Source organism: Symphalangus syndactylus, chromosome 13 (assembly GCF_028878055.3).
Source record: "Symphalangus syndactylus isolate Jambi chromosome 13, NHGRI_mSymSyn1-v2.1_pri, whole genome shotgun sequence".
NCBI lineage: Eukaryota > Metazoa > Chordata > Mammalia > Primates > Hylobatidae > Symphalangus > Symphalangus syndactylus.
Window position 1 is genome coordinate 95989897 of NC_072435.2, and position 72089 is coordinate 96061985.

A 72089-nucleotide genomic window follows, 5' to 3' on the forward strand; every position below is an offset into this window, starting at 1 on the left:
CCACTGCACTCCAGCCTGGGTGACAGGGCAAGATCCTGTCTCAAAAAGAAGGGCCTGGGCTGCAATACAGTCCTCGAGGACAAAGCCAGTGATTTTTAAAAATTTTTTATTTATTTATTTTTTGCTATGAAACAAGCCACATTTACGGATATAACCAACTTGGGATTGTTACATTGATGTCTAGTCTCGGCTTTATTTCAACCCTGGAAGCTAGTAAGCATCCCTTACATTGAAGTTCATTGTTTTTTTTGTTGGCTTTTTTTTCAGGCTCCGGTGTTTGCTGGAGTCAACATCCTTCTTTTGTGACTTGGGACTACAGGATTCCTCCTCATCCCTCCACACCTGAGAAGAGGGGCCTCTCTCTGAAAGATTTCTGCTGAGGACCCCATTCCTGCTGGGTTCCAGGCTGTGTCTCTGGAAACCATGGCTCCCTCAGGTCAGCCAGCTCCCGAGTGGATGTGGGATTGGGAGCGGCTCTTAACAGACCAGGATAAAACTCAGGGAAGCGCCTTCAGCTGCACCGCAACTTTCCAGGACGCTCAGAAGCAATTTTTACAGGCGAGGTTCATTCACCTCTCAGGCCTCTGGGAACAACAGGACGGGCTGTGGCTTTCGAACTGGCTGTCGCTGAAGGGCCAGATCGGAGGACCTGCACTGACTGAACCACTTCGCCTTTCAGTGAACAGAGGGACTTGGCCACCGAAGCTCCGAGACGCCCGGAGGCGCAGCGCTGGACGCTCTGACAGGCGAGCGCTCGCGGGTCGCGTGCTTCCCGGCAGCCTGGGGGCGGGGCCTCAGACCACGCCCCCGCCTTATGATTGGTCCCTTCGAAACAGGCGGCGGCGAGCGGCTTACTGACCCTGAGGCCCAGGCGGCGGCTGCGGCGGTTGGTCAGGGGCGTGTCGGCCCCGCACAGATTGAGCCGAGTTGTCGCCCCGCTGGGAGAAGTGACCCTCCTGCGCCTGGTGAGTACTTCCCTGTTTGCCTTCTCTTTTCCTGGCGAACTTTTACTCGCTATCTCGGGGCCTCCGCGCCTCAGCCTGAGGGCTCCAGGAGCCCCCAGCGCTCAGAGGCCCCGAAGTGGAGGTTTGTTGGGTCCCCGAACTGCGGGAGCCAGGACGCTCTGCGATTGTCTGGCTGCCGCAGTCGCGTGCTCTGATTGGCCCCTGGGGCCGTCAAGGTGACGTTGCGCCTGCCTTCACCTGTCCACCCAAGTGCGGAGAGAGCCGCGACAGGTGTGCGGGGCGGTTGGGGCTGCTGGTGTGGGCGAGCTCAGCTGGGGAGGAGGGATCCAGCCGCTTCCCGCCCTGCTTTAAATCCAGAGCGGTATCAGAGCCCGAAGCTACTGTAGGGTCTCCAGGGGCACCCTCATCCCTAAGCGCCTAGCACTTAGAGGGTCCCTTTTTTTCTGCTCATCATCCTCAGAAATAATTGATGAAGTCTGTGGCCTTGCAAAGAGAGAGACAGACAGTTATTCTTGCCCTCTAGCAAGGTTTATAGGCTCTTTCCTGTTTTTTCTCCCAGTCCATGCAGGGTCTAGAACGCCCACATGTGCGGAACTGGGGAATAGAGCTGGAGACCCTGCGCGATGCTTTCCGCCCACAGCCCTCAGTTTGGAGGACTGCCCGGGGAGAGACTGGGAAAAGAAAGGGAAGGCTTGTAGAGTGCCTTGGAAGTCAGAGGAAAGTTTTGGAGGGCGTGCTCCTCTATGCAGTCACCCCTGGTTCCTTTCCTAATCTTTTCACACCGAGGGATTGAATGTTGTAAATTTAGAGTGCTTTGTGGCATGGCATGGTGGAATAGCTGATTCCCAGGCATTACTAAGAGATGATTTTAGGTCAGAGCCTGGGTTTTGCTTAGCTTGTGTGGAGAGCAAAAAACAAACAAACAAAAACAACAACAACAACAAAACCGCTTTGTGAATTGCTATCTGATCACCTGTCTTGGAACTTAAATGATTAGAAATTGAAATTCTCACCACCTCAGATTCCCTTTGGGAACAGATTGGAATTGTTTCAAATGACAAGTGGAAACTCTAGTGATCTGGTGTAGATCCTGATACCTGTTGTCTGACTCATCTGTTTCAAAATCTCATTAGAAACCAACTGTCATTGAACAGTAGGTGTTTGCTATCTGACATTATTGAATTAGAAGTAGTAATTTTTTTTTTTTTTTTTTTTTTTTTTTTTAGCGTGACAGAGTTGCTAAGCATGGGGGCTCTGAAATCAGACTTCATTGGATATCTGACTTTAGACACATTATTTAATCCTTGTAAACCTAAATTTCCTAGTCTGTGAAAGAAGGTTAATAATAGTTCCTACTTTATTGAGAGGATTGTTGTAAAGATTAAATGAAATTCCACGTAACTAATTTAGCACAGTGCCTGATACATAGCTATTATTATTTCTCTGCTGTTTAACTTGCACAAAAAGTTTTGAGCTGTCCCCAAAGGGTGGGGAGAGGTAGAAGGTGAAGGCAATACCAGAGATAGGGATAATTATTGTCCATTGACTAAATTATACATGTAAAGCATTTAAAACAGTATCTGACACATCATAAACACGTGGATTACTATTTGTCAAACACATCATTATATACCAGGTATTGTTTTCTTTACTTATATTATTGTTAAACCTCTTAGTAATCCTGAAATGTAGTTCATGTTATCTCTCTTTATTTTATTTTATTTTTTTTTTGAGACAGAGTCTCGCTCTATCGCCCAGGCTGGAGTGTGGTGGCACGATCCTGGCTCACTGCCTCTGCCTCCCAGGTTCAAGCGATTCTCCTGCCTCAGCCTCCCGAGTAGTTGGACTCCAGGCGTGTGCCACTACGCCCAGCTAATTTTTGCATTTTGGTAGACACGGGGTTTCACCATGTTGGCCAGGGTGCTCTCGATCTCTTGACGTCGTGTTCCGCCTGACTCGGCCTCCCAAAGCTCTGGGATTACAGGCATGAGTCACCACGCCTGGCCGTTATGTCTATTTTATAGGGGACAAAACTGAAGCTCAAAGAAGGGAAATCACTTACTAGGGTTCACCTGGAATTCAGTGCAGGCTTTTTTCTGTGTTACACATCTTTATATTCCTAACATTAAGTAACTTTCCTGCACTGGATTGTCACTGTGACCCAGATTAATTTCTGCTGTGGGTATGGGTTTATTTTGAATACATTATGAATTTTAAAATAATGAGAAATAACTTGTGATGATAAATCAAAATGTGTGATAAAAGAATAGTGTCAACAAAATGCATGCTATTAGTAAAAAACCAATGATATTTTGGAGTTTTCATGTTTGGAGAATGGCCACTTCAGAAATGATGTTCCTAATTTATATTTTGATAAATAGAAATGATGTTTGGAGAATTGGTTATTTCAAAAGTAGTATCTCCTCATTTATATTTTCTCATTTAATTTTCGTTTGTTCACTATGTTTTTACTAAGCTACTCTTCCTTTTTTTTCCCTATCAATTTAAGTTTGGAGATAATAGGAAAGGTTCAGTTATTTGGATAGATTACTAAAGAGCTTGCTGTTGACGAGGAAAGTAAGAGATTAAACTTAATTTGTATTCTTATGTTTTACTTTCTCACAGCAACGTGTGTGTATTTTACTTCTTATTGTTGCTTTTCATACTTTGATATTAGATATACCACTACATATCTAATGAGTCATACAATGGACATAGAATGATATTAGATATACCTTTACATATCTAATGAGTCATGCAATGGACATAGAATCTGAGAGAATAGGAAACTTGAGTCTGTTGGCCAATTTGTCTCACACTGAGTTTCTTAATTTTTAATTAGAGTTTAGTTGTCATAGAGAAATGCTTCAGAAGTAATGTTTATGAGATACAGACCATAATTATAACTGTATTTCTTTAGTGTTTCTCTTAAAAACTATAAAGTGTTTTCATTTGATTACATTGTTACAGAGTAGGTAGGGTGTTTTGGTTAACAGAAAGCCACCATGTATTTCATAAGCTTGTTACAAATTTGCAAAGAACTAGAATGTAATAAAATGTAGCAGCTTACTAAATGTAATGTCATCTTTGCCTCTGTAAGCATCCTAGAATTTATAGTATTATGACCATCAGTCATGTGCTGGATATTGCTGAAGTGGTGACTCATAGAGACTTCTGCTTACTGTCATACAACGTAAACATTTCTCTAAGAAAGTATAATATTAGCTATGGTGAAGGGCTCACTTTATATAGATAGTTAGCTGTTGAAAAAAATGTTTTATGTTCAGCATGTCTTCTTTGTTACACACACACAGAATTTAGAAAAGCACTGTGATCCCAGTAACATTACATATACTGTTCTACAGGTTGCTTTTGTTCACATAACAAAATAGACATCTTTTCATATCAGTGCATATAGCTCTATGTTATTCTTTGAAGTGGTTAAATGAGTCTACTGTATGAATGTCCCAGTAGTTACTTGAGCAGTTCCCTGTTAATGGATAGTTAGATATTGTTCTTATATTTTTTATGTTAGTATTTATGTATGTTCCATACATTCTTTTAATCTATCATGTGTAAAGGCAAACTGATCTTAAGTTCATTAAAAAAATTGTATACCACAAAATTTTTGACAAACTAAAAATTATATCTAATATAAAATTAAGTTATTCAGGTTGGATCTCTACCAAACATTTCAAAAGGAAAATTTCAAATAAAAAAAGATTCTCAACAAAGTCTCTATATTTTTCAAATAACATGTAATGTTTTATTAAACTGTAAAAATTTTATTTTTCTCTTAAAACTCTTTTATCTGCAACAGAAGCATCTGTTGCATTTAGGAGTAATTCTAGTACTAATTTTAACTCTGATTTCTATAGTGACATAGAAGAAATGAAGACTGTTAACCACCTTAAGGATCTTATTTTTAAAAGTATAGAGTGCAGCAAAATAGAAGCATGTAATATTGCTATATCCCTAAATTGGGAGATGATTCAGGGAAGACTCTGGAGGAATAGAATCTGGACAGGTAGGGGTGAGTCTGGAAAAGAGGTGCAAGAAGAGCATAGCTGGATCAGCAAGTGCGAAAACCTAGAGGTGAAAGCATGGCACTCAGAAGGATCTTTAACAAGTTCACTAAGGCTGAAGTGTAAGAGTCAAGAGACAGGGCTGGTGGGGATCCTACAAACCTTTGTTAGCTTGGTTAAGGAGTTTGGGCTTTATCCTGAAAACACTGGACAACCATTAAGGGTTTTAGCAGGGTAGTAGTAAAATGTCCTTGGATCAGAGTTGTGAAAAATCATTCTGGCTGTGGTTCATGAAGAACAGGGTTGCAAGGCTGGATAAAAGGTGACTGTTTCAGTAAACCTGGAGAAAGATGACGGTGGCTTGAACTAGAGGAGTGGCTGTAGGTATTGAGAAAATTTAGAGGTAGAAGCAGCAAGATATGGTCACTGTTCTGGCTGAGGAAAGATGGGGCAGGTAGAGGTGTGAGAGAGGAGGGAATTAAGAATGTCCTGGTAACTTAGTGAATTTTAATGGTGTTCCCCTGAGATGGTAAACACAGGCAGCCTCGGTAAACATATAAATGAATGAATGGATGGATTAATGATAGATGTACAAAGGCAGGACCATTTGATGAGGAGGAGGATGATAGTAAATACATAGCACTTGCAGTAGGTTTAACCTATCAGTTTTTTTCTTCTTTTGCCTGCTTTATATAGCTGGTGCTCCTTTCTTCATTATTTCAACAGATTAGGTTTGCTGCATCTTCTAATTGTATATCATATTTTGGATACATATTACTTTCTCTAAGTCAAACGTCTTGGCAAATCTTCCTTTCTTCACGTAAGATGTGTATTGGCGGCAGCCGCGGTAGGTCCAGACACAGGTGGCCATGGAACTCGCTGGTAATAGAGGACACATCTCGTAACTGGGTTGCTCTAAGAACTGATGCCTAAACCATCTCAGCGTGGTATATAAAGGAGAAGGTGGGCATGGCCAGCCTCCCTCAGCTACACTCTCTCGGGTTAGCCCTGGAAGTCTTTACACACATAAAACCCGTACCCATAATGTATGTATGGCATCTGACTTTTTCTACCCAAATATGGGAGGTGTGGAAAGCCACATTTACCAGCTGCCTCAGTGCCTGATTGGAAGAGGGCATAAGGTTATAATTGTCATCCGTGCTTATGGAAATCGAAAAGGCATCCATTACCTCACTAATGACCTCAAAGTCTATTACTTGCCTCTGAAAGTCATGTATAACCAGTCTATGGCCAGGACCCTCTTTCACAGTCTGCCATTGCTCAAGTACATATTTGTTCAGGAGACAGTCACAATAATCCATTCACATAGTTCATTTTCTGCCATGGCCCATGATGTTCTCTTCCATGCCAAGACAATGGGGCTTCAAACAGTCTTAACAGACCATTCCCTTTCTGGATTTGCTAAGGCCCGCTCAGTGCTTACAAACAAACTTCTTTTTTATTTTTATTTTTTTATTTTTTTTATTATTATACTTTAGGGTTTTAGGGTACATGTGCACAATGTGCAGGTTTGTTACATATGTGTCCATGTGCCATGTTGATTTTCTGCACCCATTAACTCGTCATTTAGCATTAGGTGTATCTCCTAATGCTGTCCCTCCCCCCTCCCCCCACCCCACAACAGTCCCCGGAGTGTGATGTTCCCCTTGCTGTGTCCATGAGTTCTCAAACAAACTTCTAACTGTGTCTGTTTGTGACACAAGGCATATCATTTGCATTTCTTATACTAGTAAGGAAAATACCATACTACGAGCAGCACTGATTCCTGAAATAGTGTCTGTCATTCCTAATGCTGTAGATCCCACTGACTTCACTCCAGACCCATTTAGAAGGCATGATAGTATAACTATTGTTGTCAGCAGACTTGTTTACAGAAAAGGAACCAATTTGCTTAGTGGTATTATACCCAAACTCTTGTCAGAAATATTCAGATTTAAATTTCATAATTGGAGGAGAGGGACCAAAGAGAATCATTTTGCAAGAAGTTCTGGAAAGATACCGGTTGCACGACAGGGTGCATCTTTTGGGAGCTTTACAACACAAGAATATTAGGAGCGTCTTAGTTCAAGGACGTATTTTTCTTAATACCTCCCTTACTGAAGCATTCTGCATGGCAATCGTGGAAGCAGCCAGCTGTGGTTTACAGCTTCTAAGTACCAGGGTTGGTGGAATTCCTGAGGTGTTTCCAGAAAATCTTACTATTTTATGAGAAACTTCAGTAAAATCTTTGTGTGAGGGATTGGAAAAAGCTATTTTCCAACTGAAGTCAGGGGCATTGCTGGCTCCAGAAAATATCCATAACATAGTAAAGACTTTCTACACCTGGAGGAATGTTGTGGCGAGAACTGAAAAAGTGTATGACCGAATATCGGTGGAATCTGTGTTGCCAACGGACAAACAACTGGACAGACTTATTTCTCACTGTGGACCAGTAACAGTCTACATCTTTGCTTTGTTGTCTGTTTTCAACTTCCTCTTCCTCATTTTCTTGAGATGGATGACTCCAGGTTCTATCATTGATACTGGAATAGATGCCACTGGGCCAAGGGGTGCCTGGACTCATATATGTTCTCACAGTAAAAGAGGGGGTGAGAATATTAAGATATCTAAAACCAGGAATAAGAGAGAGCCTACACTGTAAGATTTTAAACATTTGTAATAGTTGTGTTAAGACTATGGAAAATAACCTTGCTTTTTGGGGGCTTTTGTTTTTTATTAGTTTTTTTATAAGTTAATTTAGTAAGTTATGCTACTTCTGTATCATTCAATGTTTTCTTTTGAGGAAAGATAAAAACTTAGGCAATTCCTGAGTGTAGAAACCTTGCACTTATTTAAAATTTAGAAGAGAATATTTAAACCATTCAGGTATGAAGTTTTTCAGACTACTGAAATCCCTGTAGCAGAGATGTTTTAACATTATATTTTGAGAGCTTTGGGCGCTGAAGGGCCAAATGTTTTCTGGGCATTTTTTTGGCCAGTTTTTAATGTTAGACATTAAAATATTTTAATGTTTATGTTTTAATGTTTAATGTTTGAATGTTTAATGTTTTAATGTCTAATGTTTTAATGTTAGACCATTAGACACTCACTAGATGTTTACAAGTTTTCTTTAGGGAAGTATAACAACTATATGAACTATTTTAAGTCATGTTTATATACATTTATTAGAAATCTAAGTCATGCCTTTAAACATTTATTAGGTTCACTCAGTAGGTGTTAACATATAATTAACAGGTTCCTTGAGTAAGACAGTCCATCAGTTACCAGCACATTTTGAGCACCTGCTATATGTGGAATGTTGAACTAGATGCTTCCTGCCGTTAAGGACCAGAAACACATTCACTCTTTATCATTCAAATGGCTTATTTCATCATAGTCATGGTTGATATAAGATAAACAGCCAACATGCCAAAAATGCTCATGCCAGTTAATGCCGGGAAAAAAATCACCGACATACTACTAGTACTTCTTCGAAAAAAATCACCGACATACTACTAGTACTTCTTCAATCCTGTTCTATGCATTCTCCTAGGTAGAGCCTTCATCTTCAGTTGTGTTGATGAAGATATTTTTTTGCTTTTTAAATACTAGGGACTGATATCACTCTTGATAGTGCAGAGAAACCCTCCATAATTAAGTTTTCCATAAAAGCCTTCGTGTTTTCTGAGCAGAATGTATGAGGTGTGCCATCCCAAAGCCAGCTGCTATCCTGTCCGTTTAATGTAAGTCACTCTCCTTTGCTGTGGCCTCGCTGATGTTTGATAAGTATTATCAGTGTACAAAAGGCTTTATTTCAGAATGTTTTATTTATAGCAAACCAAGTCTGAAAGTTTTAAGAACACAGTCTTTGTGGGTGGATGTTATTAACTGTAATTGTTGTTGCCCAGAGCCATGGATTTTTTAACCCCAAATTATCCACATGGTGTGTATTATTCTTTGAACTTTTAAGGTTTTTGTGAGAAAAGGACTGTGAAATCAAAACAAGGAGGCACTTGTGGTGGGTGCACTAGATAGATTCTGTCAGTATCGTGATTCTGTATAGGATTTTTAAAAAATGACAAAATTCCCAAAACTTACTACTTTTTAAAAAGTAACATGTCTATTAACTGGTTGTACTGATATAAAAAGAAATATATTTGTGTTTTGTTTGCACTAAAATGCAAGAGTCCAATTTTTAATATCTAGAAGTTAGGGAGTTCTTTTGCTGGAGAAAAATGGACTGATCTAAACCATTCATTCTTACTGAGATTTTTATGCATAGGAACTCACATATAAACATGAAATAACCACTGCCAATATTCACGGTAAAGTGAGAAACTATAACATTTGGACTTTATTTATTTTACTCAACAGGTTTTAAAGGCACACCACCACTTTTTCCTTAATTTTTAAAAATTGTCATTTAATTCTTAAATTGTTATGTATTTGAGATGGAAATGAGACTTAAAGTTAGTTGCCTTTGCATGTAAAATATATAACTTGCAAATTAAAATATTTTTCTTTTTTTTTAAAAAGAAACAAGTGGAAGTAAATTTGTTTTACATAAATCTTAATTTTCAACTTTCCTAGATACTGTCACATGTGCCCATGTGAAGAGACCACCAAACAGGCTTTGTGTGAGCAATAAAGCTTTTCAATCACCTGGGTGCAGGTGGACTGAGTCTGAAAAAGGAGTCAGCAAAGGGAGATAAGGGTGGGGCAGTTTTATAGGATTTGGGTAGGTAGTGGAAAATTACAGTCAAAGGCGGTTTTTCCCTTGCGGGGCGGGGGCCGGGGTTACAAGGTGCTTGGTGGGGAACTTCTGAGACTCATTGTCCAGGAGAAGGAATGTCACAAGGTCAATTGACAAATTAGGGTGGGGCAGGCACAAATCACAATGGTGGAATGTCATCAGTTAAGGCAGGAACTGGCTATTTTCACTTCTTTTGTGGTTCTTCAGTTGCTTCAGGCCATCTGGATGTATACGTGCAGGTCACAGGGGATACATGATGGCTTAGCTTGGGCTCAGAGGCCTGGCAGATACCTTAATTGTAACTGTCAGTGTTGCACTGGTCAGTATTTGGAAACACATTGTTCTACCCTGCTACTTACATTGATTTGAAAGTTAATTTACAGTGATGAGGAATTTATGAAAAATTTATTTCTTTTGATGTTTTAAAACATTGACCATGACAAACTGATTTGTTAAAACATGCTACATGTCCAAAAATAAAGACCAGAATGACGAAAAAACCCAGATGTCTATTAGCTTCTAGTTACGGCTATAACAAATTACCACAAGTTTAGTGGTTTAAGATGATACAAATTCATTATCTTACAGTTTAGCAGTCAGAACTCAGGGTCTTTCAGTGCTAAAAGGTGCTGACAGGATTGTGCTGTGTTTGCAGCCTCCAAGGGAGAGTTCTTTTCCTTTCCCAGTTTCCACTGACACCTGCATATTCCTTGGCTCCCTCCTCCATCTTTACAGCCTGCAGCGTAGCACCTCAGATCTCTCTTTGATGCTCTTCCATCATGACTTCTCCTCCTGTCTCTTTGCAGCTGTCCTCACATCACCTTCAGTGACTCTGACCTTTCTGCATCCCTCTTGTTTTTCTTTACCCCCAAGAGAGGGTTCTTGGATCTCATGCAAGAAAGAATTTGGGACAAGTCCATAGAGTAAAGCAAAAGAAAATTTATTAAGAAAGTAAAGGAATAAAGAATGGCTACTCCATAGGCAGGGCAGCTCTGCATCCCTCTTACAGAAACTCCTGGGACTGCATTGGGTCCACTAGGAAAATCTCCCACCTCAGGATCCTTAATTAATCTGAAAGGTCCCATTTGCTTTGTAAGGTCACATATTCACAGGTTCTGAGGATTAGGATTTAGACAACTTTGAGAGCCATCATGGAGTTTATTTAAGATGTAAAAATGTTTATGTCCGCTGGGGCAGTCATATGAATTCCTGAGTAGCTCATTTATCAGAATTCTTGCCCCTTGGCAGAGCTGTTGTCCTGTTAACTTGGAACCTCTACCTACACAGCAACCTTAGTCATTTCTTTTCTTTTCTTTTCTTTTCTTTTCTTTTCTTTTCTTTTCTTTCTCTTTCCTTCCTTTTTGAAACAGAGTCTCGCTCTGTCACCCAGGCTGGGGTGCAGTGGTGTGACCTTGGCTCACTGCAACCTCTGCCTCCTGGGTTCAAGCGATTCTCCTGTCTCAGCCTCCCTAGTAGCTGGGACTACAGGCGTGTGCCACCATGCTGACTAATTCTTTTGTATTTTTAGTACGGACGGGGCTTCACCGTGTTAGCCAGGATGGCCTTGATCTCCTGATCTCACGATCCACCTGCCTTGGCCTCTCAAAGTGCTGGGATTACAGGCATGAGCCACTGCGCCTGGCCGTCATTTTTTTTCCTAGTAATTCCTCTGGTATATCAGGCAGCTCACTTGACCTGCAAGTACCTTGACCGTAATCACTGTACATATTTTACCTGGAACATGTTGGGTGAGAGGCAAAATTATGTATCAATTCAGGTCATGTAAATAATAATAAGAAATAATAAATGATATCAAAAAAGGTCCCCCGGCAGATGCCATTCATTATGTGGCTGCTTCTAAACTTTATTGTCACATTTCGTCTATAGCAGAAACATTGTGGAGAAGGGAGACAATCAGTTTTTCCTAGGGGTTTTCACATTTCTCCTACAAAAACTGTTTTCCTAAACTCCAGGCTTGAATACTTCTATCAACACTATTTCCAGTAGCAATCCAGGAAAACTTATGCTTGGCTAAGCAGTGTACAGGAATAGCTCAAAATAGTAAAAGGCACCATACAGGCAAGTAATAGGAGAAATGTGAATTCAAGGGCTGAAGATATAATCAGAATTAATTCAGGCCAATAAGGAAGGGCTACTAGAAAGAGATGAATCAAAAATGTTACAAGCCTAGATTAGTTAAGATCATGAAGCAACTCTCCAACTGTTTCTTCTCTGTCTCCTTTGCTGACTCCTTCGAAGTGTAAATGTTGGATTTTCACAGGTCTTGTTCTTAGACCCTTGTCACTTCCTTCTCCATTTCCCTCAGATGATTTCATTCTTTCCAATGGCTTTAACTCCCAAGTATTTGCTGACAATTTTTATCTCCTCCTGAATTTTTTTCTTAGTTCTAGATTCATATTTCCAACTGCCTACCTGACATTCCTACTTGAATGTCTTTTTTTTTTTTGAGACAGAGTCTCATTCTGTCACTCAGGCTGGAGTGCAGTGGTACAATCTAGGTTCACTGCAACCTCCACCTCCCAGGTTCAAGCAATTCTTCTGCCTCAGCCTCCCGAGTAGCTGGGACTACAGGTGCCACTGCCACGCCCAGCTAAATTTTGTATTTTTATAGAGACAGGGTTTCATCATGTTGCCCAGGATGGTCTTGATTTCTTGACCTCGTGATCCACCTGCCTTGGCCTCCCAAAGTGCTGGGATTACAAGCGTAAGCCACCATGCCCGGCCTCTACTTGAATGGTTTTTTTTTTTGAGACAGAGTCTTGCTCTGACGCCTAGGCTGGAGTGCAGTGGCGCAATCTTGGCTCACTGCAAGCTCTGCCTCCCGGGTTCACTCCATTCTCCTGCCTGAGCCTCCCAAGTAGCTGGGACTACAGGTGCCTGCCACCACACCCGGCTAATTTTGTTTGGTATTTTTAGTAGAGATGGGGTTTCACTGTGTTAGCCAGGATGGTCTCAATCTCCTGACCTCGTGATCTGCCCACCTCGGCCTCCCAAAGTGCTGGGATTACAGGCGTGAGCCACCGCGCCCGGCCGTACTTGAATGTTTTTAAAGGTTTCCTGAAACAAACATAACCAAAACACAGCACTCCTTTTTTTTCCCCCCAAGATGGAGTCTTGGGTCTTGCTCTGTCACCCAGGTTGGAGTGCAGTGTAGCAATCTTGGCTCACTGCAATCTCTGCCTCCTGGGTTCAAGCAATTCTCCTGCCTCAGCCTCCCAAGTAGCTGGGATTACGGGTGCCCACCACCACACCTGGCTAATTTTTGTATTTTTAGTAGAGATGGGGTTTCACCATGTTGGCCAGGCTGGTCTTGAACTGCTGACCTCATGATCCACCCGCCTCGGCCTCCCAAAGTGCTGAGATTACAGGTGTGAGCCACCACACCCAGCCAACACAGCACTCTTGACCCATGTATGCTGTGTGTCCTGCTTCAGTTTGTTCATCACCCTCATCTCAGTAAATGCTGCCTCTGTCTCTGCTCAAATTCCCTAAGCCTGAAACAGTAGTTGTTCTTGATACTCTGCTCTTATGTTCCTCTCCTTTACCCCATCATCTCTGACAATTGTCAAATCCGTTTGTTCTTAACTCCAAATATATGTCAGATCCATCTCCTTCTTTCCAGTGGAGAGTGTTAGATTCTAGCTCAGTCACCATTGTTTGTCACTGAACTACTGCAGTGGACTCTTCCCTCTTCCACACTACTCTCCCATCTCATTTCTTATACAGTGTTTCTTTGGCTCTCACCGTTTCTACCCCTACTTGTTTCTCCTTTTCTCACTGTTTCCCCTAGTTCTTTTTCCTACATCTTCATCCACTTTTCCCCCCATTTCTCTGTTAAACATATCACTGTTTCACTCCACTATTTCTCTCTCTTCCTCAGATTTCCTTTAAAACTGTGAATTAGATCATGTCACTATTCACTTAGTTAAAATTCATTAGGGGCTTCCATTGCATTTAGGGTAATATCTAGTGGGGGACTTCAATAAACCACTGACAGCACTAGACAGGTCATCAAGACAGAAAATCAACCAAGAAACAATGGACTTAAACTATACCTTGGGACAAATGGACTTAACACATATATACAGAACATTTCATCCAACAACAGCAGACAGAATACACATTCTGTTCGACAGCACATGGAACTTTCTCCAAGATAGACCATATAATAGGGCATAAAACAAACCTCAATAAATTTAAGAAAATTGAAATTATATCAAGCACTCTCTCAGACCACAGTGGAATAAAACTAGAAATCAACTCCAAAAGGAACCTTCAAAACTATGCAAACACATGGAAACTCAATATCCTGCTCCTGAATGAGCACTGGGTCAAAAACGAAATCAAGATGGAAATTTAAATGTTATTTGAACTGAACGACAGTAGTGACACAACCTATCAAAACCTCTAGGATACAGCAAAGGTGTTGTTAAGAGGAAAGTTCATTGCCCTAAACGTGTATATCAAAATGACTGAAAGAGCACAAACTAATACTCTAAGGTCACACCTCAAGGAACTAGAGAAACAAGAACAAACCAAACCCAAACCCAGCAGAAGAAAGGAAATAACCAAGATCATAGCAGAACTAAATGAAATTGAAACAAAAAAATACAAAAGATAAATGAAACAAAAAGCTGGTTCTTTGAAAAGATAAATAAAATTGATAGACCATTGGCAAGATTAATGAAGAAAAGAAGAGAAAAAATCCAAATAACCTCACAAAGAAACAAAACAGGAGATATTACAACTGACAACACTGAAATATAAAAGATTATTCAAGGCTACTATGAACACCTCTATGCACATAAACTAGAAAACCTAGAAGAGATGGATACATTACTGGAAAAATACAACCCTCCTAGCTTAAAACAGGAAGAACAGACCAGTAACAAACAGTGAGATTGAAATGGTAATTAAGAAATTACCAACAAAAAAGAAGCCAAGGACCAGATAGATTCACAGCAGAACTTTACCAGACATTCAAAGAAGAATTGGTACCAATCCTTTTGACACAATTCCACAAGATAGAGAAAGAAGGAACCCTCCCCAACTCATTCTATGAAGCCAGCATCACCCTAATACCAAAATCCAGGAAAGGACATAACCAAAAAAGAAAACTACAGACAAATATCCTTGATGAACGCAGATGCTAAAATCTTTGTAATTGACAAAATACTAGCTAACCGAATCCAACAACATATCAAAAAGATAAACCACCATGATTAAGTGGGTTTCATACCAGGGATGCAGGCATGGTTTAACATATGCAAGTCAGTAAATGTGATAGAGCACATAAACAGAATTAAAAGCAAAAATCATGTGATCATTTCAGTAGATGGAGAAAAAGCATTAGGCAAAATCCAGCATCGCTTTATGATTAAAACTCTCAGCAAAATTGGCATACAAGGGTCATACCTTAATATAATAAAAGCCATCTATGGACAAACCCACATCCAACGTAATGCTGAATGGGGAAAAGTTGAAAGCATTCCCTCTGAGAACTGGAACAAGACAAGGATGCCCACTCTGACCACTCCTCTTTGACCTAGTACTGGAATTCCTACCCAGAGCAGTGAGACAAGAGAAAGAAATAAAGGGCATCCAGGCCGGAAGCGGTGGCTCAAGCCTGTAATCCCAGCACTTAGGGAGGCAGAGGTGGGTGGATCACAGGGTCAGGAGATTGAGACCATCCTGGCTAACATGGTGAAACCCCATCTCTACTAAAAATACAAAAAATTAGCCAGGGGTGGTGGCAGGCAACTGTAGTCCCAGCTACTTGGGAGGCTGAGTCAGGAGAATGGCGTGAACCCAGGAGGCAGAGCTTGCAGTGAGCCGGGATAGTGCCACTGAACTCCAGCCTGGGTGACAGAGTGAGACTCCATCTCAAAAATAAATAAATAAATAAATAAAGGGCATCCAAATCGGTAAAGAGGAAGTCAAACTGTTACTGATTGCTGATGATATGATTGTTTACCTTGAAAACCCTAAGGACTCCTCCAGAAAGCTCTTAGAACAGATAAAATATTGGGGGAAGCCGCCCCCAATATTTCAATGTTAGGTTCTTTCTATTTTCCATAAGTGTCGGCTGGCTGAGAAATAAAGAGAGACAGTACAAAGAGAAGAATTTTACAGTTGGGCTGCCAGGGGTGACATCACATATGGGTAGGACTGTGATGCCCGCCTGAGTCTCAGACCAGCAAGTTTTTATTAAGGGTTTCAAAAGGGGAGGGAGTGTAAGAACAAGGAGTAGGTACAAAGATCACATGCTTCAAAGGGCAAAAAGCAGAACTACTACTAAGGGTCTAACAAAGATCACATGCTTCTGAGGGAACAGGACAAAGGGGAAAAGCAGAACTACTAATAAGGGTCTATCTATGATCAGTGGTGCACGTATTGTCTTGATAAACATCTTAACAGAAAACAGGGTTTGAGAGCAGAGAACCGGTCTAACCACAAATTTACCAGGGCGGAATTTTTTCCCACCCTAGGAAGCCTGAGGGTTCTGCAGGAGACCAGGACATATATCTCAACCACGTAAGACAGACATTCCCAGAGCGGCCATTTATAGACCTCCCCCCAGGAATGCATTTCTTTCCCAGGGTATTAATATTAATATTCCTTGCTAGGAAAATAATTCAGCGATATCTTTCCTACTTGCACATCCATTTATAGGCTCTCTGCAAGAAGAAAAATATGGCTCTTTTTGCCTGACCCCACGGGCAGTCAGACCTTATGGTTGTCTTCCCTTGTTCCATAAAAATTGCTGTTATTCTGTTCTTTTCAAGGTGCACTAATTTCATATTGTTCAAAAACACATTTTACAATCAATTTGTACAGTTAACACAATTATCACAGTAGTCCTGAGGTGATGTAAATCCTCAGCTTATGAAGATAACAGGATTATCTTCATAAAGTAAAGACAGGCATAAGGAATTATTAAAGTATTATTTGGGAACTGATAAATGTCCATATTAATATGAAATCTTCACAATTTATGTTCCTCTGCTGTGGCTCCAGCCAGTCCCTCTGTTTGGGGTCCCTGACTTCCAACAACAATAAAAGAATTCAGCAAGGTTTCTGGATACAAGCTTAGTGTACACAAATCAGTAGCTTTTCTATACACCAACACCAACAGCAACCAAACAGAGAATCAAATCAAGAACTCAACCCCTTTTATAACAGCTGCAAAAAAAAAAAAAAAAAAAGAATATACCTAACCAAGGAGTCAGAGACCTCTACAAGGAAAACTAGAAAACACTGCTGAAACAAATCATAGACAATACGAACAAATGGAAATACATCCCATGCTCATGGATGGGCGGAATCAATATTGTGAAAATAACCATACTGCCAAAAGCAATCTACAAACTCAACACAATCCCCATCAAAATACCACCATCATTCTTCACAGAATTAGAAAAAACAATTCTAAAATTCATATGGAACCAAAAAAGAGCCCACATAGCCAAAGCAAGACTAAGCAAAAAGGAACAAATCTGGAGGCATCACACTACCTGATTTCAAACTAAACTATAAGGCCATAGTCACCAAAACAGCATGGTACAGCTACAAAAATAGGCACATAGGAAATGGAACAGAATAGAGAACCCAGAAATAAACCCAAATACTTAGAGCCATATGATCTTTGACAAAGCAAACAAAAACAAAGTGGGGGAAAGGACACCCTTTTCAACAAATGGTGCTGGGATAATTGGCTAGCCACATGTAGGATCCTCATCTCTCACCTTAGACAAAAATCAACTCAAGATGGATTAAGGATTTAAACCTAAGACCTGAAACTATAAAAATTCTAGAAGATAACATTGGGAAAACTCTTCTAGACATGGGCTTAGGCAAGGATTTAATGACCAAGAACCCAAAAGCAAATGCAATAAAACAAAGATAAATAGCTGGAACCTAATTAAACTAAGGAGCTTTTAGTTTGTATGTCAAAAGGAACAGTCAGCAGAGTAAACAGACAACCCACAGAGTGAGAGAAAATTTTCGTAAGCTATACATCTGACAAAGGACTAATATCCAGAATCTACAACAAACTCAAACAAGTCAGTAAGAAAAACCCAAACAATATCATCAAAAACTGAGCTAAGGACATGAATAGACAATTCTCAAAAGAAGATATACAAATGGCCAATAAAGATAAGAAAAAATGCTCAACATCACTAATGATCAGGTAAATGCAAATGAAAACCACAATGCGATACCACCTCACTCCTGCAAGAATGGCCATAATCAAAAAATCAAAAAACAATAGATGTTGGCATGGATGCGGTGAAAAAGGAACACTTCTACACTGCTGGTGGAAATGTAAACTAGTACAGATGCTATGGAAAACAGTGTGGAGATTCCTTAAAGAACTAAAAGTAGAACTACCTTTTGATCCAGCAATCCCACTACTGGGTATCTACCCAGAGGAAAAGAAGTCATTCAAAAAAGATACTTGCACATGCATGTTTATAGCATCATGATTCACAATTGCAAAATCATGGAAACAACCCAAATACCCATGAATAAATGAGTACAGAAACTGTGCGTGTGCTCCCCCCATATATATATAATATATATATGATGGAATATTATGCAGCTGTAAAAAGGAATGAACAGCATTTGCAGTGACCTGGATGAGATTGAAGACTATTATTCTAAGTGAAGTAACTCAGGAATGGAAAACCAGACATTGTGTGTTCTCACTGATATGTGGGAGCTATGCTATGAGGACACAAATGCATAAGAATGATGCAATGGACTTTGGGGACTTGGGAGGAAGAGTGGGAGGGGGGTGAGGGATAGAAGACTATAAATATGGTGCAGTGTATACTGCTCGGGTGATGGATGCACCAAAATCTCACAAATCACCACTAAAGAACTTACTCATGTAACCAAATAACACCTGTACCCCAATAGCTTATAGAAAAATAAAAAAATAAAAAATAAAATTATGTATTCATTTAGGTATTTGCTATTTTCAGTCTTCTCAACCGGTATATTAGCTCCATAAGGGCAGAAACATGTCTTTTATGTTCATCACTGTGTCTCTTGCCTATGGCGTCTAGTTCGGTAAAGGAGGTGAATAAATAAATAAGTGTATACCACATGAATAAAGATTACAGCGCAAATAGTTAAATAGCCCCAGAAATAAGTATAACTTTTAGAGAGGACGTTGAGGAGACAGGTTGGAGGGAATGAAGGGTCTATGTTAAATAAATTCCTAAATATTTATTCTAGCAAAGTGAGTTATCAATCACACATTTTTATCTGAGTGTCCTGCCAATTATGATGTGGGTATTTTCAAGCTTTTACTCTCATTTATAACTATATTTATTTTTTTGTTAGTAAAAGAAGCTTTCCAAATTATGCCTAATGATATCTGAGTATTACTAGCTTTGTTTTCTTATCTTTTTAATTAGATAAATTATATCACATGAACTACAATTATGTCTCATCACCATATTCATAATTAATTTGTTAAGTGCTATCTATGTATCTGGTACTTTATACGTATCGTCTCATTTAATTTTTACAGCAGCCATAAGAAGGAAATGGTCGTATCTCATTTTACAGATCAGAACTCAGAGAAGTTAACTACTCCAAAGTCATATAGCCAGTATTTTCGGGAGCTGGAATTCAAATCAGATGTGTTCAATACCTTCTACTACCCCACTGCTGTCTTTATGGTGAGTTATTTTAGTATACATTAAGAAATACATGAAATATGATTGGTATAGATATAGTATTTCTATTTTCTTTATTAGGCAGCTAGGAAACATTTAACTCAAAATTTTAAAGCAAAGAAACTTTTTTTTCTGAGTGAATCAGAAAGGATGTATTCTTCAACTATTTTTCTAAATGAAGCATTAAAAAAGGATGAAATATTTTGACATACAGAAAGGCGTACAGACTAGTATAATAACACCTTTGTTCTTACCACTTATCTTGAAATAAAATCTTACTGGTACAGTTGAAAGGCCCTTGTGCATTCCTCCCCAGGGTCATTTTCCTCTCTCTTCCTCAGTAGTAACCGCAATCTCAACTTGATCCTATCCTTGCAGCTTGGGTATCTTGGCGATAATCTGGTGGCTGAGTGCTGAATGGATGTGTGGCACAATGGCAATTAATGTTATTCTTTTTTCCTGAAGAAACTTACCTTATTTCTTTGCTTTTTTTTTTTTTTGTTTGGTACTCTTCCTGGTTGACTTCAGATTTGTAACAGATGGAGCCATGACATTTTGAATTCTCCCCATCATACCGTATAACGTGAGAAAGGATTGAAAATGTGTAAGTTTCAGAGCCTGTATCTTTGGGACAAAGGATCGGTTCAGTAGTTGGTGTTCCTAATCCCATTATGATCTGAAGTCACATTAGAATGAAGAGCCTTAATGCAAATAATCTTGAGTACCTCATGACTTTTTAAAAATTCTTAAAGATGAGTGGGTTGGGCTCAAATTCTGGTCAAATTTCAGGTGGATGAGCACATTCTGTGTTTCCAACATTTTCCTCGGATTTTAAAAGTTAAGTATAGTATTCCTAACTTTGTATGATCTATGCATAAGAGTGTCTTGTGAAAGATTCCCAACAGGTTTAGAGTGTAGTTTAGACTTGGTTACATGAGAGGTCTTCCCTCACTCTCGCCAAATCTAAGGGAAAAGACTTCCTCAAGTTGGCGAAGAACTGAAATAGACTTCTTCAGAAAGACAGACAAAAACAAAAAATAAGGACAATATGTTGCTAATTAAGATGCAAAATGAAATGTTACTGGTTCAGTGTAACTGATTTATATGAAACAAATAGAGATTTTTAGGGAATGATAGAAAAGAGGAAAATAGGTAATAAAATGAAAGAGAAGCAAGAATTGTGATTGTGATACATATCGAGGACTGGGGCTAAAAAGCTACTCTTGGGAATAAATGCCTGAGACACAAAAATATCTTGGAAAGATGATAGTGAATGACTAGAAAATACCAAAGACGGGCTCTTAGTATCTGTTACATAGTGAGTACTCATTACGTAATTGATGATTGATAAAATCTCATCAATGAAAAGCACATGTTCATGTATATTATAGGTTTTCATGTATGAAGATACAGAATAACTTATCTGCATACTATTTTATTAAAGAATTTCTTTTTTAAAGTTAATCCAGATGGTTATATTTTTGCCATCTTAAAAGTAGTTTTTTCTGTTATGCAAGAAGAATGATTTTAAAAATGTATGTGAAGACTCTTGCTAAAGTTCAAGTGACCAAATATTGTACATAAATTCTGTATTTCTTTCATAAAACTAATTTTGTTGAATTTTCCATAAAAAGTGCAACGACTAAACATTCTTGTGATAGCTTCTTTGTGAATGTGTCACTGTTCTTGATTTGCACACGACTTATAATTTAGGCTTTCTTTTGTTTTGGGCTGGCAGCTCCAACTGTTAAAGCTCTTGTCTGATTATGTGGAACTCCATTTTAATAGGAGCAGCTTCTTTGCTGCATTTTTAAAAAATGGTCTCGGAAGCTTCTTACTTCCGAGAAGTGGATCTTTGTTGCGGACAAAGGATTATTTATGCTAAAGGAAAATGTATTCCCCACTGAATTAGCTCGTGGGAAGCATAACAAGCTCATTAGGAATGCTCACTTGTACTTTGGCCTTTTGCTGTGGTGAAGAGAAGGGAAAATGACATCAAAAAGGACATTCTGTTGTCTTTTGCCTTCCTGCAAAGAAAATGTGTTATACTATTAGGCTTTTCAGTATGGTTTAGCTCAGGTTCAACTTTGGTACTAGAAGAAATGTTCCTGAAAGGAAAGTGGTATGTATAGTTGACACTGTGCATGAGGTATGTCTGATATAACTTAGAGGAAAAAATAACTTTTTCTTGGAAAGTAATAGCATTATAGCTTTGTAATTATTGTATATTTTTTCTTAAAATATTTTAAAGGTGGTTTACAATAAAAATAGACTAGCTTATTATGCTGCTATGAGCAATAAAAAATCCTAGGTTTTTACAGTCTATACTGTTGAATGTTTTTAAACTCTTCACTTTTATCCCTTTGAAAATATAGGAAAGAGTTGCATTTACCTAATTCAATGAATTAAAGTATTTTTTTCCATGTAGATTTCAAGAATACTACTTTGGAGCTAAAATTGCTGTTTCTTTTTTGTCTTTGGAAAATTATTATGGGGAGGCATTGAGCATTTTGGTTCACAGTTAAAATTGATGTTTATCTTTATTAGCAGAATAAGCTTATAGTCAAGTTTGTGAATTTATGCAAAGTCCATATGACCTGTTAGGATTTTGATGACAATCAGATAAAAGATACTTGACTTTCAATATCAGTTGTTGTAATATTTATATTTACATTATGTTCACAGGGGAAAATAAAATTCTGGGAGACTTTTATATGAGCTAAGTTTTGTTGTTGATTTTTTTTCAAAACTGTCCAGATGGTTCAAGAATTACTTTGATGCTAATGCCAAAAAATACGTATTATATTAAAATCTGTTTCAGGTTTTCCTTTTTCAAATGAGTAGTCCTTTATGAAGTAAAAAGCAAGGAGTGATACGAATTCTCTTATACTCAGACTATTCTAACTAGAAGAAAAGTTTTGCATTTGCAGTCGAGTAAACACATTCCTAAATCTTGTAATTTGGGGGTTTGGGGGAGTAGCAAAACTGCCAGTGTTAACTGTATGTTAATATTTTGTTCTTTTCTCAGAAAAGAAATTTCATTTCAGTATAGGTGACTATGCAGCCTGCAATTCAAGTAAGTTTTTTTCTGGGAAACAATATTTAAATTATGAGATTAATATAATTGAGCTGTAATAATTAGCAAAGATAAAATTATCACAAAGTGTTCTTATTGTGCTAGTTTTTTTTAAGCATCACATTTTAATAACAGAAATACTATATTTTGACTGTCTAGTTCTCAAAAACTTTCAATTCTAAGCTTTTGTTTATACTGAATATTTGTAAAATTCAAAAATACCTTAGCGTTATCTCTTCTCGGCCTTTTGGCTAAGATCAAGTGTAAAAATATCTTAGGGTTGGTAGGTCTGTCTTATTTATACCACTGTGGGAAAAGAGGTGGAATATTTTGTGGTTTTCCGCTCATTACAATTTAGTATGTATTTACAGTTAAAAGAGCTTTTAGTGAAAACAAATATATGTTTTTAAATTTCAGATAGTTGTTCATGTGCTCTATAAATGCCTGTATATGACTGGCCATTAAAAATTTAAAGAGTGGGTTTGTGTGTGTGTGTGTGTGTGTGTGTGTGTGTGGAGGGATGCAAGCTGGGTGTAATGAGACAATCAGAATAGCCTTATATTTGAATGATTTCCAGAGTTGGTGTTTGCTATATTATTCTTATTTTTTATGTTTTCTTTCTTTTGTATAAATAGAACATGATTGAATATTAACTTAAAAGTCACACTGAAGGTCTGCCTGGAAAGAAGCAAGCAACTGATAATAAAATTTGCTTTGGGAAGTAAAAACTTGCATCAATTAGATTTCAGTTCTGATCCTAGTTCTGCCCCTTTGATTCTGAGATTCTGGCAAGTTATCTTACTTCTGAGTCTCTGCTTCCTTACCTCTGTGGTGAGGATAATAGTGATTAATTTGCAGGGTAGTTGTGAGGAATCAATGAGATAACATGTGCAAATGGCCTGCTAGAATATATATTGCCTGTAAGCACGTCAGAAGTTTGGTTGTATCCTTGGTATGATAAAATTTTCCAGATACAAACCTAGAGATAGTACCTGTGTCATAAAAGTCAGTTAGTCTTCCCTTCCCCTCCTCCTCCTTCTCCTCTCTCCTTTCCTTTCTCTTATCAATATAACAGTGGATGACTGCCTAGAGAAGATAATTAATCAAATGGTTAAGAACAGCCCTGCATGTGACCCTGTTGTCCACCTTCCTATACTCTGCAGCTATAATCTCCTACTCTGCTAATACAGTTCCATCATGCTTTTCCTTTTGGGACTGGGGAGTCCATGACTGTCTCCCAGAAGGTCTTATTCTTCCCTTTTGGTTCCTCTCACATCCACTTGCATATGCTCAGAACTCTGTTTTTACTCAAAATCATTTTTGACCTGATTACTTCTATTCATCCCCTTTTTATCCAAGTCTGAGGAATGTCATTAGCTTCTTATCAATTATATTTTCTTGATTCCTTATAGAGTGTTTTTTATTGTTGCCGCATTGCCCATGTTTTTTCTTATTTCTACACTAATGGCCATTTATATCCTCTTAACATGGTAGATTCTTTCATAGTTTGTCTAATGGTTTCAAAAATCTTCTCTGATCCAGATTCTAAGGTCTGTCTTTATTGATTTTTTTTCCCCAAGACTATCCTCCCTTCACATGTCTCATGGAGGTTTTTGCTGCTGAATGTGAGGACTTCCCAGGATTTCTACCTCTTTCTGTGCCAATTATATTAGACAGTTACTTGGTTATTAAGTGCCTTGCAGAGAGGAGACATCCAGTGAATAGCTGTTATTAATTGATGTCTTACTAATTTAATACTTTAAGATATTTCTTGCCATTGATCTGTGTCGTTCATTCTGATTAATAAACATATAGTATAAAAGCCAACAGACAATAGTTCTTAACCTTTCTGGGGTCATAGTCCCATTTGAAAATCTGACAAAGGCTATGAAATCACTCTGTGAAAAGGCCCATTTGTACATAGGCATAAAATTTTGCCTAAATGTAAGCAAGTACCTAAGTTAATCTGTAGAGTACCCATGAATTAAATATCTGTTAATGACAATATGACAGCTTTCAGCATGTTTGAGAACAATCTTCATACATGCAGTTTTTGTTAATATCTAACTTTTAATACTAATTTCTACTGACTAGCCCAGGTTATTACTAAAGTCGTCTGCTTGCAATAATAGGAAAATCCAACATGTACTCTTCTCTGTAATGTGACAAGAAGTAAAAGTGACTTTTTTTTTTTAAATGTTAGCTTCTCCATTTTCATACACGATTTAAAAAAAACCACTCTCTTAATTTATGCTCTTCTTTCCTTGACAAACATTTACATCTGCGCTGCTTTTTTTCAGCTCAACCAGATGGTTAATGGACAAATAACATATTCCATTGACTGTCAAATACAATTGATTGTAAGATACATTTTGATTTTGATGGTACAAAGAGTCATTTGCTAATATCTGTTCCTCAATTATTGAACGAATATGTTTGAATACTATGTGCTAAGCATTACCTTGAGTCCCAGGATTATAATAGAAATAAGATATGCTTATAAAGGGAAGAATTAGTAAAGCGTTACTGTACTTCCTTGGAAATAATTTTAAGAGAATTCAGGGAAATAAATAACATCGTTTTCCTATTCATAGGATCCTCATATATTTAGGAATTCATTTCCCAATCCCTACCCTAATTCCTGAAGTAAATGTCCCTTAAATAACTTGCATTTCTTTTTTGTCTTTGACAGGTTTTTTAATTTACTTTTATTTTATTTTTTATTTTTTATTAGATTTCCCTACCCCTGCATACCTCTTGAGTTTATTCATTTTCTTTGTTTGCTTTCGGGTTAAAAAAAAAAACAAACTTGTTTATTTCTCATCATAGGAGATTGGAAATAGCTTCCCCCTCCTTCCCGCCACCAGTTTGTTGCAATATCTATGGTATTGCTGTAGATTTTGATCTGGTATAGTAAGACTTGCCTCAAATGAACCTCAGTAAGCTTAATATATTTTAAGGGGAAAATGGTCTATATTTAAAAATCAAGAAAGGACTAGATTCACTTGGTATTCCTTTTACTTACAGTTCTTTTTTAAAAGTTTTTTTTTTTTTTAAATTTTGAAGCCATCACAGACTACAGAGTAGTTAAATGTAGTACAGAGAAATTTGTTTGCCTGAGCCATTTGAGAGGAAGTGGCGACTCTAGTGCACTATTACCTCTGAATATTTTAGTGTGTATTTCTCAAAAACGAGGACCTCTTCCTATACAACCACAATGAAATAATCAGAATCAGGATATTAATGCTGCTGCAGTACTACTATTTAATACGCAGGCCACTTTCAAGTGTTGCCAGTTGTCTCAGTAATAACCAGCTCAAATTTATGTGTTGCATTTAATTTTCATGTCTCTTTAGTCTTCATTAGGCTGGAACAGTATCTCAGTCTTTGCTTGTCTTTAATTACCTTGATACTTTTGAATATTCCAGACCACTTATCTTGTAGAATGTCCCTCAATTTGGATTTGCTTGATGTTTTTTCATGACTAAACTTAGGTTATGCATCTTGGGCAGGAATTTTTCTCATTGCGTCCTATCAGGTGGCATACGATTTTGATTTGCCCCATTATTGATGGAGTTCACCTCCGTTATTTGGTTCAGATGCTGTCTGTCAGGTTTCTGAACTGTAAAATTACTCCTTTTCCCTTTGTAGTATTTTGTATGCAGGTACTTTGAAACTATGTAAAAATCCCATTCTTGTCAAAATTTTGGTGTATTCGTTTATATCTGTGTTAACTTATAGTTTCCTATTTTATTCAGTGTGGTATAATCCATTTCTATCATTTATCTCAATGCTCAAATTGCCCTCAGTTCAGCCAGTAGAAGTCCCTTCATGCTGGCTTATGTGTCCTTTTGGCATTCTTCGAGAGTTTCTTTACTTTCAGATAAGAGATACTTGAATTCAACACCAAAGGATTCGTTCTTGCTTCTCTCATTCCATATTTGTACCTGCCTTCAGTGAGAAGATTGGCTCCCATTTGATAAATCCTAATGTGTGTTACCATTCTTTCATTGTTGCTGCCACCCACACCCTGGGTAGATGCTCAGCTCACTTGGACTCTGACACTCTGTATTGGGACATTCCCCCTTTGCACCTGTTAGATGCCCTCTTTATCCTACTCAGGGTCTGACATCTTGCACAGGGCTGTCCCCATACCTGGATGCCCACTCACCTCACTCATGCTCTGACTGTCCATTCCGAGCCACCCCACTCTTGGAATCTCCTATGCATTCACTTAGGCTCTAATAATATTCCTAAGTTGTTCAGTAAGGAGAAGGACAAGAGATATTTATATCTGTTTTAAAAAGTGACTTCATAATGACATGATTACTTCTTTTACAATCTGAAGAATTGATACAGCCTTTTCTATAAATAATCTTACATTAAAGAATCTCTAATCATATTTCAAAATTTTGCAAGTGTCGATTATAACATCTATACAATTATAAAATTTATAGAGTGTCAGTTTTTATTCTAAACTTCAGTTGGCCAGGTAGTATTTCATGCTTTGTGGGCCAGTAGGCAAAACTGAGATACTATGCAGTTACTTATATAACAGCCATTTTAAAATGTACAAACCATTCTTAGCTTCTGGGCTTACAAAATAGGTGAGACAAGATTTTCCCCATGGACTATAGTTTGCCATCCACTTGTTTTAAACTAAAGTACTTAGAAATTTTTTTAAAGATAACACTGTTACTATGATTTGAAATTTACAAAATGCCATTTATGCTTCATTCATTCAACAAATGTTTATTGAGTCTCTGCTATCTGCTAGGCCCAATGCCAGATGCTACAAAGGTGTGTTTTATAAGGCAGGAATCACTAACCCATCCTACAGCTAAGATGTTAAGACTCTGGCCAAGTAACTTGTTAAACTTACTCAGCTAACAAGTGAAGGAAAAATATTATTTGTTGAATTGTACCCTCTTGGCTCAATAGTAGAATCCATTCATTAATTAGGGGTTTTCTTACATTTACCACAGTATTGAATATTGAAAATGTCTTGGCTGGGCACAGTGGCTCATGCCTATAATCCCAGCACTTTGGGAGTCTGAGGTGGAAGGATCACTTGAGCCCGGTAGTTCAAGACCAGCCTGGGCAACATAGGGTGACCACATCTCTGCAATACATAAAATTAAAAACTTAGCTGGGTGTGGTGGCATGTGCCTGTGCTCTCAGCTACTCGGGAGGCTGAGGTGGGAGGATTGCTTGAGCCTGGGAGTCGAGGCTGCAGTGAACCATAATGACATCACTGCACTCTAGCCTGGGCAGCAGAATAGGACTAATACTTTGCTTCTAATTTATATATTTGCTGTGAGCTACAGCAGCTTTTTATATGTGTCTATTATGTATGATTTATGCTTCATCATTTAAATATTGATGTGGATTATGATGACTTTTAGCAAAGGTTTTATTCATTCAGTTGATTGATTTTTTTTTTTTCTTTAGGTATGGTTTGGAGAAGATCTGCCTCTAAGTCCTCGGAGTCCTCTGACTCCCAGACACGGACCAGGATTGGCTAATGTTTGTCAGTATGATGAGTGGATAGCTGTGAGGCATGAAGCCACTTTGTTGCCCATGCAAGAAGATCTGTCAATCTGGTTATCTGGTTTATTAGGTGAGGCTTGAAACAATACCCAAAATTGTATTATCTTATTCAATATGCATTTATTGAGAGCCTTACTCTTTGTCAAGGAGTGATTGTTACAGATGCTGGGGATACTCTAGTGAATGAAATATTCAGTGCCCTTGCTCTCACCAAGGTTACGTTTCAGCTGGGGAAATAGTCTGATTCATCTTGAACCTTGGGTCTTGAATAGTAGGAAATTTGCGATTTAACTGAAGAGGTCAGTAAGCTTTGAATAATGAACATTTTCACTGTTAATATTAAAATCATCTTTAAAAATTGTATTGGTCTAATTTTTTTTTTTTACTGATTTCCTCCCACCTTGACCCACCTTAGTCTTTTATAAGCCATGAACTTTGAGTGAAACTTACACTGTAGGTTAAATGATTACAATTTCTGAGGCATTGAAGGATAGAGCCATATGAAACCTAGGAAGAAATGTCAGGTTGGAGAATGTCTGGCATCATATTTTTTACTCTATTAGAGAATATGATGAATGCTTTAAACTTTCTCCCCAGAAAAATTTTACTTTAAATAATTTTATGTAGAATTCTCAAGTTTTCATGAAAAAGAATATTTTAAAAGATATAGCCCTTCCAAGATAATTAAATACCAAATACCCATTGTAGTTGTCTATTATCAGTTTGATGGATAATGTTTAGAGTTTATTATGTAATAATAATGTTTTTAAAGAAGACATTCTAGAAGTAAAAAGTTAGTATTCCCTGGGTATTTGTTATGGTATTGTCTTTAATTTTAAAATTGCAACCAAGTCCATCTTATTTATTGAGACTGTTTTTCTTGTGCAAGGAATATTAATATGCAGTGAATTTATTTCATTTTAAATGAAATAAAATCGATGTCAGTTTTCTTTATTTTTTCTGTACTTCTACATTACAGATATTTTTGTTTCAGTATCATTAACTGGCCATTATTTGCTATTTTAACTGTACCTTCTAAGAGTAGGTATTTAGAGTCTGATCTGATATTTTTCTAGTGTTTTGCTGTAATCTGATTCTATGTAATTAATTTTAACCATATTGTTTGAGTTTTTCTTTCTAGAAGAATCTTAACTTTGAAATATATTTTTAGGTATTAAAGTTAAGGCAGAAAAATTATTGGAAGAACTTGATAATGGAGTACTATTATGTCAACTGATTGATGTTCTTCAAAACATGGTGAAAACATGCAACGCTGAAGAATCAGGGGTAAGTAAATGTTTGACAGTATTGATTTTATGTCTTGGTACATATTAATTTATGTACATTTCTTATCTCTAGAAGGTTGTAAACTTCCATGCCAACTACCTATGAGATGTTAAATAATTTACTTAACCCTTTTCAAAATCTGGAAAAATGTTCTCTTTCATAAAATGAGATTAGCAGTTACCTTAGGATTTATTTGTGAGAGTTCAATCAAATTAAATGAATGAATGTATAGATGGTGTCTAACATAGTGCTTGATGCATAGTAGATCCAGCTCTTCTTGAGAACATTAACATAACTTCCTTGTAGAACTGTTGTGAGGGTTAAATGGGAAAAGAGCTTGTGATGGTTCCTGGCACACAAGTAGCAGCTGCTATTATTATTATTTTCTTCTTTATACATTCTCCATATATTGCGTTGGTAAATTTTATAAATATTTATTGGATAAATAATAAATTTTTTAGACAGTTTTCATTCATTAACCCTGAAGTCATGATTTGAAGTAGATAAGGTTTCCTGTCTTTTCATCAAATGTAGGTATTCTCAAGAGTTTGGAGTCTGGAAATTTACACACAGTTGGTGGAAATATAAAGGAGTATCATCATTCTGGGGTACAGTGGATGATATGTGTGTGTATATATATATATATGTATATCACTGAAAATAAAGTATATCTTGTAAAAAATATTTTGTGGGTACATATACTAGGTGTATATACTTATGGGGTACCTGAGATACTTTGATACAGGCATGCAATAAGTAATAATCACATCATGGAAAATAGGATATCCATTCCCTCAAGCATTTATTCTTTGTTTTTACAAGCAATCCAATTGTACTCCTTTAGTTATTTTTAAATGTACAATTAAACTATTATTGACTGTAGTCACCCTGTTGTGCTATCAAGTACTAGGTCTTAATAATTCTTTCTAACTATATTTTTTGCACCCTTAACCATCTCCACTTCCCCCCACCTCCCATAACTCTTCCCAGCCTCTGCTAACCATCCTTCTGCTATCTCCATGAGTTCAATTGTTTTGATTTTTAGCACCCACAAATAATTGAGAACATTTGGTGATTTTCTTTCTTGCCTAATATATTTCACTTAACATAATGACCTACAGTTCCAACCATGTTGTTGCAAATGACAGGATCTCAGTCTTTTTAATAGCTCAGTGGTACTCCATTGTATATATATGCCACATTTTCTTTACCTAGTCGTCTGTTGATGGACTTTTAGGTTGATTCCAAATCTTGGTTATTGAGAACAGTGCTTCAGAAAACATGGGAGTGCAGATAGTCTCTTTAATATACTGATTTCCTTTCTGTTGGGTATATACCCAGTGGGTTGTTGGGTCATATGGTAGCTCTATGTTTAGTTTTCTGAGGAACCTCCAAACTGTTCTCCATAGTGGCTGTAGTGATTTATATTACCACCAGCAGTGTATGAAGGTTCCCTTTTCTCCACATCTTTGCCAGCATTTGTTATTGCTTGTCTTCTGGATAAAAGCCATTTTAATTGGGGTGAGATATCTCATTGTAGTTTTAATTTGCATTTCTCTGATGATCAGTGATGTTGAGCACCTTTTCATATACCTGTTTGCCATTTGTGTGTCTTTTGAGAAATGTCTATTCAAATTTTTTGCCCATTTTTAAATCGGATTATTAGATTTTATCCTACAGAGTTGTTTGAGCTCCTTATATATTCTACTTATTAATCCTTTGTCAGATGGATTGTTTGCAAATATTTTATCCCATTCTCTGGGTTGTTTTTCAATGTGTTGTTTCTTTTACAGTGCAGAAGCTTTTTAACTTGATATGATTCTATTTATTTTTGATTTGGTTGCTTCTGCTTTTGGGGTATTACGAAGTTTTTGCCCAGACCAATATCCTGGAGAGTTTTCCCAATGTTTTCTTGTAGCAGTTGCATAGTATGAGGTCTTAGATTTAAGTCTTTAATCCATTTTTATTTCATTTTTATATATGGTGAGAGATAGGGGTCAAGTTTCGTTCTTCTGCGTGTGAATACCCAGTTTTCCCAGCAGATTTTATCGAAGAGACTGTCCTTTCTCCAATCTATGTTCTTAGCACCTTTGTTATAAGTGAGTTCACTGTAGTTATCTGGATTTATTTCTGGGTTTTCTTTTCTGTTCCATTGGTCTGTGTCTCTTTTTATGCCAGTACCATACTGTTTTGGTTGAAGTTAGGTAATGTGATTCCTCCAATTTTGTTCTTTTTGCTCAAGATAGCTTTGATTATTCTCGGTCTTTTGTGATTCCATATAAATTTTAGGATCTTTTTTCCATTTCTATGAAGAACGTCATTGGTATTTTGATAAGGATTGCATTGAATCTGTAGATTGCTTTGAGTAGTATAGCCATTTTAACAATATTGATTCTTTCAATCCATGCACATGGAATATTTTTCCATTTTTTGGTGTCCTCTTCAATTTTTCATTAGTGTTTTGTTTATCGTAGAGATATTTCACTTCTTAGCTTAAGTTAATTCCTAGGTATTTAATTTTATTTGTGACTGTTGTAAATGGGATTACTTTTTATTTCCTTCTCAGATTGTTGGCACAAAAATGCTACAGATTTTTGTATGTTGATTTTGTGTCCTGAAACTTTATTGAATTTGTTTATCAGCTCTAATAGTTTTTTTGTGTGTGGGGTCTTTAGGTTTTTCTAAATATAAGATCGTATCATCTGCAAACAAGAATATTTGACATCCTCCTTTCCAGTTTGGATGCAAAATCTTTCTTTCTCTTGTCTGATTACTCTAGCTAGGACTTCCAGAACTGGGTTGAATGACAATGATGAAAGTGGGCATCCTTGTTGTGGTCCAGACCTTAGAGGAAAGGCTTTCAGTTTTTCCCCATTTGGTATGATACTAGCTGTGGGTCTGTCATCATATGGCTTTTATTATGCTGAGGTGTGTTCCTTCTATACCCAGTTTCTTTAGGGTTTTTATCACAAAGGGATTTAAATTTTATCAAATGCTTTTTCAACATCAGTTGAAATGATATATATGGTTTTTATACTTCATTCTGTTGGTAAGATGTATCACACTGATTTATTTGCATATGTTGAAACATCTTTGCATCCCTGGGATAAATCCCAGTTGGTCATGATGAGTAATCTTTTAAATGTATTGTTGAATTCAGTTTGCTAGTATTTTGTTGAGGATTTTTGCAGCAACATTCATCAGAGATATTGGTCCGTTGTCTTCATTTTTTGATATATGTTTGTCTGGTTTTGGTGTAATACTGGCCTCATCAAATGAGTTTGGAAGTAATCCCTCCTCTGCTGCTTTTCAGAATAGTTTGAGTAGGATTGCTATTAATTCTTCTTTAAATGTTTAACCCAAAGAACACTAGGGCTTCAGCAGTGAAGCCCTCGGGTCCCAGGCTTTTCTTCACTGGGAGGCTTTTTATTACGGCTTTGATCTTGTTAACTTGTTATTGGTCTGTTCAGGTTTTGTTGTCATACAGTTGCTCAGTATGATCCTTTAAATTTCTGTGGTATCAGTTGTAATGTCTCCTTTTTCATCTCTGATTTTATTTGGGTCTTCTCTCTTTTTTTCTTAGTCTGACTTAAGGTCTGTCAATTTTATTTATCCTTTCAAAAAACCAACTTTAAGTTTTGTTTGTCTTTTGGTATTGTTTTTGTCATTTCAATTTTATTTATTTCTGCTGGTTTTGATTATTTCTTTTCTTGTACTAATTTCAAGTTGATTTGCATTTGCTTTTTAGTTCTTTAAGATGCATTGTTAGGTTATTTATTTTAAGTTTTTCTTCTTTTTTGATGTGGACACTTACAGCTATAAATTTACCTCTTAATACTGCTTTCACTGTATCCCATAGGTTTTGGTATTTGTGTTTTCATTATTATTTTTTTCAAGAAAAATTTTCAGTTTTCTTCTTAATTTCCTCATTGACCCACTGGTCAGTCATTCAGGAACATATTGTTTAATTTCCATGTGTTTATATTGTTTCTGAAATTACTCTTGTTATGGATTTCCAGTTTTATTCCATTATGGTCAGAGAAGATGCTTTATGTTATTTCAGGTTTTTTTTAACGTTTTAGGACTTGTTTTGTGACCTAACATGATCTATGCTTGAGAATGATCCATCTGCTGAGGAGAATAAAGCAGCTGCTGAATGAGATGTTCTGTAAATATCTATTAGGTCCATTTGTTCTATAGTGAAGATTAAGTCTGATGTGTCTTTTTTGATTTTCTGTCTCCGGAAGATCTGACCAATGCTGAAAGTGGGGTGTTGGAGTCTATCTCTCTCTTTAGCTGTAATAATATTTGCTTTATTTATCTGAGTGTTCTAGCATTGGGTGTGTATATATTTACAATTTTTATATCCTCTTGCTGAATTGACCTCTTTGTCATTGTATAATGACCTTCTTTGTCTCTTCTTATGGGTTTTGTCTTAAAATTCATTTTGTCTGATATAAATATAGCTACTCCTGTTCTTTTTCGGTTTCCCATTGGCATGGAATATCTTTTTCCATCCCTATATTTTCAGTCTATATGTGTCTTTATAGGTGAAGAGTGTTTCTTGGAGGCGACAGATAATTGGGTCTTGCTTTTTCATCCATTCAGCTACCCTGTGTCTTTTGATTGGAGAATTTAGTCTATTTACATTCAGTGTTATAACTGATAAATAAGGACTTACTCCTGCCATTTTGCTGTTTTCTGGTTGTTTTTTGGTCGGCTCCTTCTTTCCTTCCTTCCTGTCTTTCTTTTAGTAAAGGTGATTTTCTCTGGTGGTATGCTTTAATTTCTTACTTTTTATTTTTATTTTTTGTGTATCTGTATCTGTTGTACGTTTTTTGATTTGAGGTTACCATGAGACTTGCAAATAATATAACCCATTATTTTAAACTGATTGCATAAGCAAATGAACTATTAGTAGCAAAAAGAAAACTAATAAAAACTCTAACTTCATCCCCTTGCTTTTTAATTTTTGTTGTTTTTCTTTATGTCTTATTATACTATGTCTTGAAAAGTTGTAGTTATTAATTTTGATTGGTTCATTGCTTAGTCTTTCTACTTTAATATAATATTTTGCATACCATAATTACAGTGTTACAGTATTTTGTGTTTTCCTGTGTACTATTACTAGTGAATTTTGTATTTTCAGATGATTTCTTATTGCTCATTAAAAGGCAAAAGATTTATATGCTCTGAAGAGAAACCAGAGTATTCTTATTGCTCATTAACATCCTTTTCTTTCAGACTGAAGAACTCACTTCAGCATTTCTTGTAGGATGGTCTGGTGTGGATGAAATCCCTCAGTTTTTGTTGTCTGGGAAAGTCTCTATTTCTCCTTCATGCTTAAAGGATATTTTCACTGGATATACTATTCTAGGGTAAAAGGTTTTTTCCTTCAGCACTTTAAATGCCATGTCACTCTTTCTTGGCCTGTAAGGTTTCCACTGAAAAATTTGCTGCCAGACATACTGGAGCTCCATTGTATATTATCTGTTTCTTTTCTATTGCTGCTTTTAGGATCCTTTCTTTATCCTTGACCTTTGGGAGTTTATTAAATGTCTTGAGGTAGTGTTCTTTGGGTTAAATCTGCTAGTGTTTTATAACCTTCTTGTACTTGAATATTGGTATCTTTCTCTAGGTTTGGGAAGTTCTGTGATAATACCCCTTTGAATAAACTTTCTATCCCCATCTCTCTCTCTCTCTGCCTCCTCTTTAAGGCCACTAACTCTTAGGTTTAGCCTTTTGAGGCTATTTTCTAGGTCCTTTAGGTATGCTTCGTTGTTTTTTATCTTTTCTTTTGTCTCCTCTGTATTTTCAAGTAGGCTTCCTTGAAGCTCAGTAATTCTTTCTTCTGCTTGATCGGTTCTGCTATTAAGAGACCCTGATGCATTTCTTCAGTATGTCAATTGCATTTCTCAACTCTAGAATTTCTACTTGATTCTTTTAAATAATTTCAGTCTCTTTGTTAAATTTGTCTGATAGTATTCTTTCTCTATGTTATCTTGAATTTATTTGAGTTTCCAAAACACAGCTATTTTCAATTCTCTGTCTGAAAGGTCACATATCTCTGTTTCTTCAGGATTGGTCCCTGGTACCTTATTTATTTAGTGAGGTCATGTTTTCCTGAATGGTCTTGATGCTTGTAAGTGTTCATCAGTGTCTAGGCATTGAAGAGTTAGGCATTTATTGTAGTCTTTGCAGTCTGGGCTTGTTGTGTCCATTGTTCTTGGGAAGGCTTTTCAGGTATTCAAAGGGACTTGGGCCCCAAACCCAATAATGCCGTGGTTCTCGCAGACTTATAGAGGTACCGCCTTAGTGATCTTGGATAAGGTCTAGAAGAATTCTCTGGATTACCAGATAGAGATTCTTGTGTGTGCATGTGGGTTTTTTTTCCTTACTTCATCCCAAACGAATGGAGTATCTCCCTTTGTGCTGGGCCTCCTGGATCTGGGGATGGGGGGACACAAGTGCCCCTGTGGCCACCACCACTGAGACTGCACTGTTTCACACCTGAAGCCAGCACAGCACTGGGTCTCGCCCAAGACCTGCTGTAACCACCACTTGCCTACCACCTAAGTTCACTCAAGGCCCTAGGGCTCTATTATCAGCAGGTGTCACAGCTAGCCAGGTTTGTGTCCCTCCCTTCAGAGTCATATTCCCCCAGGCCCTGTTGGGTCCAGAGATGCTGTCTGGGAGTGAGATTTAAGTCTTTTTTTTTTTTTTTTGAGACGGAGTCTTGCTCTGTCGCCCAGGCTGGAGTGCAGTGGTGCGATCTCAGCTCACTGCAAGCTCCACCTCCCGGGTTCACGCCATTCTCCTGCCTCAGCCTCCCGTGTAGCTGGGACTACAGGCACCCATCACTGCGCTCGGCTAATTTTTTTTGTATTTTTAGTAGAGACGGGGTTTCACCATGGTCTCGGTCTCCTGACCTCGTGATCCGCCCGCCTCGGCCTCCCAAGGTGCTGGGATTACAGGCTTGAGCCACCGCACCCAGCCTGAAGTCTTAAACCTTAGGAATTTACCTGATGTTTTGTTTTACTGCAGCAAAGCCAGCACTCAGACCACAAGCCAAAATCCTTCCCACTCTTTCTTCCTCTTTTTATGGGCAGAGGAGCCTCTCCCTGTGGCTACTACCACCACGGGCCCATGTGGGTTTCTGCCAGGCCACTGCTAATAGAACCCAAGGGCTCTTTAGTCAGCTTGTGGTGAATGCTGCCAGGCCTGGGACTTACCCTTCAGGGCAGTGGCCTGCCCTCTGGCCCAGGCCAGTTCCAGAAATGCTGACGAAGAGCCTAGGCCTGAAGCTGGGGACCCCTCAGAGCTTGCTTGGTGCTCTACCCCACCGTGGCTGAGTTGGTCCCTAAGGCACAAGACAGAGTCTGCCTTACTTTTCCCCCTGTCTTTCTCAAACAGGAGGAGTCTTTCATTGTAGGCACCAATACTGGGAATGTATTCAGTCCCACCTGAAGCTAGCATGTCTCAGAGCCCAACACCCATGGCGTATTACCTGGGTATCACTGCTGGTTATTCAGGGCCCAGGGATTCTTTACTCAGCAGGTGATGAATCCTGCCAGGTCACTACTGTGTCAAGGCAGCACTGAGTTCAGTGTAAATCCTCCAGTTGCTGCGCTGTCTCCCAAGTGCACAGCTTTCTCTGCACCTTGTGGCTGCTGCCAGTGGATGGGGGAGGGATGGTGCAAGCACACACTTAGCCACCCTGGTTGATGTCTCAGTAGGTCATATGCTCCTCCCCTCTGGTCCACTGGCTCTGAGTCCAGCTCAGCACTGGGCTTGCCTAGGACTTGGAATTCTTGTGGCCTAGACTGCCCCTCAGTTCACTTAGGTCCCCAGAGCACTCCAGTTTGTGGTAGCAAGGCTTGTCTGAACTCAAGCTCTGATTACTATAATGGGTGAGTCCCCTCTAGCTGGGGTTGGTCCAAATGCTTTCTCTATGGGCAGACGTCAGGTATTAAAGCCTGGTTCTGCCTTCTGCTGAACCAGAACAGCAGTGAGTTCAATGTAAAGCCTCAAAATCACTGTGCTCTCCCTCTCCCAAATACACAGGTACTCTGTGCCATGTGGTTGCTGCCGGAAGATGGAGGAAGCGGTGGGCAGTTTAAGACTGTCTTTCCTGCCCTCTTCAATGTCTCTCTCAGTGATACGAAATTAAAATCAGATTGCTCATTTGATTTTTGATTCTTGTAATGGTGCTTTTTGTGTGTAGCTAGTTGTTAAAATTTGATATTCCTATGGGTAAGACGAATGGTGTAAGTTAGTATGGGGCTATCTTGCTCTGCCCCCTAAAGCACATCTTTTGATACATAGTTCTACTTGTAGCAGTTTATTCTGAGAAGATAATCAGAAGTTTGTGAAAGTGATAGTAAAAAAATTAGGAACAACCTAAATGTTCATCAATAGAGAAATTGTTAAAATTTAATTATGGTAACCAGACACATTGGAATATTATATATTCATTAGAAACAATTTTTAAATATGTTATTTTGAACCCCAGATGATGTCTACAACCTGTCATTTCGTGTGTATGCACACACACACACACAAATCAAATTGAAGAATGGTTTATGTGACATTTTGTAGATACAAATATGTGTATAGTTGTGCATAGAGATGTCTTGTCAAAATGTGGGTGAGAGGATTTCAGTTGATACTTTGTATTTTGCTATTGGTTTGATTTTTTTTTTTTGCAATGATTGTCTATTCTGTATTCAATCAGGAAAAAAAACTCCTAAGGTTATTTTAGTTTTGGAAATAAATAGTAACAGGAAGGATATACAAGGAACTGGTAATAGTGGTTAACTCTAGGGAGAGAGAGGAACTGGGGGTAGGTGAGAAAAAGACTTAATATCCTACTGTACCTACTGCATTAACAAAGATCATATTCATGAATTGCTTATTCAAGTAAAAATTTAAACCAAACCAAAACAAAAAAATCTCTTAGTCTCAGCAGAATTATCTAAATACTCGTGGAGCAGGTAGTAAAAAAAAATTAAGATTCTGTGAAACTTAGATCATCAGTTTTCAAAGAACTTTAATTAAGAAGGAACAACTACTTCCTTATTTGATAGTCTCCTCAAGAAACTCAGAACCATCTTTATGAATCTGCATGGAAGGAAGTAAGCAAAAATGGGTGTCTGTGATTTTTTTTTTTTTTTTTTTTTTTTTTTTTTGTTGCCCAGGCTGGAGTACAGTGGCACGATCATAGCTTACTGCGTCCTGGAACTGCTGGGCTCAAGTGATCCTCTCACCTCAGCCTCCTGAGCAGCTGGGACTTTAGCTACGTGCAACCACATCTGGCTAATATTAAAAATAATATTTTGTAGAGATGAGGTCATACTATGTTTCCCAGGCTGGTCTTGAACTCCTAGCCTCAAGCAGTCTTTCTGCTTCAGCCTCCCAAAGTGCTGGGGTTACAAATGAGTCATCATACTCATCTCTTAACTTTTAACATAGCAAGAATTTGAGGTTTATATTGAACTATGTGTAGAGAGACATACCATTGAGATGTGCTTTGCAATTATTAGGCTGTCAGTTTTTATTTTAATTAAGATTCTTGCGTCATTTTAAAAAGAAAGAGGTGAGAGATGTTTGACCCTACTGCTAATTTTGACCAAATCTTTTTTCTAGGAATCATTTTCTGGAATATACTTTAAAGCAGCAGTCCCCAATCTTTTTGGCACCAGGTACCAGTTTCATGGAAGACAGTTTTTCCACAGATTTGGGCGGGGGTGGTTTTGGGATGAAACTGCTCCACCTCAGGTCATCAGCCATTAGATTCTCATAAGGAGCACACAACCTAGATCTCTTGCATGTGCAGTTCACAATAGGGTTCGAGCTTGAATCTAATACCGTCGCTGATCTGACAGGCAGAGCTCAGGTGGTAACGCTTGCTTAGCCACTGCTCACCTCCTGCTGTGCGGCCTGATTGCTAACAGGCCACGGACCGGTACTAGTCTGTGGCCCAGGGGTTGGGGACCTCTGCTTTAAAGTAAAATAAAATGGTTTTCAAAACTATCTTTTTTCTCTAAAGTTGTGTACTTTTTGGTTACAGGTGATGGATTGAACATTTATTTAGTAATATCAAAATGAATGTTCAATGAAAATATCCTTGATACATTTTTGAAATTATTCTTTTGTCTTTTCCAGAATTTTCCAATGAGAAAAGTGCCCTGTAAGAAAGATGCTGCATCAGGTTCATTCTTTGCTCGGGACAATACCGCAAACTTCCTTCACTGGTGTAGGGACATTGGGGTTGATGAAACTTACCTCTTTGAATCCGAAGGTTTAGGTAAGTGATGTTGTTGTCATTCTTGTTTTTAATGCTTACTAGGATGCTTTAATATCCTTCACCTCTAATTTTTCTTTCCAAATAAGGACTCAAATGCCTCATCTCATTTTCCTAGAAAAATGTATAATTTGAATATATGTACAACTATTGGAGAATCAGATACTAAATCAAATATATTAACCTTTTCACTTAAAGATTTTATGTGTCTAGAATGCCCTAAAATTCTAAATTCCTAAATGAGTTGGCTACAGGAAGGTTCTGGACTAATGCTTTAGTAATTAATATTTTCGTTAAGAATTACTCTACCAAGCCCAAAAAGTAGTAACTTCCCTTTAACGGGATAATGATGGAAATGACAGAAAGCCTAATAATGTGTTATCATGGTGTTTAGCTTTACCTTACAAACAACAGCTGCCAACCTGATTATCTAATGGATTAATATTTTTGACAATTCATTTTGAGAAGTCATGCTCTGTTGAAGAATTATTGCTATATTTTCTCATTTCCTTGAAGTCAACAGAAGCATCTGTGCAGTGACTAAAGCGGTAGCTATTTAAGTTTTATACTATATTTGAAAGCATTTATATGTGTGTACATACACACACACACCCACCCCCCACCCCCAGACATTGAATTCATAATGTGATAAGTGCAGCAGTGTACCAAGGGCAGGGCTGTGGGAGTTGTCTGCCCTGGTAGAAGTTTTATCACTGACATAGTTTAGGATTGCTGGTTTGTGGTGATAGTAAAAAGCAAACTGACTTTTTGTTGGTTGTATTATTATTTTAAAATTCTCTACTGACAGTACACACCCTTATTGCCCTCACACAGGGTAAGCGGCCTCCTGTTTGCTCTGCATCTGGGCACCCCTATCCAGTGTAGAGCAAGCATGGGATGCTATTTTATCCCTCTGTTTGCACCTTGCTTTAGATCCAGATGGGCTGATCATTATTGACAGTGTAGTTGATGTAATGGCACATCTACTTTCTAGAGATCAAAACAAAGTGGAAATGCTTTGAATTCTGTAGTTTCTAGTTTATTATTTCTGAAAGGACATAAGATTGTTGTATATTTCTCATTTTCAGTAGAAGGGATCTTCTCACTCTCCTGAAGGTCAGTATAGGACTAAGTAAAGCACTGCCAATACCAGTATTCATTTTGAGGCGTTGAACCGATAAGCTAATGTTTTTACTCTCCAGAGGTCTCAAAGATGAGCCTCTTAATTTTTTACACTTTGCTACTAGCAACTCAAAGCTATTTTATGAAACAAATATACTATTTTAAGGAACTTAGAAAGTATTTAGAAAAACAAATTTAGTAAAAATTTTAGGATAAATTCCTCTGTTGGTATGAATTTTAAACTCAAATGTAGGCTTTTTATTGCTTTGAAAGAGTATACTTTGTGCTTGGGGTGTATAATAGATGCTATTCATAAATCAAAGAACAATTACCATTTCTTTTTTTTTTTTTTTTTTTTTTTGAGATGGAGTCTCGCTGTGTCGCCCAGGCTGGAGTACAGTGGCGCGATGTCAGCTCACTGCAAGCTACACCTCCTGGGTTCACGCCATTCTCCTACCTCAGCCTCCAGAGTAGCTGGGACTACAGGCACCTGCCACCACGCCCGGCTAATTTTTTGTATTTTTAGTAGAGGCTGGGCTTCACCGTGTTAGGCAGGGTGGTCTCAATCTCCTGACCTCATGATCTGCCAGCCTCAGCCTCCCAAAGTGCTGAGATTACAGGCGTGAGCCACCAAGCCCGGCCAACAATTACTATTTCTATTGAGGGAATCAGGGCACATGCAATTCATGCCCATATTGCACATGATTAGGTTAGGATTCAGAAGTTTCCTAGAGTTTCTAACTTTAAGGACTGGAACAGAAAGGTAGATGATCCACAACTACTATATCATTGCATTTAGCATGTGTTCCGTGATCAGGCCTTTTTAAAAATTGTTTTAAGGATCTCCGTTTACCTTTATATTGCATTGCCTTTTACATTTATTTTTATTTTAAAAATTGTATTAAAATGCAAGTAAAATTTACTATCTTAGTCTGGGTGCATTGGCTCACGCCTGTAATCCCAGCACTTTGGGAGGCTGAGGCAAGTGGATCACCTGAGGTCAGCAGTTTGAGACCAGCCTGGGCAACATGGCGAAACCCCGTCTCTACTAAAAATACAAAAATTAGCTGGGCATGGTGGTACACGCCTGTAGTCCCAGGTACTCAGGAGGCGGAGGCAGGAGAATTACTTGAACCTGGGAGGCAGAGGTTGCAGTGAGCCAAGATCACGCCGCTGCACTCCAGACTGGGTGAAAGAGTGAGACTCATAAAAAAAAAAAAATTACTATCTTAACCATGTAACCATTTTTAAGTGTATTGGGTTTCTTTTGTAGTAGCATAAAAATTGAGATATGCTGTACATAATCTAAAATTCATAATTTTAAAATGTACATTTCAGTGGTTTTTAGTATATCACCATGTTGTACAATCATTACTACTATCTAATTTCAGAACATTTCTGGAAAATCTGTACCTATTAGCAGTTAGTCCCAGTTATTCTCTTACCCCATGCCAAGGCAAACTCTATTCTCTGTCTCTATGGATTTGCATATTCTGGATGTTTCATATAAATGGAATCATACAATATGTAGCCTTTTGTGTCTGTTTCTTTTACTTAGCACAGTGGTTCATTTATGGTGTAGCATGTAACAGTACTTAATTCCTTTTTATGGTAGACTAATATTCCATCGTATAGATATGCCATATTTTTTTAAGCCATTCATCAGCTAGTGGGCATTTGGATTGTTTCCACTCTTTGGCTATTATGAATAATGTTGCTGTGAACATTTGTGTACAAATTTTGAAGTAAACATATTTCTTAATTCTCTCAGATATATACCTAAGAGTGGAATTTCTAGGTCATATGGTAATAATTCTGTTTATCTTTTTGAGGAGCTGTTTTCAAAGTGGCTGCACCATTTTACATTTCCACCAGCAGTGTCCAAGTGTTCCAATTTCTCCACATCTTTGTCCATACTTGTTATTTTCCTGTTTTTGTTTTTATTATAACCATCCTAGTGGGTGTGAAGTAGTATTTTGTTGTGGTTTTGATTCACATTTCCCTAAGGATATTGAACATCTTTTTATATGCTTGTTAACCACTTGTATAACTTCTTTGGAGACTATCTCTTCAAATCCTTTGCCTGTTTTAAAAATTGGGTCATTTACCCTTTTTGTCAACTTGCAAGAATTCTTTATATATTCTAGATACTAGGCCATATTAGATAGGATTTGTAAATATTTTCTCCTAGCCTTTGAGTTATTTTTTTACTTACTTTATAGTGTTCTTTGATATACGAAAGTTTTAAATTTTGGTGATGTTTAATTTATCTATTTTTTTTTTTTTGCTTTGTCTATACTTTTGGTCATCTAAAAATCCATTGCCTAATTAAAGTCGTACATATTTTTAACCTATGTTTTTTTCTGTAAATGTTACAGTTTGTGCCTCTTACGTTTAGGCCATTGATCTATTTTAAGTTAATTTTTGTATATGGTGGGAGGTAGGGGTTCAAATTCATTCTTTTGCATGTGGATGTCCAGTTGTGCCAACACCATTTGTTGAAAAGCCTGTTCTCTCCTTACTGAATTGTCTTAGCATCTTGTTGAAATTAATTGTACATAAATGTATGGGTTTATTTCTGGGCACTCATTTCCATTCCATTGGTCTGTATATCTAGCCCTATGCCAGTGATACACTGTCTTGATTATTGTAGCTTATAGTAAGTTTTGAAATTGGGAGGTGTGAGTCTCCAACTTTGTTCTTTTTCTAGATTGTTAGGCTTTTCTGTGCCCTTTGGAATCCCATATTAATTTGATCATCATCTTTTCCATTTCTGGAAAAAAAAAAGGGCTGTTGTAATTTTGATAAGGATTACACTGAATCTGTAGGTCAATTGGGGGGATGTTGCTATCTTAACAAGTTGTCTTTCCAATCCATGAACATGAGATGACTTTATTTATAATCTTTTAAAATTTCATTCAACAGTGTTTTGTAGTTTTCAGTGTACAAGTATTACAATTCTGTGATTAGGTTTACTTCTAAGTACTTTGTTCTTTTCGAAGCCATTTCAAGTGGAATTATTTTCGTTTCATTTTCAGACTGTTCATTTCTAGTGTATGCAACTAATTTTTGTGTATTGATGTTATCTCCCACAACTTTGCTGAACTTGCTTATTAGCTCTAACGGTTATGTTGTAGATTCTTCAGGGTTTTCTTCTATACATACGATTATGTTACCTGTTTTTTGTTTTTTGTTTGTTTGTTTGTTTTTGTTTTTGTTGCTTTGTTCTTTGAGACAGGGTCTCACTCTGTCACCCAGGACTGGAGTATAGTGGCATGATAATAGCTCACTGTAGTCTTGAACTCATGGATTCAGTTCATCCTCCTGCCTCAGCCTCTTGAGTATCTGGGATTACAAGTGTGCACCACCACGCCTAGCTAATTAAAAACAACAAAAAAAAAAAAACTGTAGAAACAGGGTCTCACTTTGTTGCCCAGGCTGGTCTCAAACTCCTAGCCTCAAGCGATCTTCCTGCCTCAGTCTCCCAAAGTGCTAGGATTATAGGTGTGAGCCACCATGTCTGGCCTATATTATCTGTTAATAGAGGTAGTTTTCCTTCTTCCTTTCTAGTCTAGATATAATTTATTTATTTTTCTTGCATAAATGCCATGGCTACCTCCTCCAATACAATGCTGAATAGAAATAATAAGAGTGGACATCCTTGTCTTTTCCTGGTCTTGAGAGGGAGACTTACAGTCTTTTACCTTTAAGAATGATAATGGCTGTGGGTTTTTCCTAGATGCCCTTTATCAGATTGAGGAACTTTCTTTTTTTTCCTAGTTTGTTCAGTCTTTTTTTTTTTTAATCATGAAATGGTTGGATTTTTTGAAATACTGATTTGTCTCTTGAGATAATTGGTTTTTTTTTCTTTATTCTGCTAATAGTATATTGCATTGGTTGATTTTCTTATATTGAACTATTTCTGCATAAATCCACTTGCATGGTATATAATCTTTTTATATGCTGCCAGATTTGGTTTGCCAGTATTTAATTGAGGATTTTTGTATCTATATTCATAAGACATACTGGGTTTTAGTTTTCTTATGATGTCTTCATTTGGCTACCTTTGGTATCAGGGTAACGCTGTCATCCTAGAATGGGTTAGGAAGTACTTTCTCCTCTTTGTAAGAGTTTGAGAAAGGTATTAACACATAATTCAATGCTAAAGATAGCTTAAAATAAAATTGAGGTACTATATATCTTTTAATGGTATCTCTTGTTGAAAGATCTGAAACATAAGCAGTGTTACTACGCCCTCAATTTTTTAGACTTTAAATACTGTGCAAATAAAGGTCGCTGGTAATTTTTCATTCTATTCTTGTTAGCTGTTTTTTTAAACTAATTTGTCAAAGATAATAAGTAGAAAAAATAAAAGTGTTTTTTCTTCATTTTTTCTAAACAAGTAAACCTGCTGTCTTCATTATTCTTTTTTATTTAACTCTCTTCTTCCATGCCAGAAATATGTTTCCATACTTAATTTTGCTGTATAAAATAAGTGGTTTTATTTTCCACAGTTTTGCACAAAGATCCAAGACAGGTGTATCTTTGTCTTCTTGAGATTGGTCGAATTGTGTCAAGGTATGTATTCCACAATATTTCAGAATTTCAGTGTTATAAACATTTTAAATCTACTGAATTTTAGTTTAGAACACTATTTTCTATAAATAAAAAATGCTTTAAATCAACTATTTTCCTATTTTATCTTTTTGTTTCTTTATCAACTTCGTTCTGTTTGCATGAGCATATGTAAACATCCGAGTTCTCAATATAGCTTGTCTTCTTTTACTGTTAAACTATGGGAGTGGTTACTTAAATTTTTTAGATTAAGGATAGGGTAAGAGCATGTAGTCTAAGGCAGTTCAAGTCAAAGCAAGTCTTCTGAACACAGAGAGGATCTGGCAGAAGGCAAGGAGTGGTGTCCCCCATACCTACTTCAGTTCTATCTTTACTCAGCAGCTGATTTGAAAGCCACCTTTCAGGATCCCAGGTAGAATATTGGGAGCATACTGCAACCCAAATATGTGCTATGATGTGAGGATTGTAATACAGATATTTTACAATCTATGAGACATGAAAAAGCGTTTTCAAATATCCCAGTGAAACAATTGGTAGAAGAGGATCATATAGACTTTACTTCAGAAAGAAAGTCTATCTTGATATGCAGGCCAAGTACCTGGGTCAACTTTGCTTGAATGATCAGATCTCCTGGTTGGTTTTCAGATATGGGGTTGAGCCACCAGTGTTAGTAAAACTTGAGAAAGAAATTGAGTTAGAAGAGACTTTGCTTAATACTTCTGGGCCTGAAGATTCCATCAGCATTCCAAAATCGTGCTGTCAGCATGAAGAGCTACATGAAGCTGTAAGTAGTTGCCACATTTTCTTTTGACCATAATACCTTGAAGTCTCATAGTTTTAAGCACTTCTGGTTTGCTACAGGTGATGCTATTTTTAAAAGCAAGTGTTTCTTATTCAGAATATAAACCAGTACTATTCTCCATTCTCTGATGAATTCAGGGCATTATATTTTAAAGGCGATTTGTTACTGCTTGTGTATGATGAGGAATAAATGTAGTTGAGGAGTGGTGGGGCAAATAGATTGGAACTCATCATGAAGAGCACTATAGGCCACAATAATTCATTGATTCTTTTTTTAGTCTGGCAGTATTGTAATCTGATTTGCAAATTATAAGGAATATTCTCACGGTCAGGTAGAGGTTATCTTGGTTTTGTGGTAATAATCCAGGCATGAGATGAGAGCTTGAACTTGAGCAGCAGTAATGGGGATGGAGCAAAAGGAACAAATATAAGACATATTTAGGAGGTATTGTTAGGAGAATTGACAGGAATTAGTGAGTGTTTGTGTGAGAGAGAGAATCTAGGGTGATTTCCAAGGTTTCTCTAAGTAGGTGGTATATTGATACTTGCAGAATATAGGAGGAGGAAAAGTTGTGAGGGAAGATTGATGGTTTTTTTTTTTTTTTTGAGCATTCTCTCCTCCAGAATATATCCAAACTTGTTAGATGATAGGTTACAACTGGACAGTCTTCTTAACTTTATCTGTTCATTAGGTAGAAGTTAATAGAGTTGCTCTTCCTTGGGTTGTGGGTCTTCTGCAGTGACTGCAGTGTGAACAATGAAGGTGAACTGAGCATGAACATTTTCTGCTTAGACTGTTGTTTGGACTGTAGCATTTTGTAAAAGGGTTAAATGTACAAAATTAAGAAATAATGAATAAATCATTACTAATAAACATTTTAAAAGTATTGTTTTGATTGTTTTGTTTAATGTAATGAAAGTCTATAGTAAAACTATCAGATAACCTTGCAAGACAGATTAAGAACATGTCAGAATGAATAACTCTTTTATCTGGCCAAAATATCTACCTACATTATGCAATTGATGTGTGTGTGTATATATATATATAATGATTGTCAATATCAATATGGCAAACAAAGAATGCAGTAGGTAGAAAATAAAATTTAAATCTCATATAACCTTAAAGAATGATAAATAAAAAGGAAACATTGGAAAAATATTTTTATCAAGTGGAAAATACAGTGTGTTCATTTCCCTATTATATAAAGACCTTACACAATTTGATAAGAAAAACATTGCAGTAAGTAAATGGGCAAGGTCTGTGTTCACACAAGAAGAAAGTGCAGTGTCAAAACTTGCTGATAATCAAGGAAATCAGATTAAAACAGCTATGAAATACCATTTGCCCCATTAGCAAGATTTTTTAAAATTATTAAACCTGGTGCTTTTAAATTCTAGTAAACTGTACTTAGGGTTTACTATTGGCAATGGAAAATGATGTAAACTTTTGAAAAAGAAATGGACAAATATTAAGAGCTACAAAAATATTACTTTGTCATTTTTATTGTAGTTGAAGAGGGAAAAAGTGGCATAAATGAAAGTGTTTATTGCATTAGGACTTAGAATGGTGAAAAAGTAAATACCCTCAAATAGGGCAATGGTTTGGCAAATTAGGATTCATAATCTTAACATGATAATCATTGTGATCATTGTGAAGAATAATGTAGCAACAAGAAAAATGTTTATTTTGTGTAAAATATGTATATATAGACAAACTGTATAGAAATAAGAATGAAAATAATAGTAATATAGTACCTTTGTAGATTGTTTTTATTTCCTTAGCTATTTCCTTCAGTAATATAATGTAAATTATGTAATAAAATCAGAAGAAATCATTTCTTACCTATAGCTCTTATTTCTTTTAGGCTGATGCCTTGTTCTGATTGTGGGTTAGTGCTGATTTGTACTGCTCAATATAAGTGAGATTCAGGTATCTTAAATAAGGAAAAGATACGACATCTTATGTCTGCATTCCTGTTATGAAAACTAAAAAGAAACATTTCTCTAAATATATGTGTGCTATATGAATACATTCAATGTCTACCTGTAAATATGTGATCTACAGATATCTTGGAAAATAAGGAACAGTTATTATCTGATTCATGATTTAAAGTCCTGTTACAAAATATACAACAGCAATTCTATATACTTAGGAAATTTTTACAGACAGAAAGTGGTGACTAAAAGATATATCTCCTTTCAGATTACTTTGGTTAACTAATGTATCAACATGGTTCTAATAACTGTAAGCCCTTCCCCAGAGTTCAGTTTGCTTTTCACCATTTTATGTGCATGGTGTGTATGTTTGTATCAACGTATATGCACATGTGCACGTGTGCATGTGAACAAAATAAACTTGATTGGGTGACTTATGAAAATCAGTTCTGTTTGTTTATATGCACATTATTTTGTTAAATAAATGATATAGGAAAATAAATTCTGGACCTTTCTTACCAGGCCCTAGTGAATCCACAAGTGTTCATTTGATTTAGGTAGATATTTAAGACAATCATATAAATTTCTATTGGCGCTCAGCTAAATTAGGCCTATCTAAAGAGACTCTCTTTAATATCACGCCTAAGTTTAGTTATATGAGTTCGTTTTGATAAATTGTGTGTGGCAGTAATTGAGAAAAACATTCATGACCTTCCTTTTTCAAAAATGTAATTTTAGGAAAAGCCAAATATTTTCCACAGTGGTTGATGTGTGACTTTTTTCAATCATAGGTATTTCAACAAATATCTTCATTTAATATCTTTCCATTTCCATGTTTTAAATGTAGAATTCTTAAATTTGTTTTTATATTTACTGCAGTTCTACCATTAAAAATATTTATAATAATAGAAAATTCTATAAGCTTCTTGACTTGTGGAAGTAGGGTTCCCCCATGCCAACTCCTATTTCCTTAGCAGGCTATTGAAACAGAGCATTTTTAGAGAAATGCATCTTGGATTGAAAATTTTAAGAATTTTATCCAGTCTTGACAGAATAGATGTGAATATGTTTCTGCCAATTTTAATAATAAATTTGAGCAAATCTAGATATTTCCCCCACAATATTAGTTTAGTACACTGTTAAGGGAAAAGTGAAAATTCCTACTTAGCCTTTACTGTTGGCTTGTCTCTGATTTGACATGTATTATTAACTCAGGGCTTAAAATAAATTCAAGCTTAATAACAAACTCATATGTTTCTTAAAACTCAACAAATGTGTTAATTGACCTCACTGTGTTATATGTTCGAAGATGAAGGGTGGTGGGAAGGGAGGGTGGGAGAGAGAGAGAGAGAGAAAGAAAAAGAGGGTAGAGAGAGAGAGAGAGAGAGAAAAAGAGAGAGAGAGAGAGAGAGAGAGATACGAGAGAGAGACAGACAGACACCAGCTAGGCTGTTTGGATCTGAAACCTGGCTCTGCTACTTACTAGCTGTATGATCTCAGGCAAGTTTAACCTCTCTTTGGTAAAATTGGGGAAAATAAGAATTTTACCACAAAGTCATTTTGGGAAGATTGTGGCTTTTTTATGTTAGATTAGCAATGTCTAATCTCAATATTTGTTAATAAGCACAGGAGAAGCGATTAAATCATTGAACCTAGAATTTTTGTCTTTGAGTTTGGTTTTCCTTAGCTATCAAATAATGTTACACTTTAAACAAAATGCTTTTTGTAACAAGCACTAAATTTTACTTGTTCGTCATCTTAGGTTAAACATATTGCTGAGGACCCTCCTTGTAGTTGTTCTCATCGATTTTCTATTGAGTATTTATCTGAAGGACGGTACCGACTAGGGGATAAAATACTCTTTATAAGAGTAAGTCCATTATTTACACTTTATTTACACATAAATACTGTTTTGAAATTGGATTTATTGCTTTACTAACCTTTTGCTCTCCTTTTACTTTTAAAAACATTGGAAAAGATGCTATTAATGGAAGGATTTCACTGTACAGGGAAAATGGAGTAATTTCTTTCATGAGTATATAATGAGTTTAGGTAAACACTCATCACACAGCAAACAACTAACTTCAGGATAGCTAAGATTATTTTGACAGTGAGTATAATAGGGGAAAAATCCTTGTATACCTCAAGGGACATATTTCTCAAATTTTCTTAGAAAAAGGAATAATTTTCCATCATAAGAAGAAAAATCAAAACATGTAGTAAGATTGAGTATCTATAGTAAAAAAAGAAAAAAGAAAAAAAAGAAATGTAGAGTTTATAATAATACAAGCCTTGGGCATTAAACAGAAAATATTTTTCTCACTGACACAGAATCAGTATGTATACCAGTATGCTGATATATATGTTCATTTCCTTCCTTTGTCCCATCTACAGTTGATTAATTGTTCCTTTTGCTGCTAAGGAGATTGAAATATCACCTGTTCATCATTCTTTCCACTTCTCATACAGAAGCTGTCTTATTTCCAGTTTAGGAAAATAATATAAAAGTATTTAAAAACATAATTTCACCATCCATATTTTCTTCTATTTCACATATTATTACCTCCTCAGCCCCACCTAGCTCATACAGAAACATTTCCATGCATTTTCTTTTAAATAGCTTTATGTTTTAAGGCAGTATGATGTGGCAATGCACAGAGCATAGGACTTAGAGTTAAAATTTGTGGGTAATCTCATACAGTTGTGCAGATTTGCTTACTGAATGGACAGGGCCCTAAAACCCAACTTGAGATATATTGGCAGAGCCAGGACGTCTTATGTTTAGGATGCAAGTTATATGTAAATACCTTCCTTACAAATTGGAAGATTTTGTATCATTAGTTGCATAATTCAGTGTGAGTTAAATTTATTATATTAATATTACAAGAAAGAAACTGTCAATTTGTAGTGAGGCTGTTGGCAAATGCTCTGAATTTTATAGATCACAGACATCACATATTGTAACTGCTAATGAATTGTAACTATAAACCTCACAGTATTACAGCTTTACTTTTTATTTTCCTTTGGGGGCAGATGCTTCATGGAAAACATGTCATGGTTCGCGTTGGTGGAGGTTGGGATACTCTTCAAGGATTTTTGCTTAAGTATGACCCCTGTCGAATATTACAGTTTGCCACACTAGAACAAAAAATTTTAGCATTTCAAAAAGGAGTTTCTAATGAAAGTGTACCTGATTCGCCTGCCAGAACACCTCAGCCTCCTGAAATGAATCCTTTGTCAGCAGTTAACATGTTTCAGAAACAAAATTCAAAACCCAGCATGCCAGTTAGTATTCCAAAAAGCAAAGAAAAACAGGGACGTCCACCAGGTGCATTGGTGCCAGCATCTTCACTGAAAGGAGATAATCTGGGCTCTATGTCAGTCCGTTCTAAATTGCCAAATTCTCCCGCAGCATCTTCTCATCCCAAGCTCAAGTCTTCAAAAGGCATAACAAAGAAACCACAGCCTCCTTCAAACAATGCATCATCTTCACTTGCTTCATTAAATCCAGTAGGTAAAAACACTTCTTCACCAGCTTTACCAAGAACTGCACCTTGTATATCTGAGTCACCGAGAAAATGTATTTCATCCCCCAATACCCCTAAGGCCAAGGTTATTCCAGCCCAGAATTCAGCAGATCTGCCTGAGTCCACACTTTTGCCAAATAAGTGTTCTGGAAAAACTGAACCTAAGTATTTGAAACATAATCATATTTCTTCCAGAGATAATGCAGTATCTCACTTAGCTGCACATTCAAATTCATCCTCAAAGTGTCCCAAGCTACCTAAAGCAAATATACCTGTAAGACCTAAACCTTCTTTCCAGTCCTCTGCAAAAATGACAAAACCCAGTTCCAAAACCATAGCCACGGGTCTAGGAACACAGTCTCAACCATCCGATGGAGCCCCACAAGCAAGGCCAGTCCCAGCACAGAAACTTAAATCGGCCTTGAATTTAAATCAGCCAGTTTCTGTGTCCTCAGTTTCTCCTGTAAAAGCTACACAGAAATCAAAAGATAAGAATATAGTTTCAGTTACCAAAAAGCAGCCTCAGAATAAAAGTACATTTCAGAAGACAGGACCTAGCTCCTCGAAGTCTCCTGGCCGTACCCCACTGTCCATCGTGAGCCTTCCCCAGTCTTCTACCAAAACACAAACTGCACTGAAGTCAGCACAGACTGTCGCCAAGAGCCAGCATTCAACTAAAGGGCCTCCCAAAAGTGGCAAAACCCCAGCTTCAACCGGGAAACCACCCTCATCTGTTAAGGATGCAGATAGTGGAGATAAAAAACCTACTGCAAAGAAAAAGGAAGACAATGACCATTATTTTGTCATGACTGGAAGTAAGAAACCTAGAAAATAAATACATAGTCATTATAAAAAAAGAGAAAAGGAAGAATTAATGTGTTAGCTTCACATCTTAAAAGTTTCTCCTATTTGTGTCTGTCTAATGATAGGTGCAGACACTAAGGATAGTGAGGATGGAGGCTGGGATGAGGAAAGGGTTCATCAGAATTCACATATCTGAATTCACCAGAAGGAGCCCTTCTGAAGCAAACAGTTGTAAAATCACTGCAAGGTTTTTATTAATAATAGACATGTATATGATTTTCAGTCTTTAGCATCTTTGTTGACATCTGCCTTTTGCAGGAAATGTAAAAGTTATTTAACACTACAAGAATTTTAACAATAGTTGCTCTATTTTTGAATATGTATTAAATATGGAGTTCATATACTGCTGATATCAATGGTGGTGCTCTTACTATTAGTTAATTGCATTTTGGTTAAAAAAAAAAAAAGCAATGGTTTGGCACTTGTCCTACAAAAGGCACCTAATTTAATTTTCTGATCAGGATTGCCTGATCCAACAATGCTAAGTCATGGCTGCTGCTGACTAGCTTGGCATTACTCTGTGTTAGGTAGAATTCTTATTATTTATTTTTTTTAAGCTTTCCAAATCGGAAGGAACTGATTGTTTCACGTGGCTGATATTTACATTGGTAATATTTTGTCACCAATATTTTTGGTTAAAAAAAATCCAACAAATTAACTTACTGAAATATAAACAAATTTTGTAAACAATTTTTTATATTATTCATACAAACTTAAGACACCTTATGTTTCACATGTTGTGCAATGTGACAGGGGAAACTGATTTAGTAGCTTTTAGCATATTAAAAATAATTTTTTATAATGTAATTTCCTGTGAGTGCAGACCTGACATTTTACATTAAAATAATGTGAAACATCTGAATTATGTTTTAACAACTTTAAAATTAAGATGATATTAAAATAATTTTACAGTTATGCTATGTAAAAATTCTATCATGAAATTATTTTTCTCTAGATATCACAATACGGATTTTAATTAATTTCTTCCAATTAGGTTACTTTCCTTTAATAAAGTTATGCTGCCTTCAGTTTTCCAATGGCAAGTAGACAGGATATGTTCAAGGTTTTCTGCACTGTAGGCACACACTATCAAGAAGCATATCCCGATCATGTAAGGACTGCATAAACTCCATCAACCTAAGGTGATACTTGTAAATAATTTATTTTTAAGGGATGGTGACTATTTAAAAATTATTAATGAACTTTGAGAAGTTTTAAGAGTCCTTTTAATAACTTCACAGTATTGTCAATTATCATAGGTTATTCAGTATTCAGGTTTGTGTTTCTCTGTTTTAAACTAAAATGTGTTTTCTAAAGAAAAAAATAATAGTTTACACAAATGTACAATCATAGAACAAGCATTTTAAGCTGGCAACTAGTGTTCTATAGATTACAAAGCAAGAAAACTTTCTATGATGATAAGTGATCTTTTGCCTGAAGAGTACAGATAAAATCAAAGATGTGTGCAGGCTAGTTTTTGGAAGAATTGATGCTTCTCTTCTTTAAAGAGACAGTCACCAATTACTTGGTTTAGCTCGACTATTGACTTGGGCATTGAGAGAGATGATATATACATCTTTGGAAAGTGAAGTCAATGTTCAAGAGGTGATAGAAGCTTTACTTTTTAGTGATCAGAAATATTTAGTGCATCTTTTCATACAGGAAGAATTTTATCATCAAGTATTCCCTTATAAAACCAAGTAACACTTATTTATCAGTAACTTTTAGAACTTAAAAGAAAGCAAAAAGTAAATGGAATTGTATGTAGTCAACCTATGAATCCTAGTAGATTTTACAATATGTAATTTATGTTGTTTACAGTATATAAACACTAAGTTTTGTGTCGAATGTGATCAGGAATAAAAGTATCCCACAGGCATCTGACACAAATTCCAGAATTAGCCAAAGAATTGTTTATTTGAGGCCAGGCAATCCCAGCATTTTGGGAAGCCAAGTTGGGCGGATCACGAAGTCAGGAGTTCGAAATCAGCCTGACCAACATGGTGAAACCTCTTCTCTACTAAAAATACAAAATTAGCCGGGCATGGTGGCACATGCCTATAATCTCAGCTACTCAGGAGGCTGAGGCAGGAGGATCGCTTGAACCCGGGAGGTGGAGGTTGCAGTGAGCCAAGATTGTGCCACTGCACTCCAGCCTGGGCAACAGAGTGAGACCCCATCTCAAAAAAAAAAAAAAAAGAAAAGAAAAAGGTGTATTTGAATAATTGGAAGTCAGTTTATACATTACTATTTTTCAGCAGTAGGGAATTTCTCCGATTACATTCATGTTGAATGAATTTTTATTTGTATATAGCTTACCCTTCCAAAATAAAAGTGGTTTTTTTTTTTACGTTGTTTTGTTTTGTTTTGTTTTTTTCTTTTTTGAGACGGAGTTTCACTCTTGTTGCCCAGACTGGAGTGCGGTGGCACAATCTCGGCTCACTGCAACCTCTGCCTCCTGGGTTCAAGTGATTCTCCTGCCTCAGCCTCCTGAGTGGTTGGGATTACAGGCGTCCACTACCAGGCCCGGCTAATTTTTTTGTATTTTCAGTAGAGATGGGGGTTTCACCACGTCGGCCAGGCTGATCTCAAACTCCTGACCTCAGGTGATCCACCTGCCTCCGCCTCCCAAAGCGCTGGGATTACAGGCATGAGCCATCACGCCCAGTGAAAAGTTTTGTTTGAATAAACAGTATCTGAAAGACAATTAGTTTCTTCAGATGTATTTTGAAATTCTCCTAAAGAGTTAGTGTTTCTACTCATTTTCACAATTTAAAAACAGCATTTACATTGTTGAAGTTGGGAGAACTTTCCATCTCTTCTTAATAACAGTGCAAGATTTTATAAATTCTTTTTTGTGTTTAATGAAATGAGTATTAAGCTTAAATTACTGAAGTACCTGGGAGAAGTAATGATGTGTACTTTCAAAAAAATGGAAAATGCTTTTATTTTATTTCCTATAATTTGTTAACATGACTGATGTGTAAAATTAAACTTCAGAGCACAATGAAATGCTGATTATTTTTACCTTGTTTGGGCTTAAAGTAGGTATTTAAGGTTTATGTCTTCAAAATGCCTTGGTAAATTAGATGACCTCTAACTTTACTGTCCATATGGAGTTTGCCATTCTTTATGGATAAGAGAATTTAAGGAAAAGTTACTGTTTTTCTTCAGTCTTTTTATATCTATCTGATTTAAAATCTGTTGCTTTATTAAAAGGCTTCAACAGCAGGTTGTTAGGATGTATTCTTACATCCAGGTTCACATAATGACCCCATTTTAATCCAAATTTGTGTATATTCTTTTCTTATGCCAGCAGTATTTGTACCCAATTTTAACTTATGTTTGTTTTTTGAGTATTAAAATTTAAACATATATACCAAGGCCTCAGTTTGCTTTTTTGGTGTATTCTGAATACAGTCTGATCACCTAATTCATGTTGGAAATTGCATATAGGAAGCATTCATAATTTGAGAAGAATGCTATTTAAAATGCCTTCTTTATATTTGTGGAATTTATTTCACTGCACCCAGGAGATTATAAGGCCTTGTCATTTATCAACAGTATTTGTTCCTCAAGTTGCTGTATATGCTGGATGTTTTTCCAGAAAGACCAGACTCACATGTAATAATCTTTGAGATAATAGAGATAATTTGTTGGTTATCAAGGTAGAATTCTATAGGTCATACAAGCATTGTGTTCACCAAAGATGACTGATAGCAGGAATTTCCAGTTTTCAATTCCTGTAATCCTGCTTTAATTTCACACTTTGATACAGTGAGTATATTCTTGCATACTCATCTTTTTCCTATACTCATGACCAGAGCAATTATAAAAAGCAGTTAATTCCATATATATTTCCTGTGACGTTTCCAAAAGAGGAAACAAAAACAACGTAGACAAAATTTTAATTGTATTTTCCTAACCCTTTGTGAATGTAAAATTTTATAACCTAAAATTCATTTTATGAAATTTTGGGTAACATTGGGAAAATATTTATTTATTTATTTATTTATTTATTTATTTATTTATTTATTTATTTTTTGAGACGGAGTCTCGCTCTGTCATCCAGGCTGGAGTGCAATGACACGATCTCGGCTCACTGCAACCTCTGCCTCCCAGGTTCAAGCGATTCTCCTGTCTCAGCCTCTCTAGTAGCTAGGAATACAGGCGTGTGCCATCACGCCCGGCTAATTTTTTGCATTTTAGTAGAGACGGGGTTTCACCATGCTGCCCAGGCTGGTCTTGAACTCCTGAGCTCAAGCAATCCACCCACCTTGGCCTCCCAAAGTGCTAGGATTACAGGCGTGAGCCACCGCGCCCAGCCCAGGAAAATATTTAAAATGTGCCAGTAAGTTTGAAAATATAAAGGCACACATTTTATTAAATTTAAGCTGTTTTCTTAACACTGTTTTGTTCTTGTAGAAAAACACAGTAAGACTTGAGGAAATAATACATGCAAAGATTTAGTTATAAGGATGTTAATTATAGAATATTAATATTGGTATGGCCATAAAATAAGTCATTAAAAACATTGTAGACAATGACTTATCTTAAAATTAGTACATGTGGTGATGAAGTGGTTTGTTTTGAGACTGCAGTGATAAAACATTATGTAATATTTCTTCTGCATTCAGCCAGGAATAGCACAGCACTTGTTGCATGGCATATGGGCTCAATAAATGTTATCTATTATAATTAACCTCTTGTGGGTAGTCTTTTAGGGTTTCATATGATACATTTATTTAATATTTTCTTAAATTAGGTAAATTATTTCACAAATTATATTGGAATGAACAAATAGAATAGAATGAATTAGAGTTGTGTATGACTGTTGAGGACTTCTAGTAGTGAAATGTGGCAGTGTTAAAACTCTAGTATCTACTCAAACCATCATTTATTAATACCTACTGATTTCTATTCTGGGAGATAGAGGAATAAGACAATCATATTCAAGAACCTTAGGTTTATATAGCACTTTGCAAGTCACAAAATACTTGTAATTACATAACATGCAATCTTTCCAACAATTCCATGAGATGGGTATTATCGTTAGAATGTAAGCACCAGGAAGGTAAGAATTACATCTGTTTTGTTTACCACTGCTCCCAAAGCCCAAACCAGTCCCTGGCACTTGGTAGGCGTTCAGTAACTATTTGTCAATACATGAATGAACTCCCTTTTTACAGATTAGGAAACTAAGACTCAAGAAGGTTGTTAGTCAATATAAAAATACCTGCTGGGTTAGATTAATAGGATTTTATTTAAAGGATGATTTTTTAAAGCTTTTTATACTTTTCCACAAAATGTTGAGTTGTTCTCCATGTTAATATCCAGAAATAGGACTTATGTAGCATCTTTAAAAAAAATCTGGAATATCACCTCTTGCTTTTTCTTTATTTCTTAGAAAAATCTTTTTTTTAATTACACTTTATTAGATATTGTAAACTTGAAGATTTAGAGATTAGCATATTCTTTTATTTTCTAGTTTAATATTTATAAATCACTGTGTACAAAGCTTTGTTCTTGGAACAATGAATTATTGCATTCAGTCCCAGGACAATACAATAAAGGTGCTCTGTAAATATTTGGTGGATAAATGAATGAGAAAAAAGTTAAATCTAGCACAAAATGCTTATGCAGTATTGGCAATTAAATTTTCTGACAATGCAGTAGAAATAGACATTGATCAAAGTTACTGTAAGTAACCCTAGAACCTCCTTTAAAAGAAAAAACATTTAAAAATAAGTGATTGTCTTCTGAGTGAGCAGGTTTCATATGCTTCTCCCAAAAGAAAAAAAAATGTAAATTTCTCTCACATAGCCTTGAAGATGTGATACAAAGTTGTATTATGTAGATCCCTTTAATAATTCATTGCACCATGCTAGACATGCCAGAATCCAATAATTAATGGTTGAAGAATAGGCTAACCTGTGGTGTGTATTGGAAGGGAAGTGAAATGTGACATTTAAAATTTTTATTTTAATCCCAAGCACTGAAATTAAATGAAGAAAGTGTCTTCAAACAGCAATTTGCAGTAGTTTCTGTTTACCCTAAGCATCAGAAAAAGCATCTTTTGAAGTGTGAGTGCATGAAGCCCCAGGACTCCTTACAGGTAAGGGAAAAAAAAATCAACCCTGCTGAGAATTATAGGCTTTGAAATCTGTCAGGCTCAATGGGGAAGTTAAGGGAGAATAGTTTGGAATCCTAAGAGGAGATACCAGTAGGTAGGTGCCAGGCATTGTTCCTTTGACTTTACCCATTATTTTCCCCCATCCCAACTCTTCACCTGGTACACAGTTACCCTTCGTGTCTCAGCTTAAATATCATTTACTCGGAAGACTCCAGACCCTCCAACCTTACGTTTTTTTGATCATTGCATTGCATCTAACACTGTAATTTCCCATTTACTTATCTAAATCTCTCACCAAACCTAGAGTGGGAACTCTGTCTCACTTGTTCACAGTTGCACCCCCTGTATTTAGCACAGAGCCCAGATGTTTGTGGAAGAAAGGAAGGAGGGAAGGAAATACCCTTTTACTGATACAAATAAGCCATCAATATGTGTAAAGAGAACCTCTAGCTTGATTTTGTTGACCCACTTGCAGTGCAGGGATTTTTCCTGAGAAAATGGCATGGTAGAGTTTGAAAAAGCCCGCAGACATAACCTGTTTCAGAGAGGAGAGGAGGGAGGAGGAAAAGAGGGCAGTTATGAGAGGCCTTAAAGTTACGGATTTCTTTTGTTCCATTGACATCTAGAGATTGTAGTATTTTTACAGAAGAAAGATGCCGGAAACGTCCCAATTTATTGTCTAGGTTTTTTTTTTTTATTTTAAGATATTTATTTTCAGGGTTGTGAGAGGCTACTCAGAGCATAACACTAACATAGACTAGCAAGTGTCCTGCCGCCACCCAAGTTAATCCTCACAGGGAACAGAGGAGGAAACTCAGTCTGTTAGTTTCAATTCTTTAAAATCAATCTCTGAGCAGCAGAATGAAGTCAAAATAATCGAGATAGTCATCTCAGGGCATGATGGTAATCATCCCAGGTGCTAGCCCCTTCAACGGGTCCTCGATGTACTGAGTCTGGCACAGTAGATTCCTTTTATTGTCTGTATTTATGATTGGTTCTAAAGCAGTCTACTTGGCCACAATGCAGTGAGACATCATTCGTTTGCTCATTTAGCAAACAAGCTCTCTGAGCACCTACTCTGATATCAAGTGTCTACTCAGACACTAAGTTAGGTGCTAGGGATATCACGATAAGCCTAATTACTGCTCTTAAAGCGATTACAATCTTCATTCCAGGATTGTCTTTTTTTTTTTTTAATGTGATGTTCTTTTTGACTATAGCCCACTCACTTCTTTCTTTGTGATATATTTTACTCACGGGATAAAATACCTCCATGAGAACAGCTTGTGTTTTCCCACATTGCTTCAGATTGGGAGCCCGTAAAAATTAAAAAAGAAAAAAAACCTGATATTTGTGTCTTAGCCTCAAGAACAAGAGTCATTACTCAGAAAATACAATAGTGAGAATCAAGTCCTAAACAAGTGAATGAAAACATGAAATCTGAGCTTTCTCTGGGTAAGCCATTAGTTTAAAAATTAACTCACCTCTCTAATACAAGGATGCTTTTCTAATTCTCCAAAGTATTTCCTGTGACACTAGGGATCGATTCCACACTGCTCCCTCCACTAAGCTCTTCTCCAGTCTTAATAAGTAAACCATGATAACAGAGATGAAATCTCAAACCAGCTTCCTGTGTGATGGGCTAGTCTCCCTATAGCCATTTCAATTATGTAAGAGGAGCACAGCTTTGAGTGGGTGCTCCCCGTGATTTGACATTTGTGTCTTGTCCTGCTGCCCCAGCAGATGACAGAGGAAACTTGTTCTGTAAAATACATTGCTATGAATCACAGAACACCTTCCAGGCCTTTGCATCCTCCTGGCTGGCCTGTAGCCCAAGAGACCCAAAGACATTCTGGAAGATCTGATGTGTTTACTTCAGCTCTTATGGTTGCAAAAACAGAGAGTCACTTTAGCTTTCTTGAATAATGTGTTGGTTTATGAATACATGTAACCAAAAGGATAACGAGAATCTGGTAGCAACCCAGAAATATATGTACACTGAGTCTCACAGAAGCTGGAATTAGAATCATTCAGAAGTGTAGGAAACTCTAGAGACAGGTAATTTTGTAGCAGGACAAGGTGCAGACAAAACCCCTCAGACACAAAGTTAAAGAAGGAAGGGCTTTATTCGACCGGGAGCTTTGGCAAGACTCACGTCTCCAACAACTGAGCTCCCTGAGTGAGCAATTCCTGTCCCTTTTAAGGGCTCACAACTCTAAGGGGATCCGCGTGAGAGGGTTGTGATCGATTGAGCAAGCAGGGGGTACGTGACTGGGGGCTGCATGCATCAGCAATTACAACGAACAGAACAGGTCAGGGGTTGATCTTTAACTACCAGGACCAGGATGTGGTGCCAGGCTGTCTGCTTGTGGATTTCATTTCTGCCTTTTAGTTTTTACTTCTTCTTTCTTTGGAGGCAGAAATTGGGCATAAGACAATATGAGGGGTGGTCTCCTCCCTTATTCCCCACCTTTGAGAATCTCACTCAATAGTGGGGGTTCTCACTTTCATTCTTGCCACCATGTCTTCTTGCAAGACAGATGGATAGTGATTCATATAGTACACTTGTGCTGAAGCATTTTGGTGAACTAAATTAGTGATGAAGCTTTTTATCATTTGAAGAAGTACAGGTAGCAAACAAGGGAGCAGTAAGCAGGTTCCTATTACTATTATAATTCCTATTATAAGGGTTTTAAATCCTCCTAGCACTGGGAACCATTTTCCAAACATGGCCCCAGGATCAAATCCATGCCACACTTGCATGGGCGCATGTGTCAGTTTTGTCATATCTCTAACTATGTCTTCAACTACTTGCCCTTGATCATCTATGTGTAGACAGCAATTAGTAAGGTTAAATTTCCACAGACCCCCTCCTTCAACTGCCAGCAAGTAGTCAAGAGCCAACTACTTTGATAGATAGCATTTCTCATCTGAGTTTCTTGCTGGGCCAGAATAGTCAAGGCTCTGCCGGTTTAATTAGTGATTATTTCTAAGACAGCTTGTAACCATATGATTTGGTTAATCATGTAAATGAGGGTCCGGTATCCCCATGAGCCATCTTGTGCCCAAGTAGCAGGCCCATAATATTGCATGATTCTCTCAGGAGGCCATTCATCATCTTTCCAATTTCCTATAGCTATGCTTCTTTTTTCGTGGGAAGCATAGACAGGGCATTCTCAGGAGTTTGCCTGTCTTTATGGACAGTAGGAAGAAAGATGGTTTAATAGTGCCAATAACACAACTGTCTGCCCACTGGTCAGGTAATTTGGTGTAAGCTCTATGTCCACATATCCAGTATAATCCAGTGGGGGCTGTCCAGTCCCAGTGGGACTTCGGGCAGATCCACACAGTTTTCAACTTTGGGAATTTACTAAATGGATTTCTCTGTGTGATTTGAACTCTACTAAGTGACTGTTTTTGTGGTACTATTATACAGTTTCTGTCCTAGACAACTAAGTCATCCTACGGGGTGAGTGAATTCTTTTCCTTCTCTAGCTATGTAATATTGTCCAGTAATTGAGGCTTTTAGGACCCAGAAATTATCAGGGTGATTCTTTTGAGCCAGCAATTCATCAGGAACTGGGTTTGTAGGTACTAATTCTCAGGCTTCCCATGGCCATTGATCTCCTATTACAGTTTCTCCACATACATAAGATGAAGTGACATTGAAGACTGGGCTATATGCTCGGCTAATTGCAAAAAAAATTTCTTGTTTTTCCTGGAATTTCTGGTACTGGCGCATTTAGTTCATCATAGAACGTTTGAAACACTGGCTTAGGAGAGCATTTGTAAACTTCTCCTCGAACTAAGATATTTACTCAAGGATCCAGTGCAGCCCTGTCGATTCCTAAGGTCACATGCTCCCCTTTTTTCCAGTGAGGGTCAAGGGGATTGGTTATTACTAGCTCTAAGGGGTTACATTGTCCCTTAGTACAGAAAGGGCCATTTTTTCCTTTCTGAAGGTGGACTGGATCCTTTTCATTTTTTATCTAAGTGGCCTAAATGACACAAGACCAGTATCCACATTGATTTCCACACAGTCCTAATTTATGACAAATGTACTTATATTTGGTCATATAGCCTTTTTCCTAACTAAAAGAGCCACATCCCCTTCCTAACTTATTGCTATTAATGACAGCACAGGCATCAAATTTCAAGATTATGGGTTTGGTTACCCATTTTTCTTCTGTTCTGGCTAATACTTCACTTGTATCATTTATGAGTCCCCACCAGTCTTCAGTCCTTAATCTTATTTCAAAAACTGTGGACATGGGAGGCTCAGAGGGGTCATAACACACATCTGGCTGGTCGTTTCGTTTCCTGGGCTATATACCTTGTAGTGAGTGTCATTATATAAACATGTTCCCTTTAAAGTTCCTAGGCATTCACAGTAACTATAGAACAGAAAGATTGTTTTAACTTGTTGCCCTACCTCGGCAACCTGATGTATACACTGAGAGCAGTCCTCCATGCGGGGAAAATCAGTGGAAGTTTTTACCATGCAAGTCCAAATTATAAGGAAAATGAGTCCCACGATGATCCTCCTCATGCTTCAGCTGTGCGTAGACCAGTCAGCTTCTGGGTGTGACCGAAGCAGGGCTTGTCGTCCTCCTCAGAGTCACTTTGCAGGGGTTGTCCAGGCTTGGTTTTGCCTCCCACGTTTCAGCGGCTGCAGGTTTCACACAGCTGTGGCAGATCTAGGCTGGGATTCCTTCTACCTTTACAGCCATGGGGGTGGTCAGGATGACAGTCTGAGGTCCTTTCCACCATGGCCCCAAAGGGGCTACGTTCTAGTCCTTGATCCACATGCAATCACCTGGAGAGAAAGGGTGAACTGGGGAAAATAAGCTGATGGGACATCTCTCATTTACCCAAGTCGAGATTGTTTGTGTAATTTTTCCTAAAGCCTGTCATTGTAATTCAATTTCACCTAACTCTCGGGGAGTGCCTGGAAGACCCTGTAGTATGGGAGGAGGCCTATGATACAGTATTTCATAAGGGGAGTATCCTGTTTTCTTAGAAGGAGTGCATCTAATTTTAAGCAATACCATAGGAAGGGCCTGTAACCACTTTAATCCTGTTTCCTGACATACTTTCCCTAAACTATTTTTGATAGTCCGATTCATTCGCTCCACTTTTCCGGAACTCTGAGGTCGGTAGGCGGCATGTAGCTTCCAAGTGATTCCTAATGCCTTTGCTGTCTTCTGTACCAAGTCAGCCACAAACGCCAGCCCATTATCTGAGCCGATTCATAATGGCAGTCCAAACCTAGGAATAAGATCTTGGAGAAGCACACGGGTTACCTCATAGGCCTTTTTAGTTCGTGTTGGATAAGCCTCTACCTACCCAGAGTAAGTACACACAACAACCAGCAAATACTTGTTACCTCTACATTTCGGCATTTCTGTGAAGTCCACCTGAAGATCCTCAAAAGGAGCCACTCCATCAGCTTGTATGCCGGGCGGAACAGTGGGGCCTTGCCTCGCATTGTGCTGTTGGCAAGTAACGCACCGTTGTGCTACTGCTTTGGCAAGGGCTGGCAAGTGTGAGATGTAGAAGTACCGGCCTAACAATTTTTCAAGTGACTCTTGACCTAGATGACTGGTTTCATGCATGGCCAATACAATTGTGGCTCCCATCAACTGCGGCACAGCTACTCTCCCATCTGGCAGTCTGATCCATCCTCCTTTTATTACTTGCCCCCTTCTGCGTAGAAGAAGTCTTTTTCTTCCCTAGAATAGGTAGGTACCAGGTCAGGTGTTTGAGGGAGTAAGGGGGCTGCTACCGATGCCCGGTAAGGGGTAGATGCTGCTTTTGGAGCTTCTGAATCAGCTCGAGAGTTTCCTAAGGCCACTGAGGTGGAGGCTCGCTGGTGTCCCCTGCAGTGCATGACTGCCACCTTCTGAGGTTTCCACACTGCCTCTAGTAATTGTAGAATTTCTTGTTGATATTTTACGTTCTTTCCCCCAGAGTTTAACAGGCCCTTTTCCTTATATAATGCTCCATGAACTTGGAGGGTTAGAAAGGCACATCAAGAGTCAGTGCAGATGTCTACAGTCTTACCTTCACTGAGTTCTAGCGCCCGAGTTAAAGCAATGAGCTCAGCCTTCTGGGCTGAAGTGCCCTGTGGCAACGGTTTGGCTTCAATGACAGCATCCAAAGTTACCACCACATATCCTACACATCTTTCCCCTTGTGGGTTGATGAACCTGCTCCCGTCCACGTATAACTCCTAGTCTACTGATGCCCATGGCTGGTCCTGAAGGTCAGGTCTGCTAGAATAAACTGAGTCCAACACCTCTACACAGTTATGCTTGACTGGGCTCTCTGATATTGGGAGCAGGGTGGTGGGATTTAGGGTGTTACAGACTTTAGTGGTTATGTGGGGATTTTCACACAGCAAGCTTTGGTACTTGGTTAATCTAGCATTTGTTAGCCAATGATGTCCTTTGGTATTCATCAAAGTAACCACAGCATGGGGGGCCTTTGTATTCAGGTTTTGCCCAAGGGTTAGTTTATCTGCTTCTTGTGCTAACAGGGCTGTTGCTGCCAGGGCCCTTAGACATGGTGGCCAGACTGTGGAAATTCTATCTAGTTGTTTTGAGAGATAGGTCACTGGCCTTGGCCAGGACCCCACAGTCTGAGTTAAAACTCCAACTGCCATTTTTTCTCTTTCTGACACATAGAGTGTAAAGGGCTTTGTCAAATCTGGTAGTCCTAGGGCTGGGGCCCACATAAGTTTTTCCCTTAACTTACAAAAGGCTTGCTGTTGTAGAGGCCCCCATTCATAGGGCTCCCAGTCACCCCTCTTTGTAACCCCGTACAAAGGTTTGGCTAGCACTGCAAAGTTTGGAATCCATAATCTGCAAAACCTCACAGCTCCTAGGAATTCCCTTACTTGCCTTCTGGTTTTAGGTTCTGGTAAGCTGCAGATGACCTGCTTTCTTTCTGATTCCAGGCTGTGCTCCCCCTTCCGAATAGTGAATCCCAGGTAGAGTAACTGCTGTCTGCAGATCTGAGCTTTCTTCTTGGACACTTTATACCCACAGTCCACCAGGTGCCAAAGCAGGGCATCCATCCCTTTTGCGCACCTGACTGCCATGGAGTGTCCCAGCAGAAGGTCGTCCACGTACAGGAGCTAGATGCAGCCTAGGTCTTTAGCAGGAAACTTTTGCAGGTCTCCAGCAGGAAACTTTTACAGGTCTCCAGCCAGAGCCTCCCTGAAGATAGCAGGAGAGTTCTTGAACCCTGGGGAAGTGGGGTCCAAGTGTACTGAGTAGTAATACCTGACTCCGGATCTTCCCACTGAAAGACATACAGCTTCTGGCTCTCAGGAGCTATTCTGATTCTAAAGAAGGCATCTTTTAAGTCCAGACAGGTAAACCAGATGTCCTCAGCCGGCAGCAGCCCTAACAATGTGTAAGGGTTAGGAACTGTTGGCTGCCAAGTCACTGTAGCTTGGTTGACCAAGCGCACGTCCTGTACTGGTCGGTAGTCCTTGGACCCTGGCTTAGGGACAGGCAGGAGGGGTGTTCCATGGAGACTGGCAAGGAACTATAATTCCATAGACTTTCAAGCACCTGAGATGAACCTGGGTTCCTTCGAGAGCCTCCCTGGGAACCGGATACTGCTTTTGTCTAATTGGTTGGGCCCCAGGCTTAACTTCTATGAGTACGGGGGCTTGGTTGACTGCCAGTCCCAGAGGATGCCCATATTCGAGGCCATCGCTTAGCTAGAGCTGGTTTTATCTCTTGGCCTGGCTCAGTTAGAAAAAGTCTCTATTCTTCTTCCCGGGGGACCGTAAGGGCCATGATAACTCCTGTTCCCAGTAACTTTAGCTGTAAAGAGCCCTGTTTTGTAAAGGAGATGGTGGCTGTTAGCTTGCTAAGCAAGTCTCTTCCCAGCAAGGCCAAGGGACAGTCAGGCATGTACAAGAACTGGTGAACTTTTTCATATCTCCCCACCAAGCAGGTCTGTGGCACACAGAAAGCCTGCTTAGTGGAAACTCCTGTTGCTCCGATTATATCAATGGTTTTCTTGGATAAGAGGGTGACCTGGGTGGTCACTACTGAATGTTCAGCACCAGTATCAACCAAAAACTTAATGTCCTTGACCCCAATTGTAATCCTGACTGTGGGCTCCTTGAGGGTGCTTGAGCCCAGTCCCTTTCAGTCCAGTAGCCCTTCAGCCAGATTGAACAAAGCTCCCTCATCTTTATCTGAGGTCTTTTGTTCCAAATCACCTTGCTTTTCCTTCAGTCGGGGACACTTAGCTTTCCAATGTCCTATTTCTTTACAATAGGTGCATTGGTTACATTGCAAGCGTGGACGATTAGACTGGGTATTCTTCCCCGAACCCCCCTTTCCCTCTCCTTTTGGGGGAATTCCCCTAATGGCCACGGTCAGTAAGTCTGCGTTTCACCTGGCCTGGCGTTCGCCTTCCTTATGGCTTTCTCTGTGGCTTGTTGCATCTCTATTCACAAACACTTGATTGGTTATTTCCAGTAACTGTGAGGTATTCATACCCACAAACCCAGCCTGTTTCTGCAATCTTCTTCTGATATCTTCCATGCTTTGACTAACTAAGGCCATGTTAATCATGCGCTGATTTTCAGGGCTATCTGGATCAAAAGGAGTGTACATACGGTAAGCCTCACACAGTCTTTCATAGAATTGCGCTGGACTCTCCTCTTTTCCTTGGATGACCTCAGAAACCTTATTTACATTTGTAGCCTTTTGAGCCCCTTTCTTTAGACCTTCTATTAATGCCTCGCGGTGCCATCTTAGCCTCTCCGTGTCTGGTCCCTTGTTCGGGTCCCACTGGGGGTCTGTTCCTGGCAGCTGAATTCTTATATATTCTTGGGGGTTTTGGTAATCGGCTGGGACGTGCTCCTCTAGCCACTTAGTTGCTGCCTGGAGCACCCTTAGCCTTTCATCTGTATTAAAGAGGTACATGAGCAGCTGGTGGCAATCAGCTCAAGTAGGATTATGAGTCTGTATAATAGCTTGGAGCAAGTCAATTAAAGATTGAGGCTTTTTGGTGTAAGATGGAGTATTATTTTTCCAATTGAGGAGGTCAGCAGAGGCAAAAGGTTGATACACAAAGGCACGCCTTTCCACCATGTGTCTGTCCTCATCTACCCAAGTACATTGCTGCTCTCTCAGGGGCACTTGTATTCCAGTCTTGGGCCGTAAGCGAGCTGCCAAGGGAGGAGTTTTTCCCGTGGCTTCACTTCCTCTTTTGTCTACTCTGGGTGGTCTAGGAGTGTGGCTATCTGGTGGAGGTGTAGGTGCTGTGGGCTCAGGAGTGGGGAGCCCTTCCTCTTGATAAGGGGTGGGGTGCTGCTGGTACCAATTCCTGCCACGATTCTTCTGGTGTTGGGTCTGACAAGACTTTTGGTGTCGACTTCCCTTGGTGGGTGGAGAGAGAACCTTCCTTAACTAACTGTCCCTTTGCTACTAGTACTGCTGCTGCCTGTCCTCTTAACCACTGTGGGGGTGGGGGAGCAGTCCAAAACTAGCTGTAACCAAGAATCTATATATGGGAACTGATCTGGGTGCCCTGGCTTACAGGTTACCCTGTGCCATACCTTCAAGACAAGGGACCTGTCCAGGCTTCCTTCTGATGGCCAACCAACGTCTAATGCTGGCCAGTCTATCTCGCACAAAGTTCTAAGTTTTCCTCGTGTCATAGTAACCCCCTAGTGTTCCTTAAATCCCTTTTTCAAATTTTTCAACATAGTTCCTAGTGGGGTGGGCTTACTTTGTGCCTGACCCATGTTTCCTCCAGACAAAACACGACGCTTACACTGCACGCACACCACAAAACAAAGAACGGGTAAAAAGGGCACACACACACTTTTTCAGTTTACACCAAACCAGAATCAGAACCAAAATCAGAGTATCAAGAAATCCAAGCCAGGTCAAAACCAAAACCAAAGTATCAAGCAATCCAAGTCAAGTCAAAAACAAAAAAAACCAAAGTGCCAGTATGGGCACACAGTGGGTGATCAGGCCACACTTCCACTCAAATGGAGTAGGCAAGTTCCAAAGACTAGTCTTACCAAGTTTCAGATGTCTGGTCTCCAAGTGCTAGTTCCTTCCCAGTGTTCAGCCACTGCATTGATCCTCCATGGGGGCCTGCCATGCACTGCTCTGATGAGGCATTCCACTGGGGCAATTGCCTACCTGGGAGTGCTCTCAGGATCCATGTCGCTCAAGCTGGCTGGAGTCCCCTGCAGGGATGCTCCACAGGGCAGGCCTAAGCCACCTAAGGGGCTGCCTCAACCATCCATTAATTGCCTCGCTTCCCAGTCAGGGAACCAAGAAATGTAGCAGGACAAGCCACAGACAAAACCCCTCAGACACCAAGTTAAAGAAGGAAAGGCTTTATTCAGCCGGGAGCTTCAGCAAGACTCACATCTCCAACAACTGAGCTCCCTAAGTGAGCAATTTCTGTCCCTTTTAAGGGCTCACAACTCTAAGGGGGTCTGCATGAGATGGTCGTGATTGATTGAGCAAGCAGCGGGTACATGACTGGGGGCTGCAAGCACTGGTAATTAGAACGGAACAGAACAGGGCAGGGACCTTCACAGTGCTTTTCTTATGCAAATAATCGATGAGGTCGGGGTCGATCTTTAACTACCAGGCCCAGGGTGTGGTGCCAGGCTGTCTGCTTGTGGATTTCATTTCTGCCTTTTAGTTTTTACTTCTTCTTTCTTTGGAGGCAGAAACTGGGCATAAGACAATATGAGGGGTGATCTCCTCCCTTAATCTCATCTCCCTTCCTGTAGCCTGAGTTCCCAACTCTTTGCTCTGGTGCTCTGCCATGAATATTCTCTTGCCAATGTCAAAGTTTCTGCTCTGCTTTCTGTGTTTTCTTGTATCTTCACAAAAACAAAACAAAACAAAGAAAACCCTACAAATACCATTTGCCAGTCTAAGGTCTTAAGAGAGAATCTGAATCTCTTAATCACCATTGTGTCTTTTAGGGAGAGCATTTTGCTCTAGCCACTGCCTAGGTCACCAGTCAACCAATGAACTGGCTACTTTTAGATCACAGACTTTGACCATTAGTGTGTGAATGGGTCACATGGTCTAGAGCATGGCTACCTTAGCATGAGGGTGAGAATAGCTTGGCTTACGTGTCTTAGCAAAAGCTGCAGCCCAGCAGTTTTCCCTAAAAATCTGGGCATGACTAATTTGTGTAGTGCTCTTGGAAAACAAGTCTAGAATTTAGTTGAATTTTGTCTGAGCTACCTAGGGAGGTCATTTGTATTAAGGAACCATCAATTTCCAGCATTGACCTTTTAGGTCATTGAGACCACTGTGATGGAGATGTGTCCCCTGGACCCGCACAAGTTCAAACCTGTATTTTGGTGGCTAGAAATGTTTAAATATATGAATTTTTCTGAGGATGAGCATCTATAATGTCCTAATCAGCAAAATTGTGTTTTTTTTCCTGGATTCTTGAGAATCACCTCCCTAAATGGACTCACAATGGGACTTTCCAAAGCCCTTTTCTGAGTGAGAGATAAAATGTTCTAGAAGTTCACTTCTCAATTTCAAGAGGTGCCATCTCAACCCTTACACTACATTGTCAAAACAAGCTACAACACTGTAATCAGTTCCTTAATACTAGCAGTCAAACCAGTGCTTGGGAATCATGTAAATAAAACAATGGATTGGTTAACTTTTTCTGTTGGTGGTTTTAGTATCTTTTAGACACGGTCTGAGGTGCTCACGGTTTATTTTATGAGGCACAGTTATTCCTATCCATGAAATTCTGCTCAACATGACTTCCAATGACTCCTTGAAACGGCTTTTACCTGTCTTGACTCTATTTTTCCCTCCTAAGAAATTTCTGTTAGATGAAAGGGCACAACTGTATAAGTTGATGATTTTTATTTAACCCCCAAGCTTTGAAGCTGGTAGAAATGTTAAATATATTCACCGCTTACCATGCCCATTTGCTTCCTAGTACAGCAGGACTTTGCTTTTCCTTGCAATTCTTCCTTGTTTAAATAATTGCAAAAAGAAGCCATTCGCAGATTTTACCCCCATATTTAGAGCTTCTTTCTAAACCCTGAAGGGGTTCTGAGATTGCACTTAATTAGAACCCACTTCGTGCCAGACACTGTGCTGAGTACTTTGCATATATTAACTGATTTAATTTTTACCATTTTATAAGATTCTATTATTATAATCCCCATTTTATGGATGAGGAAACTGAGACATTGAGAAACTTTTTCCATTCCTCTGCTTTGAGGAAGGCGTGACTCTAATAAGTCATCTCAAACAAATACTTCATAATGAGCTATTTAGCTTTCTCTAGAAGTGATGCCACTGGGTAGAAAAATATGGCGGTGATGCTGGTCACGAATGACTCAGGTGTGTTGGCCATGTCCCCAGGGTGCCTGATTTGTGGCATGCCTGTGTACACAGGGATACACACACCACTTTGCCTCTCCCAGAGCAAGACAAACCAACTATACCCTCTCTCACATCTTCAATTTCTCTCTTTTCCCAGCTTTTCCTCAGTCCTAAAAACATGCTGAAGTCTTCAATTGCTTTCTTTCTTCTTTTTCTCCCTGCTCCCTCACACCCAAGTTACTGCCATGTATTGGTCAGCCTGGGCTAGGCTTTGTTGCAGAAACAATAAACCATCTTGGTGCCTTGGGCAATAAAGGTTATGTCTGGCTCATGCTAGATGCCCATCAGGGTCACCTGGGGCTCTGCTCATCGTAGTTGCTCAGGGACCCAGGCTAATGGAAACTTTGTCTTGACGAATGCTTTGGCAATTGATTACCATGGCAGGGAGAAGGGGGAGTGGGAACAGTCAACCCCTTCTCTTTGAAACTCCTTTCTTGCTCCTCCCGCCATAGTTTTTCTGATTCTTCTCATGATTCTGTGATCCCTCACTCCTGTTTTCTGAATTTTCTTCCTCCTGTGCCCTTTCCATGTATCTGTTTCCTAAGAACTATCTCTTGGCCCTCTTCTCTCCTAATAGATATCCTCTCTTGGCATTTCTTCCAAACTGTGGTTTCCAGTACCATTTCTGGGTGAATAATTTCCAGATATTTTCAGCTGTATTTCTCTGAGCCCCCATTCCATTGTCAACAGCCATCAGTCTTCAAATCTATCTAAAAAGGAATTTCCATGTCTACCAAATCTACATTTCCTCCTGGCTCTCCTATTTCTGTTAACTCCTCTCCTCTCCCAACATTGAAACTCAGACTATTTTAGAATGTGTCTCAAATCCATCCCCTTCTCTGTTACTGACCACGTTCATGGCCTCAACTCTCTCCTGGAAGAAAATAGCTTCCTAATAGCCCTCGACCACACTTTCAACTTTTCTAAATGGTTCAAGGCTGCACACTGTACAACTCTAGGAAGCACCATACACAATGTATTCTAGGGGAATGGCGCCCCCTGGAGTTGTGCAGTGGAGTAGCTCTGCAGACC

The 72089-nt window shown here is 38.3% G+C and overlaps 2 protein-coding genes across 7 annotated transcripts; both read left to right on the forward strand.

Annotated features, from left to right (window-relative positions):
* Positions 1-826: 826 nt before the first annotated feature.
* Positions 827-55872, forward strand: GAS2L3 (growth arrest specific 2 like 3). 6 transcript variants are annotated; one of them, XM_063615180.1, is made up of 11 exons: positions 867-965; positions 19344-19456; positions 19982-20057; positions 22482-22529; positions 27981-28149; positions 29251-29366; positions 39531-39672; positions 45306-45369; positions 46012-46150; positions 49865-49972; positions 51136-55872. In XM_063615180.1, exons 4-11 carry the CDS (start codon positions 22512-22514, stop codon positions 52462-52464), a joined length of 2085 nt encoding a protein of 694 aa, XP_063471250.1. In that variant the 5' UTR covers positions 867-965; positions 19344-19456; positions 19982-20057; positions 22482-22511; the 3' UTR covers positions 52465-55872. The 6 variants fall into 6 exon arrangements, with proteins under 6 accessions (XP_063471252.1, XP_055093875.1, XP_063471251.1 ...); XM_063615178.1 differs by having other exon boundaries at positions 19306-19456; positions 51136-52834; XM_055237900.2 differs by lacking the exon at positions 19982-20057 and having other exon boundaries at positions 830-965; positions 19306-19456; positions 51136-52834.
* Positions 4087-21338, forward strand: LOC129460257 (phosphatidylinositol N-acetylglucosaminyltransferase subunit A-like). Its single transcript, XM_055237875.1, is given in 11 exon segments — positions 4087-4178; positions 4844-5224; positions 5816-5872; positions 5934-6433; positions 6678-6925; positions 6927-7648; positions 8683-8733; positions 10332-10569; positions 11425-11525; positions 19306-19456; positions 21192-21338. Coding segments are annotated over 11 exon segments (2688 nt in total).
* Positions 55873-72089: the final 16217 nt, after the last annotated feature.

Coding starts and splice junctions, on each gene's coding strand:
- GAS2L3 (XM_055237900.2), top strand. Junction 46,151..49,864: donor ATGAAGAGCTACATGAAGCT/GTAAGTAGTTGC, acceptor TCGTCATCTTAG/GTTAAACATATTGCTGAGGA. Junction 49,973..51,135: donor ATAAAATACTCTTTATAAGA/GTAAGTCCATTA, acceptor CTTTGGGGGCAG/ATGCTTCATGGAAAACATGT.